The sequence below is a fragment of the Asterias rubens genome, chromosome 22 (genome assembly GCF_902459465.1).
Source record: "Asterias rubens chromosome 22, eAstRub1.3, whole genome shotgun sequence".
Lineage (NCBI taxonomy): Eukaryota > Metazoa > Echinodermata > Asteroidea > Forcipulatida > Asteriidae > Asterias > Asterias rubens.
The window spans coordinates 580,859-652,182 of record NC_047083.1 but is presented as its reverse complement, the minus strand read 5'-3'; the positions used below and the strand labels follow the sequence as shown (position 1 = coordinate 652,182).

Sequence of the window (71,324 nt, the reverse complement as noted above, 5' to 3'; positions counted from 1 at the left end):
TTGCATGGGGATGAATGGGGTCGAGGTGAGGCCTCGCTCGGGGGGGGGGGGGCATGGTCAGCAGCCAGCAGCATTGCGTTCATCTCTGATTAGTCGACTATCCTTGTCGCGGGAACTTTTATTCAATTGCTTAACTTTCAAAGTGAGCCAATCAGTACAGACTTCTTAAGTTGTCGCAATTAAATAGGCAACTTAAACAAAGATTTAAACTAATGATCAAGGTCTTTATGGTGATCTACGGATCAAGTTTTCAAGAGATGGACAGTGAAAGGGAAAGCCTTTCAATATTGTCGTACTAGTAAAAGAAGGTTGCCCATTGACCCACACCCAGTGCGCCGTGCGTATACAAACCTACTCAGTTTCTATTGTATTATCATCATTTTCTTCTAAGATGGCTGCGTGATGACGTCGTTGCATGAGGTTCCATTATGAGATTTATCTATTGTTTCTTATTTGAAAAACGAATTCCAACTTTCGGATCTTTTTCTTTCGGAACTATGTGGTTTTTAGTCCCTTAATCAGGCAACCTAATCTTACACATGTGACTTGGTGAACATTACTTGTCTTACACATGCGCCTTTGTGAACATTACTCGAGATCGAGTTGAACGGTCATCCTATCTGCAGACATTCCATGACGTCACAGATGGTATGTGATGTGTTTATCTCTTACATCGACGCTGTGATAGTGTATGCTACATTGGAGAGATTCCTGGAATTCTCTAAGTAAGGGATCGCTCAAAATGTCATCGTTGAGTTGTGAGGATGGTGATGTTTTAGATATACGATTGATTAACGTTAGATTTACTCTACGCGAAAAACGGAATCAATGCAAGATATAACAACTCGGAAATACGGAATTGGAAAAGATGTGACATCTCTGAAAGACGGGATTCCGAGTTCATCACAAAGTACCATAAAGTCGCCTACATCCAAACCTTTGTCTTGAGAAAAGTGCGCTCAAAGTAATTAACCAATTAAGACTGTTTAGCTTTTAATCTTTGAAATTGTACATGTCAGGGAAGAGGATTGTGTTAACTCATACAGATCTGTACAAATTGAGTCTCAATGTGTTTAATTAACTAGTAATTAACAATCAATTAACAAGATCATAATTGTATCTTCATGAAAGCTGTGCAAACGTAGTCTGTGTACAGCACGTTGTATGTAAATCATGTTGGTGTTTTCGAAAGCAGGAGAAGACAAAGTTGTTGGAACTTCCTGTTGATGCTGACATCATGAGAACATCAGCGTAAGTATTGCAATTGCACTATCATATTTAACCGCTTATGTGGAGTCCAAGATGTCAGTCTAGAGTCCAACTCTGATTGCATAAATCAATTCAGGCATCATCTTCAATTTAATTTTATGTTATAAGCAAACTTATTACTTTTCTGATTTTATTTCAAAGGGTAATAGAAATGGCGGTTAGCAAATTGCTTCCAACTAAAACTACATGGTGTACGTGCAGAATATTGTTACTGGCCCCACGCTTTGTAGTAACGCGAGAAGGACTGAGGTAATAAATCATGCATTCAGTTCAAAATGATAACAAGTTGTTGTCGTCACAATATTCAACGAACCATGAATCATAATTCACAAGGAAATCTATGTATCGAGGGTAATATACAGCACACAATGGACCCCGAGCTTAGCAGTGACAATACAAAAAGTGCACCCATAGTAATAAATTGTCTCCATGTGCTGATGGTGATCAAAAGGATAAAAGTCTGTTGTCGCTACAACCACTCACTTTTTCAATGGACCATGAATCTATATGTACAAATAAAATATCCATAAGAATATCCATACATAGATTCTGTTGATGCATAAAATAATGTCCCAGCTCTGGGATTTTCGTTTGTTTTTTGCTAGATTCCTCGCTCCCCAACCAAGGTGACTACAAAACGTCTCTAATGGATAACAATGGCATATTTCGACATGGTTTTTTTCAGCAAGGGTTGTGGGGCCCATTTTCTCTAGTTTCATTTTGATCACACAACTCCATGTTCCTTTTAATTTTTATTATGTTTTTTGGATTTTTGGATCGTAACACTGCATGATTTGGATGACAATTCAGTGATAAAAACACACCAATACTTAATGGAGACACAAGAGGGCGCTACCACTAAAACGGTTACTAGAAAAATAATAAGAGGCGCTAAAATTAACCTGGTGATTAATAGGCGTTATTATTAAAGCAGCACTGTACTCTGTTTTTGAGCAAGGCGTCCTCGAGGAAATGGCAGGACGATCTTGTAAACCCGTGTGGGTACGAGGTTGACTGAACAGTTTTTACAGCTTTTCATCCTCGCTGATGATGGAGCTCTCTGATTGGTCAGGTTTTTCTAAATCTAGTTGTGGTCTGGTGCTGATGACGCAACAGACCAACAGTAGAGAAACACTCTGAAAGGGAGATGGATACAAGACATGACACTTTGTTATCATGTTTTTGCTTTAATTTCTTTTTAAATCATGTTTTTTTTTAATAGATTAAAGTGACACCAACAGTTATTATAGACAGCAGGGTTAATCTGATAAAACAGAGAACTATTCGTTAAAATCCTGTTAAGCAAAAACAAGCAGCAGCCTACCTGTCACAGAATGTACCCGTGACATGGTGTGGCTGGTGCCCTCATTCTTGTGAGCATAGTGTTGTTGTGCTTAGCTACCTTTGTTGCTTTAAACAGCTTGATGAAATTAGGCTCAGGATTGGACGACTTTGAATGTTCTTGCCTGTTGTGTGACTCTCTCTCTCTCTTTTATTTTGTATATAACTGTCCTCCAGAAGACGACCAGAGCATACTGATCGAAACGTCGAGTTGAAACCAACGGTTCTTTTCAGAACCACCCCCAACTCAAAATAGTCATTACAAGGTTACCGCAAACTTTTCCATATCAAACTTCCACCAAGCAAAGCTTCAAATCCTACTTTTACAATTGTCTAAATTGTGATGTACTTCGGTGTAGTTTTTAACTGTTTTAAATGCTGTAGATTGGATGAAAAATGTTAAGGGGTTTTCGTTTTTTTTCATGATGAACAAAATACATTGAATTGACTTGAATTCAATAATAATTGTAGTAGACTTTTCCACTTTACCTCCAGAGCAACCATGATTAGAGCAATCATGCCAAGGGTATTGATATTTCCAATTTGAAATGTAACAACTGCCTCAGAACATCCCTGCAAAAGAGAAGAAATTGACATTCGGGTGTTTCCATATCGGTATCCTCTCAGGTGGATGATGATTGGTCAAGGACTGCGTCTGTGTAGATCATGGGTGCGTTTTGGTAACCAGTAACTGTTTCGGTCATTGGCAAGTGATCAGCCAATGACCAACGTTAGCTGAAACAGTTATTGGTAACGAGCGCGAATTACTGCCACATAAATTTGTCATTGTTTTGCGGACATTTTAACGGTCTGTTTTGAGCCAAATTATCCGTATTGCTGAACAAAATGCTTTAATGGACAGTTAGCGAGCTGAACTTGTATAATAAAAACATTATTAGTCATTTGTACTTGGCGTCAAAAAAGGTCGTAGCTATTGTTTGTGGTTGTTTTTGTTTTTAGGGGTGTCGGAACGAATTTATAATGGTGTCGAAACTCTACCTGGGTGTTAGAACATAGGGGTGTCGAAACAAAGGGGTGTCGAAATGCAGGTGTGTCGGAACATGTGTCGAAACTTAAGATGTGTCAGAAAATGGGGGTGTCGGAGCAAAGGTTTGTCGGAAAAAAGGGGTGTCGGATCAAATGGGTGTCTGAATATAAAGGTGTCGAAAAGGGGGTGTCGGAATAAAGAGGTGTCGGAACATGTGTCGACATTTAAAATGTGTTAAAACATAGGGGTGGCGGAACAAAGGGTTGTCTAAATAAAGGGGTGTCGAAACAAAAGGTTGTCGGAACAATGGGTTGTCGGAACATAGGGGTGTCGAAATAAAGGGGTGTCGAAACACAGGGTTGTCGGAACAAAGGGTTGTCGGCACATAGTGGTGTCGAAACACAGGGTTGTCGGAACAAAGGGGAGTCGAAATAAAGGGGTGTCGAAATAAAGGGGTGTCGGAACACAGGGTTGTCGGAACAATGGGTTGTCGGCACATAGGGGTGTCGAAATAAAGGGTTGTCGGAATATTGGTGTATGACTACTTGCCTTATCATGAACAAGCTGAGGTTTGTCTGGTTGTCCAGGGGTCCCAAGGTTACATCCGGTCTTATTCTTGGGAATGCAGCAAGATGGCGGAACAGCAACTCCTGAATTTTCAACTAGACTTGAAAAGTAGGAATCCTTCCAGTCACTTGGTCCATCGACTCCACAACATCGTTGCTGATAAAATGAGTTTAGAATACAGATAGGGCAAATAAAAGGAGTTTAGCTGTTGTAACTTGATCGTAAACTAAAATGCAGCAGCCGATTTCACGAAACGCTAGGATGAAGCCTATTTAGTATTATGATGGGTTCAATTCATCCTCACGTCTATGGATACGGAACTTATCCCAAGTCATTGTCAGTATATCAGTATTAAAATGATTTGTCATTGTCAATGTCATTGTCATTAATTTAAAGATCTGTCCTCACCTTCTGTTGGATGTCATTGTATCCATCATCTACAATGCCACCTTTACCAAACTCGTTTTTTATCTGATTCTTCATTGTCAATGTCATTGTCGTTAATTTAAAGATCTGTCCTCACCTTCTGTTGGATGTCATTGTATCCATCATCCACAATGCCACCTTTACCGAACTCGTTTTTTATCTGATTCTTCATTGTCAATGTCAATGTCATTAATTACCTTCTGTTGGATGTCGTTGTATCCATCATCCACAATGCCACCTTTACCAAACTCGTTTTGTATCTGATTCTTCATTGTCAATGTCAATGTCATTAATTACCTTCTGTTGTATGTCATTGTATCCATCATCCACAATGCCACCTTTACCAAACTCGTTTTTGATCTGATTCTTCATTGTCAATGTCAATGTCATTAAATACCTTCTGTTGTATGTCATTGTATCCGTCATCCACAATGCCACCTTTACCAAACTCGTTTTTTATCTGATTCTTCATTGTCAATGTCAATGTCATTAATTACCTTCTGTTGTATGTCATTGTATCCGTCATCCACAATGCCACCTTTACCGAACTCGTTTTTTATCTGATTCTTCATTGTCAATGTCAATGTCATTAATTACCTTCTGTTGTATGTCATTGTATCCATCATCCACAATGCCACCTTTACCAAACTCGTTTTTGATCTGATTCTTCATTGTCAATGTCAATGTCATTAAATACCTTCTGTTGTATGTCATTGTATCCGTCATCCACAATGCCACCTTTACCAAACTCGTTTTTTATCTGATTCTTCATTGTCAATGTCAATGTCATTAATTACCTTCTGTTGTATGTCATTGTATCCATCATCCACAATGCCACCTTTACCGAACTCGTTTTTGATCTGATTCTTCATTGTCAATGTCAATGTCATTAATTACCTTCTGTTGTATTTCATTGTATCCGTCATCCACAATGCCACCTTTACCAAACTCGTTTTTTATCTGATTCTTCATTGTATTCCTAGTGTTCTCTTTAACCTGAAAAAACAAATCACAATAATTGTTGAGTTTGTGCAATTCCTCTTTTTTGTTTGGTTCCAATCCCCTACCCCCTCAATCTGTCCCGTTCCAGTGCCACCCATAACTCCCGATAAACAACATCCCTGTAATGTAGCTAGTTTATAAACAATTTACTATCAGTATGTTGTCATGGCAACTTAGATTCCACTCATTTAACCAAAATCCCTACTCTAATCAAAAGTTATCCAGAATTGTACCTACCTGTTCCCTGCCGACAAATGCGAGAATACCCGTCGCCAGTTCAGCAATCACTATGCAGATCATTACAGCAAAATACTGAGTGGTGAAAGAAATTATGCCAGGTTTAATGAACGCCTGTTAAGAGGAGGCTTTACCACAATCTACGTCACAACAATGGGTGAAGAGTGTGGGAAGACTGCCCTCTATAGTTTGGCCTGTCGTAGCAAACTGTGGGTTCGAATCCCGGTCATGACACTTATGCCCTTAAGCAATACACTTAATCATAATTGCTTCGTCATTGTCTATCAGCCAGACTTATTCTATATCCTTACAGACTGTAAAGGAGGTTACCCTGTTTCAGCCCCAGGAGTAGGTGGAGAGTGCCCCTGGTGACAGTTGACTTGGGTCGATAGCCCAAAATCAGTTAAGTGGCCGTCCGGCCCAGTGATGTTAGGTGAAATCTCATAAAATAATTCAAACTATATAATCAGGGGGAATTAGGGACAGCTTGGTCAGTAAGAAAACTAGGGAGTTAGAGCTAAACCTCATTTTTGTCTCGCAATATTGGCTGGCAAATAATTTCACTTTGAGATGAATTTTGTTAAAGACCTACTGAAACAGACTATTCCTTGTAATTGTTATAATTATAGATTGGTCCGTACGTATTGTTGTGAGCTGAACTATTAACGGTAACACGTGTTACTGTCTTGTAAAACTTGAGCCAAACATGGCGGCGTCCGGTGTACAGACTATGTGACGTCACCTAACAATCACAATAGACTTGTGCAAGTCCTCTTCACTACATTAACACCTACTATTTTCATTCCGATGTGGCTTTCTTTCATGCAAGCCCAGACTCCATTGAAGCCAGCCAAGAAGACGAGACATCCTAAACCAATCAGAACCCAGCAACCAATCAGAAGTTCGCTCTCATTCTGAACGTAGACGAAGGCAAATGCTGACAGGTTTTGTAGGATAAAACCACCAACCGCAATCAGGATCAAACCGAATATCTAAAGCAAGAAACAAACCAATTATATAAAACAAGAATAAAACTGAACATTAGTTTTAGTTAGATTGTAAATGAGTCTACGTCATTCCAGCTACTTGCCAAAGCCTATTCAGCATCTAGACAAGGAACAAACCAAAATATCTAACACAAGAAACAAACTGACCACCTATAACACAAAAACGAAAAACACAAACATATAAAAACGTAGGAAGAAACTATAAACAAATAGTAAAGTTGCGGGTACACAATCTACTGAAGACCAGCAGAGTATACTGTTTGAAACGTCGAGACCAAACGGGCTCTTCTCAGAGCCAACACTCCCTCAAAAGAGATTTACACATGGTTGTACCCGCAGGTTTACTATTTATTGATATAGTTTCTTCCTCTGTAGGCCTATCCACACCATGCAAAGCTTCAAACAATATATACTCATCTAAAAACAAAACATGAAGCAAACTGAAAATGGTTTTAGTTAAACTGAAAATGAGTCTCTGAGGCAAGTTTTTCGGATGTTCAATATTGAGCCGGTGTCCAAGGGAAGTCTGTCTGCCGGAGATTCTGTCAGGATCCCCCACATGGTCAATCAATGTGGGCTGCTATATCACCATAAACCTCACCTAACTCGACAAACTTACCCAAACCACAAAATTGACAAAGAAGTAGAGGACGCGAGAGTTCTTAGCGATACAGCTTGGTTCGTCCGCCATCCTGCGACTCTCTAAACTAATAAGTAAATAAAATAACAACAATAACAATAATAATAAAGAATATTTATAAGGCGCTATAAACCACCAAAATGAGGTGCTCAAGGCGCAAGGAAGGTATCAATGGCCGTGGGGTTTAGTTTAGTTTAGCAGTTTATTTCCAGAAAATATGTTTTTGAAATAGGCCTACGTGCATTCTACAAAACTCATATTCAAGTTGGGTCTATATCCTGCGATTCTCTAAACCAAAAATTGATTGAAAGGTATAAATAATATCCAATGTCCGTTTAGGAGTTGGTTTAGCAGATTCTTTCAAGAAAGATGTTTCTACAAAACCCAGACTCAGGTATGGCCTATCTGCGACACTCTAAACCAATCAGTGAAAGAAAGGTATTATATTCAATGTTCGTTTAGGAGTTGAACAGAAGTTTATTTCTCGAAAGATGTTTTTGAAATGCACGCAATCAAAATGCAAAAACTCAAGTGTAAAAAGGTCTAAAGTCTGTGACACTTTATTCCAAACAGTAAATACAAGGAAGATAATTCAGTTTAGAAGTTTCTTAGTCTCTAAAAAGATGTCTTAAAATGCACACACTCTACAGAACTCAAGCTCAAGTAAACTATTAGTTTAGTAAATGGAACAATTACTTTAATTGGACTTACCTGTCCCCTCCGTTCTCAACACAATTTTAATAATTACAGAAGTTTGATGTAAAGCTTGACTCTAAAACCAGACACAAGAAGTGGACTCCAAAACCTTGCTTGACATTGTTTGATTATTATGATTTAAAATTGATAACCTTTTAAAACTCAATAGTGACATTGACTTTGAGGTTTCTGTTGGGGCCCTCGTTCAAATAGTAAAACACAGAAACTTCGATAGCGAAGGATCGAAGTCCAAAGATCCTGTCAATTTATCAATTATTATATACCAATTGGATGGCAACTACTACAACAAATGATTTGTTGGTTAAAAATACTGATGCCCGTTTGCGCAGGATGGGTATACCACAATTTATAAAGTTGTAAACCACACGGGATGGTGTTTGATTTTGCTACATAAATGTACCGTCACACATTCGTATAACAAAATCACTGGGACTGGTCAACAATGACCTCTTTATAACAGGAATGTTGTCATAAGAGGACAGCAAAACAAAAAAACACAAAGCAGAAATAATTGATATTTGGGACTTTGTACAATCCTTTATAATGTTGACTGTAAACTTGTCACTACATATTTCTTTGAACATTTTGGCAAAAGGCCTATTAATCCTGTGGATTTTAAGGCATTGCATGGTGAGGTGGCTTGTGGTATTAAACACCATGTGTAGTCTTGCCAGGTAGATTGTGTTAAACCGTCTTGCTTAATATTCTACTAGGAGTAGATTTTCGGAATTCGGGAGACTTCTCAGTTCGGTTATCTGCTATTTTTTTATGTTCACCTGGTCTGTCTGTTTTTTTAATTTCGCGTTTCATACTATATAGAAAAATACACAAGAGTAGTATGCTACTTTCGTTTCCATTGTTTTGACTATTTTATTGTGATGTAATTTTGTAAATAGATTTATAAAATGTTCTTTACACAATCTGTCATTGTGTAAATGTCAGCAACACAAAAACATTTCCCCAAGCGGAAGGGCAACTTCAGTATAACATGCACCAAGTGCTTGTCGCACAGCGGGTTAGGATATCGGTAAAAAAAAATCAAACCCATAGTTAATGACCACACAAATTAAATTTTAGTTAAATGCTACTTGGTTCTTTGATCTCAAATAGGAAGAAAAGTAGGTGACGACTTTGAACCTTTGCCCCATTACGCGCTTGGAATGCAAAGTGTAAATTGAAAAGAGAACATCAAACCTCGTAGTTTGTCTGTAATTAATGAAACGTTATCCGGAACTCTGACGTCATTAGGTTACAACACGGGTAAATTAGTCACAAGCTCTGTAATAGACTAGCCAAGTGTCGACCGGAAGTTTTATTTTTTAATTAACAAAGTCGCTAATGCCGTGCAATAGAACAAACTCTTCTATATCATTTCAGAATTGACTCATAAGTCGAATCTTATTGTAAATTTCCTTCCAAAATGTTGATTGTTTGGCCCGTCTACTACACAGAAGTAAAGTTTCCATTTTGTAGCGCTATCGATCTTTGGGAAGAGACTACTATCAAGTCTAGTGCGAAAACGGAACGAAACTCAAAATGTATGATGTTATCAGATTTGTAAATCCATTGACCAAAGTCCGTTAGATCACGCTGAAGTTACACCGGTATCTCATGGTTTTAATGAGGCTATAGTCCAACTGTCGCTGTGGGCAGACCTCATTGCCAAATCCTGAAGTTTGTAGAGAAGAGCTCAAATTAAGCGATCGCCCTCTTCCTCGTCAAGTTGTAATAAAAACCTCAACAGCAGTCAAGATGGTACATGGGTGTGGCGCAACAGTCGCCAAATTTACGCTCTTCGTCTTCAACTTATTGGTCTGGGTAAGTGACACATTGTCTTGAGTAGAATATAACCAAGAAATTTGTGGAGTTTTACCCCAAAGTGTGACAATCCGAATTTAAATTTTGCTTTTTTTTATTCACGATTTCCTGACAATCGAAATCCAGCCGTGTTCTCACATTATTCTCACCTTAGTTTCGGGAGATTCGAGTTTTAGTTATTACTAAACAAAAAGGGCCAAGTGTAAACGAAGAAAAAAACGAGTTATGTTGTTTCAGCAGGTGTTCGATTCCTGCTAAAGCTTTTTCCATTTAATGCTAAGCTGCTTTATTTGATACTAACCATCTCACATGATTCTCTGCCCAGGTTGCCAGCATTGTTCTGATCGCAGTTGGTGGATATGTCCTGAATAATAGTGCGAAGTATTCCAATCTGTTCGGGGAAGACACCAATACTTTGGCCGTAGTTTGTGGCACACTCATCGGCATCGGTTGCTTCATATTCCTGGTGGGATTCCTCGGTTGCTGCGGTGCCTCCACAGAAAACTCATGCTTCCTCAAACTGGTGGGTAAATTCCTCTCTTTCAGTCTCACTTTTTCCGAATCTATCTAAAGCCATTTTCACACTGTATTTGATCCCCGTGGAATTCAGCCCGGGAGGCCCGTTGTGGCGGTTTCAGTCTTCCGCTGTGTTCAGTTTTCCGGGTGACGTAGTCGGACATATCATCACGTTGTTCGAACGGTTTTAGCTTTCCGGCGTGTTCAGTTTTCCGGGTGACCTGTCAAATACCGCCGCGAATACCCTGGAGAGTACTGTAGTTCTCTCAGCAGTGAACCCCAAATTGTTTATATTACGATGCTTTTCTGTGTAGTCACATAATCTCTTGCCCCATCTTTACATGTATTCATGGGTACAACTTTAGGCAGGTCACACTCTGCTTGCATAAAAAACAACTCATACGATCCACGCATTTGCCGCTAGTTGTACTCGACTCGTGGACGCCGCCATGGCAGCTTTTGGAGGGTAACAGATGACTCAATACGGCACTAAAAATGGACTACTTTCGCTTGCTGTGCGCAGGCGTCGCATGACGTAATGCTACCGTATTTGGTCATTCGGAAAACTGAACACAGCGGAAAGTTGAAACCGCCACACCGGGAGTTGTTTTATTACAGGAGCATACTCACAACTTTAGAACAAAATGGATAAAACTGTACGGTGTACGGAGTTACGCTGTAAGGAGTCAGTGTTTTTTTGTCTGAAAGTAATTTTGATGGTTTTGGGAAGAATAACTTTATGTCTTTCTTATTCTCCAGTACTTCACCTTCCTTCTCATCTTGACTCTTGTAGAGATTGTCGGAGGTATCCTTGCTCTCGTCTTCAAGGATGAGGTAAGTTTCTGTAACGTACGGGTCAAAGCAAAGGTCACCTATACCTCTTTATAGTTTACCAAAGTAATTAACTTACAGCTGTTTTATCATACATTTTCTTGTTCTTTATTGAGGAGTATTGGAACAAACTGGCGTACCGTGCACGAGTTTTCAAATGCACTCTACAAAAACTGGGTTTGACTTGACCCATATTTTGGGTAGGTAGAATATTTTGTGTGTCCTTTTATTTTATTTTTTATCTGTTTTCCAGATTAAAGAGACATTTGACGACGAGCTTTTGAAGCAGGTCCAGCAGTTATACGGTCTCGCGGATCAGACAGTTATCACAGATTCTATTGACGCACTGCAGAGAGATGTAAGGTTCATTTTGATTAATAAACCCCTTCCGTTGTTGGTCATCCAAGGTGGCGGTCAATGACGTCGGAAACAATCCACCATTGATGTACATTTTATTGAGATCAATGCAAACCACCTACTATTTTTCATTATTCGGTTTTTCCAATAAAAGAGAACAGGTTGGTTGCATTAAAAATGGTAGATATGACGTCATTGACCGCCATCTTTGATAACACACAATGGAGCTACAATTAAAAAGAACATGACGAGCGAGCGTGGTTAAAAAAACAAAGACTATTTACCCTTTAACCAAAAGTAGACTATTTTAATCTTTAACTGTGAACTATGATTTCTATGAAATAAAAAATATGATCAAACTGCAGTTGGTGCAAAGTTAATGATTTTTTGTTCTATTCTTCCAGAGCCACTGCTGCGGTGCTGAAAACTTCACTAATTACTACGGGAGTGAGTTTTCAAAGCTCCCTGGTAACCAAGCCGTACCAGTGACCTGCTGCATTGACGAGACGGACTCGAGTTGCAACGACGCTAAGGCTGATGGCACTATCGCAGACCCGAGTAAAATCAATACTGATGTAAGTTAATGACGTAGGAATCTGAGGGATGGCTCCGGCTATGTTTGATGAAAATTTTGACTTTTGTTGACGAGTTTTCGTTGAGCGTTTTATGCCGATACATTGTTCATTCATTAGGGGTAAGCCAATTGAAATCATCGGCATGCCCCCCCCCCCAAAAAAAAAACCCAAACAAACATAAAACCCCAATAAAAAAAACCAAAACAACGACAACAACAACAAAGGCACACGATAATACGCTGAAATACTCGTTAATCATGAATATTATTTGTTATTTTATTATTACTATTATTATTATACCTTATTTTGGGCACTGTTCTTTAAAGTTTACAGCAATTTGACGTCATGCCTAACTTCCTGCTTGTTTTTCTCTCTTTATTTTGCAGGGGTGTGTGGACAAACTCATTGATTTCTTTGAGAGCAACTTTCTCTATATTGGAGGTGCTGCCTTAGGTCTGGTTATTGTGCAGGTAAGAGTCTTGCGATTTGTGTTTTAAGAGTTTTGATAATCTTTGGTGCGTCTTCGGCGGTCGTAACCTGTAACTGTTTCGGTCATTGGCCAGTGATTAAAGGCCCTGGACACCTTTGGTAATCGTCAAAGACCAGGTTTTATCGTTGAAACTTGACTCCTAGTACAGGGAAAACCTTTTGAATAGAATTTTTAAAACAATATTAGATTTTTGTTTTGGAAGAAAATATTGTTATTCTTTTGTCATAACTTGTACTACCCCTTTTATAAACTTCCCATATCTATTTTTTGTTTGTTTTACCTTTCAGATTCTTGCGATGGTCATGGCTTGTTGTCTGATCAGTGGTATTGACAACAGTGGTTATGAAACAGTCTAGTGTATTGGCCATTAACAACATACAAACATTTAATAACTATTGTATATAAGTTTTGATTTGACTAATATCACACTTAGTGACAGTTTTACTGAAATAATTGTACATTATATTGATTCATAGAGAGTAATGCTATTATAATTTTCTTCACGTACGAAGTCATAAGTAGGCCTGTTTGCTGTAATTATTTCCCATCACAAAGTTGTTTTTGAAAAGTTTTGAACACCGCTTTGTATTATTCTTTTCATTTCTGCCAAATAATTTGCAATGTGTCTGACGTTAATTTGTAAGCCCTGAAACTGATTTTGCAACATATTATTTTAAAACCTACTTTATTTGCCAGAACTAAACATTAATTGGGGCCTTTAAGTCTTCGTGTATTTCCTTACTGGTTCTGTGTACTCTCATGGAGTTAAAAAAGGTATCTCGAATGCTAGAGGCTAAAATAAAACAGTAGTCACACTTTGGTACTTGGTTTAAAACGGCATACATTACAATGTATTTTATTGTTGCTATAAATATATCCTGGACAATTTATGTTATGTACAAATATTGGATGAAAAATGATTTTATTGAGTTGTTACAGTTGATAAATTATAAAAGACGGAGAAATCCAAAGACTGTTTGCAACACAGTCTTATTACAATGAGCACTCATTGGCGTCACAGGAAGATATCATTGGCTGAGAGTTGCGCGTGTTGCGTTTAATTACGAGAGTGCGCATTGCTATTGTTTGACCTCGGTGATGCAAGGGTTCTACGTCCGTTTTCGAAACCACGGCTTTCTGGGCTTCGGCTTGCGGCGCGTCCGCCTGTTGATTGAATTCGCACTGAAGGAAGCCCCAACCCCAAATCCGGTTGTTTCGAAAATACCCTACGATATAATGTGAAAGTTCCATGTGTATTTTGAACATTTTTGCAACCTCAGTTGCCAACGTCCAGTGTGGATGAAACACATAAGCGTCATTGAACGTGTCCTATCATTCCAATACATGCGAGATTTGACCAGTTGCATTTATTTCAACATCTGCACAATCCATGAAGAAATTATGGAAGATTTGTTCATTTTTCAAAAATGTGTTATTCTGAACTTGCGCAGAAGAATTCTGGAGTGAATAGATGGGAAAATGAAGTAATTGTAATACAGGAAAAGATATGGTTCTGTGTGAATATTATAATACAAATATTTCAGGAAACACAAATTACACATTATTATTGTGACCTTACTTGTGAATTATACTTGTGTAATTAAAAAGTAATAGACACACTCTAAAAAACGCAAACATGTAGAAAAATAATTTTTTTTGTGTGATTGCAGTGACCACAAAAGAAAAGCTATACTTGTGGACATAATTCATGGGTAGGCTAAGTCGTGAATAAAAGGGATACACCAAAAGCACTATATTTGTTTATCCTGCTAGCTATTTTAGAATTATAATGGCAATTGTTTTAATGATGAAAAATCGTGATTCATATACACCAACATGTATTGCAATTTAACTACACCCTCAAACTTAAAAAATTTAAAATTAACACAATTTTCTGAAATTACTGATTAAGTAGATACACTCAGATAGTTGTAATTTTTATGTTATCGTAAACATAACTAGAAATTGACAACAACAATTCTGTCTGCTCAGAACAATAATGGGTCACAAGTCTTTTATTTTGGAGCTCCTGGTAAATGGAATTTATTGATCAAGTGTGGTCTTTGCAAAAGTAACATTCATTTTCTTGGTAAAACATTTACTTGTCGATTTTGAGTACTTTTTTTCAAATTTATACGAATTTTTGGCAATAAACTACCTTTTAATCATTAGTAAATTATGAAGTTGCAATTTATGACCTAAAAAAAGTAAGATTTGTTTACCTGAGTACACGGGCTGACCCACATATACAGGTTGCAGTAGACTCTTGAACAATCAGCCTCATAAATACAAAATTTTGTGATTTTACCGAGGGCAACAAAATCTGAAAACAGACTTAAGTACGAAGAATATCACGGCTGTAGTATCTTCTATTCTAATGTACAATTAATGAGTTGTTTATTTCATTAAATTAATATATTTCACTCGACTGGAACCGTCTCCCATTCTTCCACATCTGACCTCCTCGTTGTTGGCCGGGGAGGTTGTGTCTGAGCGTGACCATCAGCGATACCCATGAGATAAGTTGTCATTTCTTCAGTGTTGGGTTTATCCGGGAGGGTCCAAACGTCTTTACTTGAGCCTATGTCTCCCATACACAGTGGACATGTGTTGTGTTGTTTTCTCCTGTACATAGAAACAATTAATTTGTTACAGAAATACTCAAGAATCAGAACAAACTTCTAAATTCTTTCCTGTTTTCAATTCCGTTTATCAGCTCATGGAAACTATCTATATTCAAGCAGTCCGAGAGTACGCAACAAAAGGTTATAACAACTTTAGAGAGTGGATGATTTGGTTGGGATGGAATTTTACTCAAGAGTAAAATAAAGAAAGAGGTACTATACAAATGAAGTACTAGAGAATGAGATACTCTATGCTAATGAGGTATATGAGAATGAGGTTTCAGGCATGTATGCTTCGTTTTTTTGTAAGGGCAAGGGCACTAAGACATTTTCTCTTTGGTAAAGGGCACGCTAAGAGGAAATTGTACACTTCTACCGGTGTATTTTAAGAGCACTAAGGCAATGACCAAGGGGCATGGAGGCAATCCATGAAGTATGGTAGGTTCTACACAAGAGTTAGGTACTCTAACCAAATGAAGTACTATATAAGAATGAGGTTCTATTCAAGAATGATGTACTCTGTGCCAACGAGAACCTATATGCATGAGAATGAGGTACTATGTGGGATGAGGTACTAAATGAGAATGAGGTACTAAATGAGAATGAGGTACTATGTGAGAATGAGGTACTAAATGAGAATGAGGTACTAAATGAGAATGAGGTACTAAATGAGAATGAGGTACTAAATGAGAATGAGGTACTATGTGAGAATGAGGTACTAAATGAGAATGAGGTACTATGTGAGAATGAGGTACTAAATGAGAATGAGGTACTAAATGAGAATGAGGTACTAAATGAGAATGAGGTACTAAATGAGAATGAGGTACTAAATGAGAATGAGGTACTAAATGAGTATGAGGTCCTATACACCTCACTTTGCCTTACCAATCGTCTATGCAGGCCTGGCAGTAAGTATGAGCACAATTCAGGACTATGTCAGATTTCTTCTCCATGCAGATACAGCAATCGCCCTCGTCTGTCGACTCCAGGGAAACCTGCTCCACACTGAGTCAAAATAAAAATTAAACTCAAAATTATCGGTTGATAAAAGAAACTAAAGTTCAAAATAACTTAAGATTAGGATGTATAAACTTTGAAGGAACTACAAACAAAGGAACACAGTAAGTGATGCTGAGGAAATGACAAAATTTGAATAAAAATCCTTAAGATATTAGATGATAAATTTAAGCTAATATGCAAAATAATAACCATAGAAACTAACACTCCTTCCTTGCAGAAAGAAGGTTCCTAAGAGAACAGTTTTTCTGGGATTAAATTTGCATAAGCTCAAGTCAATCTTCAGGCCTTGAGGAGCTGCATTCTTGAAGGGGCACAGCAATTTTTCTCTGGTAAGGGGCACTTCCTTTAGAACAAACTTAAGTTTTTATTGGAAGTTGCCAAGGGCACCACAGGGCACCACAGGGCACCAAGGTAAGTGCTGTGGGTGCCAGGGGTTATTTTGAGGCCTTTAACATTGTACCATCCATTCAAAACTTGTGTAACTATTGAGAATAATTCTTCCAGACTTTCAAACATACGTTGCAAATATTGAAGAGACTTCCAGCCAGTGAGTCTCGCTTGAGTCTATGGTTTGATGATCTTCACTTTCATCATCAATCTCCGTAGCTCCAACATCTTCCGCCTCTTCTATGTCTGAATTGTTATTCATCGTGGATTCTCCTGAAGCACTAGTTACGTCTGTTGATCTTTGTCGGTCTTCGATGCTTTCGCACTGTTGCATGATGCTGGCGTAGACTTGGACGAACTGTTTAAGGGTCATCGTTCGAGTAGACTCACATTCAGGAGACAAGGCGGATGTCATCTTTAAATTAAGGAATGAATACTTGGTTTAGTTGGAGTGTTTTATTACTGAAGTGATTTAAGGAATTTCATTCTACAAACATCTTGGACTTTTTTTTAGTTCTCCATGAAACAAAGTGCATGGACAACTTAGATATAAGAAGAGTATCAAAGACACATGGCACACTGTTTACTTTGATACACATGTACATAAGCATTTCTTACCTTACAACACTTTACCCTGACCTTTGACCTCCAGAGCATGGATGTGCAGTCTGTTCCAGGAATGATACTAAAGACTAAGTACCTGCCTCTTGAACTACTCAATGTGTTGGATCTGCAAATAAAAATTAAAAGGACTATTTTCGATGGACAAGAAGAATGTGGTGGTTTTAGCCTGTTTTTCTGAGCAATGTTGATGTTGGTTGATTTATCTTTCAATATTTGCACTGCTGTTGAAGACGTATGGACGATAACTACTTGGCTAGGCGTAGTGAGTACCACACAGAAACAAAGGATTTTTGTGAAGGACGGGCGAAAGGGCAGGGGAGGCACCTCAACATTCTGCTATCATCATGGAGGAATATCACTAACAGCCATCACTTGGCCATGTCTTACATGGTATTGAGTCCCTCGATAGCCTTTACAAAGTCCGCATATTTGAGTGTAGCTATCTGCTTAAGTAGATGACCTTGTGAGAAGAAGAAATCCCTCCATTCACTCAGACTGTTTTGCTTGCCGCAAACATTGCTTTGATTATGGCCCATCTATGAAATAGGAGAAAGGAAAAGAAAACATCTTGATCAATTTGTTAACATGAAAAAACCCCAGTTGTCTTGTTCGGACTGCCGAGCAGTAGGCCTGTGTAGTGAACCTGGGTCTAGTGGTTCGACTGAGTGTTGGACTGAATACCCGTTGGACTTGCAATTACAAGGGAAGGTTGTGGGTTCAAATCTTACCAAGCTAACCGCTGATTTATTTTAACAATGACTAGAATAAGTTTTGTCTAGTGACCGAATCACAATTTCTTGAAATTGATGCAATTTATATAGTCATGATAGCCGTTTAACCAACCATTACCCCATCACTAATGTAATGTAAATTTGTTCATACATGTCATTATTAATATTATGAATCTGAATTAATTTGAACTTTCTTTAAAAATATCAAAATATAAATTATTAATTCTAGCCTTCCTTACTTTGAGGCATTGAGTTAGAACAAAACCACAGACGGTAATAATAGGACTTTTCATCAGTTCTTCTCATGATCCACACAACAAAGTACGTCTAATTTCCTTCCTCCATGCATGCTCCGTCGTACACAGTTTGTACATCAGGGCCACTCTAGGGAAATCCCCCTCCACATTCAGTTCACGCTCTTTTGTTTGTTTGACTGAATTACATAAACAGCGCCCTCAATCACGTCAGTGCTTTTAATGTCAAAAAGAGAATTTAGGACGCCAGCGGTAAAAAAGTAAGTCACTCAGCGACATAAATGACGTTAAAACCCTTTAAAACATCATCAAAATGTCCACAACTTAAACGATACACTACTAATGGTTGTAGGTTAGTTTAAAGATAAATTATTAAAATATTTGCCTCATTATCGATGGAGTTCTAGTCCTTTCTATTAAAAACGTTGAAAATTTGGCAGACGGTCAGGCGCGGCCATCTTGTTTTGAGGACTTCACCTTCTTTCTTCATTCTAAAATTGAAAAATTCTTTTGTTTGCAGTAATTGATTTTTTAATATAATAATTATTAACAAAAAACCTCTCGGCCAAAATATTATTTTATGTAATTAAAAAATAATTAATTCCACACTTACATTTTTAAACGATTAAAGCAAGTTATTCGTTTGGTGGGTAGAGTCTCCAGCATGACCTAAGCCTAAAAGGTCAATAATTTAATGAGATTTTGAAAAAAATCTGGCAGAGCGGTGGAGATTTTACGCGCAAATGGAAAAACAGGTTTGTATTTATAAATTCAGCCGTATTTTCTTTTCGGAATGTTTTCAACTTTAGGGTAATGTTAAATGATAGTATTTAAGTAATTACACAAGAAGAGAGTAGAGACCCAGTCAGTCAGTCCGGGAGGAAGGAAGAAAAATGGGGAATAGCTAGGGGGTAGTCGGTCAGGCGTGCGCAGCGTGATGGCGCGCGGAGGGGCAGCTTTATTTTTAATTGATTGCAAGTTAGTAAAATAGTAACGTAGTTAGTTAGGGCATGGACCTCCATTATGGTTTGGGTCGGGAAAAATCCTGTCCTTTCCCATACAACATAGACCTTATTTACTACGTGTTGTTTAGTCAGCAGAGCAGAGGGCAAATGGAGGGTGTCTGTGCTGTCTCTGTGGGCTGTGTTGTGTGTGTGTGCTGTCCCCTACCCTGTGTGTGTCGTTTTAATTTTGCTTGGACACCCTCTTCCCCTGCTGTTTTAAATTTGGAGTCGGACACCCTACCCTGTTTTTTATTTTTTAAATACTTATTATCTGCATGATCTGTCATTTATTTAAAAAAACTATTGCGTGTTATACATGTAAATAATATAATATATATTGAATAATATAGAAAGTGAATTAAACAATTTGGACACACCGACTAACTAACTTGCCATCCATTGATTTTTGAACCAAGCTTTAAATTTTCAGCAAACTCAGCAAACTTTTTTTTTTTAAACCAAATCCTGGCAAAACAAATAACATGTGTCCTTCCCGTCGTCCATCTCCATCATGATCAGGATCATGAATCCCATGATGGGTTGGAGCTACCCCCCCCCATCCCTTCATTGTGGTCCTCCATTCCACCATGTCCTCTCCAATATATTTTAATTTCTGTTGACAGGCAGTGACTGCATGCCACCGCGTGCCGGTGGTTACAGTAAAACACATGCATGAACTACTTTTTTTTTACCACAACTTCCTTTGGACGTGGTTTTTGCTAATGTCTGACATACAGAAACTCAAGAAACTTGAGAACCACAAATATAGACCTATGTCAACAAGCCTCAGTCATCAGTTAGATCTTGCTTCATAGACTTTGTTCCCTCCCCCCGCCCCCTTTTTCTTACATTTCTTTCATAATTTGTATGCTTACAAGAAAGTAAATGTCTCTCTATTTGTCCTCCCTAGTAAAGACAAAGATTCCCATGGAGCATCTTCAGAAGAGTGAGGCTTCTAAAAGGTCAAAGTTCAAACATGCAGCGGTTCTTCTTGACCTTTGGAGTAGCAGTGATGAGGATGAAACGGCCAGGTCTAACGATGGTTGCATCTTAGTGCCCGATACACCAAGGTTTGTGCAGCTGACATCTAGGGATTGATCGATTGTTTAAGGCCAAGTAAACAAAAATACCAGTTGATCATCCAGGTTCTTGCAAAAAGAGGGGGATGAGGTCCTTTTTATTTTTTTTATTCTTTATTTCTTTCAAAGGTGGCAGTCAAGCATTATAATTCAAACTGGCCCCCAATTGTTCAGTTTAGAGTTGCCAACCACTTTATGTATACATACAAGTTCTTAAGATTAGTAAGTTTAATGATACATTATAAACACATAAATTTTGTCTTAAAAAAAATAAAAATAGTAAAACATAAGTATGCTCTTAAACAACATTCTGTTATAAAGAGGTAATTTGGCCAGTTCCAGCGACCTTTTTATAACGAGAGTTGACTGCAGTACAAGTGAAGCACAAAGTAAAAATGCTTGGATTTGTTTGCGTTTACTTTCTACAGCCCAGAACGGAAACTACACCCTGTTGTTGAACATCCGCTACCTCGATCAGGAAGGGAAAGTCCTTTTGATATTGGGGAGAGTATCCTCCATCAACTGAAGAGGCCGAGAAAAAGATCCAGCGAAGACTCAACAAAGGAGTTGAGACTACCTCAAGAGACTGGAGAGTCGATGCTGTTTCAAACAACCAGGGAGCCGAGCAAGCTACATGTACCTCCAATAAGATTGAGTCGTGTCAAACAACCCAAGGATAAAGAACAAACTTCTTTGAAGAGTTTTGTGTTTAAGGTAGATCAAACCGCAAGGAATAGTGAAAGAGACCGCTCTAAGAACAGTGGAAGAAAAAATCTTACAAAGAATGTAGATTCTTCACAGGCAGGGGGTGTAATTGCTGTAGAAAAACCCCACATAAGTGCATCAATACATGGGCAGAATCCGTTCATTGGAGAAAGAACGATAAACTCTGGCATCAGAAGGGACACATTTTTCAGGGAACAAAATGATCCAGCAATACCTCACAGTATTAATGAAAGCGAAAGGAGCCACAAAGTTAAGTCCGTTATCAGCAATAATAGTTCACGCAATAAACATCCCGATGTGTGGTCAAGGCCCACCTCGGAAGTATTCAGTAATTCAGATTCAAGATCTTATATTGGCCGTCAGGCAACAAGTTATCCAAGCAGTCGGCCGCAACTCACCCAGAAGTTTGGAAGATTAGAAGGTCTTGATAAAGCTGAGAATGACTCGAGTGGCAGTAGCTCAGATTCTGATTCAATTCTCTCGTCAACCTTTCCAAATAGATCATCCTCTGATAACAGACAGCCACTTGCAAGGAGACTTCAAAATAAGTTGGGAAGCCAGCAAAATGATGCTCTGAGAAGCATCTCCCAACTGCCTGACGTGGTCGCTTTGGTGAATAATAACCTTGCAAGTGAAGAAGAAAAAGTAACGTCACCAAAACATAATGGACTCATTAAAGTATTGCAGAGAATGTCAACAGTACCAAAAGACAGTAACATTCGACAACAATTCGGGCAGAATAAACGGTCCTTGAAAGTTGACAATCCTCCAAGAACCAAGAAAGCCAGAATATTGCCAGTTTCCTGGTCGATGTCTAGTATTCTAAATTCCTCATCAAATGCATTGGAAAGAAGACAACCCAAGTTTGAACAAGGCGCTGCTGGAAGTGCGAAACAAACACACGACACTTCTGATAAGGTTCATCGAAACAATAACCACTCAGACCAAAAACAAATGGACTTGAAGTTGTTTGGATCGACATCAAGTACTGATGGGGATGAAACAGAGGAAGATGATGATAGCATCCAAGACAGACAAGATGATCAAGTCATCTTGATTGACTCTGGCCAGGGTGTTGGCGAAGAAACTCATCAAGCTAAGAACACCACTCAGCGTCCATATAACCCCGACAGCAGACACATGTCCATGAGTTTGAGAGCATCATGTAGCCAAGGTCCAAGTGATAATATCAGCCCGAAGAGAGTGGCTCACCCTCCTGGTAGGGACGAAGGAGTCATACTAATCGACATAACGCAGAGTGCAGACAGAGGAGCTATGTCAGGACAAGCCAGTCCCGAGTTCCAGTCCAACTTCTCGCCTTGCCAAAGAAACTCCAAGACCTCTTTGATGAGCTTCAAACAGAAAGCTCCACTGAACAGAGAGGATCATGTCCCATCGATCAAAATCAGATCCAACGTTGCGTGGGATGACGATGTGGTGCATATAAACACAATTCAAAGCACAGAAAGAGATGACGGTTCTGAACCAGAGAGTCCTACAATTTCTATCCCCATTTTGGCAAGTGGAAGTAGTTCTAGCCCTTCTCGTTCTCCAGTGTTCTTTCGATATTCTCAAAAGGAGATCACCCCTAAAAAGAGTGACATCACATCAAGCAACAACCAAGTTCCCCAGAATTTTACAGGTTTTGGAAGTCCTTCTCAGTCTCCAGGATTCATGCAACGCTTTTCAAGGGAAACTACATGTACCACGCGAGGAAGCGATGACTCCTCACCTCAACACCGTCTTAGGAATCATGAAAGGAAGCAAAACAATACCCCCAGAAATCTATCCATGTCTCCTGATGACAACCACATGATTGTGAACCTGACCGACACAGACCACCCTAACATTTCTGGACACACTTCAAGAACGCATAAACAAAGATGGACTGACTCCAATCCCAGTTTGGTGCTTGCTGGACAAGTATCAAACTCAGCGTTGGGAAATTCAGCAAGAGGTTCTAAATCAGATGGCGAAGAATTCAGAAGAAGGCCGTCCCAAGGAAGGAATGACACTGTTACTGTTGTTAGCAGTTCTTCTTATCCGATTGGATTCAATCCAAGACTTGACATCCAAGATATCACTCTTTCTACACCAAGAGCTAGCTCCTTGAACATTGCGACTAGGAACTTTGAACTGGAAGTTGGGGAACTGGGCGACCATCAGACCAGTCCTGGGATACGTTCCAACCCCATTGATGAAAGGCACCATGAGCTTCCCGATGTTGGTCCAGATGATGGAAGTAGAGTCTCAAGACACAAGTCAAAAAGGACTAGAAAAGAATCAAGGAAGGACAAAGACATTGCAAGACCACCTACAACGGATGTCGGTGCAATGAATTCTGAGGGTCATAGGTCAAAACACAGAAAAGAACACAAGTCATCTAAACATAAGCGGAGAAGTCGAGAGAAGAGGTCTTCGGGGCGTCCTGAGTCGCCGGATGTGATTGAGCTGGTCAGACAGATGGAGAATGATGAGGCTATGGCAAAACAACTCCAGGTAAGTCTCTGGCATCTCAACGTAGGCCCTACTTAAACCATGGCTTCAGCAATGGCTCTGGCTTAAGCTGGCTTAGGCTCTGTCTGCCTGTTTGAATCCAATCATGGTGGCAGAAAATGCAAATATTATGGCTTGTTTAACAAAAATACCCTATAAATGGTGTTTCTGAATTAGGTCCCAAGTATTGAACTGGTTGATCAAGTTTTATTGGGTAGCGATGACAATGTCTCCAAATGAATAACTGCATAAAAAATAGATGGCTTTTGCAGCAAAAGATTATTTTGATTTGATTTAAATCCTGCCCTTCTAACCCCAACCCTTAAAAAAATAAATAGAAAAACACAACAGAAAAGTACGCCTGTGCTATTTTTTTTTTTTTAACGGTTTCTTGCAAACCATTTTGAAATTTGTATGCTTTAAACAGTTTCTTGCAAAACTTTTTGAAATTTTAAAATCTAATCTCTCTTTCTCTTGTATTTTTAGGAGGAATTTGATGCAGAGGCGAACAGACTGGCAGAGGCGTCTTCAAACGATCAGGTAAGCAAGTTTTATCCAGCTTTTGTCATATGCTTAGCAGGTATGAGCTTCTTCAATGGTTCACTGTTCACACTTCTGCTTACAAATGTTATTTCTTTTTATTTTCCAGCCGATCTTGATCCATGACATCGATGGTCCGGGCCGTGTACCCTCCATGCCTGTGTTACCTCTCTTCCCCGGTGCCCATAACACTGCCTTCCCCAATCAACGAGGTACCAACCAGTGGGAGATGAGATGGAGAGATGACTTGGTCGACAATAATCCCGTCAATGCTGCCATGATGCTGGAGATGGATCGATTTCTTGTGGATAACATGGAGGGGCATATAGGACAGCATATTCACTTGGTAAGAGTTCATATAGGACAGCATATTCACTTGGTAAGAGTTCATATAGGACAGCATATTCACTTGGTAAGAGTTCATATAGGACAGCATATTCACTTGGCTAAAGGTCTCTACAGAGAGGGGCATATAGGACAGTATATAATCACTTGGTAAATGCTTGAGTAATTTTTTTTTTATTCAAACCCAAAACTGTTAAAAAAATCATATCCAGTCAGTTTCTTATATGGTTTATTTCTTGAAATTTATCTTCTTTTGTAGCCTCCTCCAAGACAAAGAAACCGAGGTCAGCGTCGAGGAAGGGGAAGAGGCCGGCGGAATCCTCACAATATGCAATCACCGATGGCTAATGGCGCTGATTATGAGGTAGGGAAGGAGTTGCCCTTCATCTCTGGGACCAGGGCCTAATTTCATAGAGTTGCTTAAGCAGGAAATATTGCTTCACAAATTTCTTCGTAACACAAGTAAAGCCCAGTTCATACTTCCTGTGTTTGCCAATGCGATGCAAATTTGATGTGATTTTGACGTCACAACTCAAGAGTTGAGCACATCTCAACTGCTGCGAATTATTCAGTGCAAATTTGTGACGCCAACATCCGCATTCACAGGAAGTACATTTGTATGAACCGGGCTTAAGAAGAATACCAGTCACAGATGGAACCTCCATTATGTGACATTATATTTTGGGTGGTAACCGTATTCTGATAAGCATAATTTTGTTATGCTTAGCTACTTTTTCTGTGAAATTTGATGTGTTGTATTTTCTTCTGTAAATATAACCCACTACCACTTGAAACAATTACAAAGTTGTGTTTTTGACATTGACAATCAAATTGATATGATATTGTTGTTATATTTTCTCCATTGTATATTTTGCCATTGATGTGTTTTTTTTCTCCATTTGTAACTTATGATTGCCTTGTTGCCAATTAATGTGTCAATGTATTTTTTCTTTGATGTGTAATTGTTTAATCTTTGTGATTGCATACCATTCATTGTGATTTTTAACATTTCAATCATGTGAGTTTTTTATGATTGAAATAATATTCAACTGCATTTTACTTTTTGTTATTTAACTTTATTTCAATTTTGGCAATAATACATGTACTGTATTTATTTGATGATGTTTTTATTGATTGATTTCCTCGTTGCTTTTTGACCCTGACATTTCTTTATTTTACTCACTGATGTGTGTTATCTTTGTATAGGCCTACCCGGTACTTTCCCTAGTTCTATGAAAAATCCCACATGCATGGTGGGATTTGAACCCACGACCTTTGACATTCTAGAGTAGATGTCTTACCACTTGACTACCGAGATTACTCGGTAGCTTCAATTCATTCTGCTAACATTTAATAGATGTTAATAGATGTTAGACCACAGGTCAATTTGGTTTCCAGTGGAACCTCTTTTTGTAATTTTAATGCTTAATTTTAAATACCGTCTTTTATCAATAACTTTGTAAGGTTGTAGATTTATCATAGGAACTTAAACTAACATTCTGAAGCCATTGTGTGTTTCAAACTAACTTAAGACTCCGACAGTTACTTCTATAAATAGTTACAGGATTTTATACTTTAATGCCTTATTGACCCGATTCACCTAACGTCATCTTCACAATAATGTTTGTTGCGCCATTTTTGGAGTCATAGTCTCAGTGTGTTTTAGTGGGTACTTTAAGGGGACATAGGGTTTATGCGCTTACCGCAATTATCACATTAAGTTTGACTCTGAAATTGGTGAGCGAGGGAGACTTTAGTAACGTGTGACGTGGGTGGAAGAGGTCAAATCAAGAACTTTTTATTCATATTAATATTATTATTATTTTTTAGACTTTATGGAATCTTGCTGATTCTGTCGGCCCAGCCATCAGCAAAGGTCTTCCTGAATCTTCCATTAACTACCTACCAACGTTTCTCTACACTCCTGGCCAGTCATCTGAGGAGAAGGAATGCTCTATTTGTATGGGAGACTATGAGACAGGAGAGAACATGAGGCGGTTACCATGCTTCCATTTCTATCATGCTGTCTGTATTGATAAATGGCTGAAAGTGAGTTGAATCAAGACTAGACTGCATTCATGCGGTCTGTATTGATAAATGGCTGAAAGTGAGTTGAATCAAGACTATACAGGTCTGTATTGGTAAATGGCTGAAAGTGAGTTGAATCAAGACTATACAGCATTCATGCGATCTGTATTGATAAATGGCTGAAAGTGAGTTGAATCAAGACTAAACAGCATTCATGCTGTCTGTATTGATAAATGGCTGAAAGTGAGTTGAATCAAGACTAGACTGCATTCATGCTGTCTGTATTGATAAATGGCTGAAAGTGAGTTGAATCAAGACTAGACTGCATTCATGCGATCTGTATTGATAAATGGCTGAAAGTGAGTTGAATCAAGACTAGACTGCATTCATGCGGTCTGTATTGATAAATGGCTGAAAGTGAGTTGAATCAAGACTACACTGCATTCATGCGGTCTGTATTGATAAATGGCTGAAAGTGAGTTGAATCAAGACTATACAGCATTCAGCCCGGTTCATAAGATTCTGCTAGAGTTGAAACGTCAGGCCATTAACTATTTTGCAATTTCTTTTTTTTCCCGTAGGAAAACCGCATCTGTCCAGTGTGTCGAGAAGAGGTGAACTTTAACCCAGTAAACTTTCATTGATTACCTCGGAGCATTCAGACATCAACAAATGAGTGACCTTTGACCCTGCATTAGAAAGCATGTAAGGAGAACATTTCTTGTCGATTCCATGTTTGTTATAGCCAGGTTCATACTTCATGCCAATCGCGCAGTGAGTTTTCCAGGCCTTCAAATATTCCACAGCACCCACAGCAAATGCCGTGGTGCCTTGTGCTTTTGCTCTGGTGCCCTTTGCAAAGATCCCATGTAGTACCTACTTGATAATGGAATAGTCCACATAGATTTGAAGGCAGAGAACTTGTTGTATGCCAATAATTCAGAAGATGCACCCTTCAAGTTGTCTGGTTTCGACCTGTCCAAGATACTTAATTTAAATTCTCCTAGAAGAGCCCCTTAACAGAGGAAAATTGCTGTGCCCGTCAAGAGTGAAGCTCAAGGCTTGGTTTTCGTACATCTCAAGAATTGGAAAACCCCCCATACCATACTGATTGCTTGAGCCATGCGAATTCGCTTTTGCATGAATCAGGTTTAAGTCCTCAAATATTATGGAAAAACAACGATTATAATTGTGAATTATAGAGTGAGTTTAAACAAAAAATCTGCAATATGGTTTAAAAGGTGCATCAGCAATCCTTTAAAATCAAAGTTACTATATCAGTTAAATGACGCAATCATTAACTAGGATCAAGCTTGACTGGGATAATTTTCTTCTTTGAAAATAACCTTTATAGAAATGATTGTGTTTTTCATTACATTTAGTGGACGTGTTTTTGTTACTGTATGGTTTGTATTTCTTGCTATAGTCTGAGATGTAGTGATCTATATTCAGGGGTGTAAATATATATGTGAGAATAAATATTTAACTTTAAACCCCAAAGTATTCTGTTGATTTTATTTCTCCATTGGAGGATTGGATTACAATAGTGTCTGAAACGATTTAACAAAGTTTTTATTGTTTTAGGTCATATTCTGTAGAGGGCGATACCCTTCTTTTTATACTTGTAAACAAACAAACAAACAAACAAACAAACAAACAAACAAACAAACAAACAGAGTTGTGATCAAAAATTTACCGAAGTTGTAAACAAATGTCTTTTTTACTATGATGGTGATTTTTGACCGCTGAGTTGTGCTAGCGCCCTCACTGTTCAAAGTTGGGCAGTTTTACTTTGTATCAAGAATGTTTGACGTCACACCACAGTGACAATCTAGCCTTCTCAACGATGAGCATTGAGAAAATAGTTACTAAGAACATGGAGGAAGAAAAAAGAAGAAGCAGCAAAGCTAGGTGAGGTAGCTAGAGGAGCTACCAGGGGAAGTTTTGTGATCATCCAGCTAGGATGTTCCTAACTAAAAATCTGATTTCCGATTTGTTGCCCTTAAAGTCAACAAAACATGGTTAGGCCTTTTTGAAATAACATTGCATCACGTGATAAGGTATCGATTTGCGGCTCATAAAATTGTAACATTGCACTCTGTTATCTTTTATAATCAACAATTTTGATTTCAAATAGGGTGTGGGGCACTGACGTTACTGGGAAAATAACTGATTTTCTTCCTCGATGGAATAAACCAGGAGGGTCATCAATCCCTTCACTACGTAAGATAACAACTGTCCCTGATTCTGCAAAAAGTTGCCATCCAAAGTTTGTGGCCATGTGCTGATAAGTTTTTTTAAAAACTCCATGATTATGGAAACTTTGTTTCCAATAATATGATTAAATGACTACATGTATTATTTCTTCCTCCATGGTATTCCTGAATATCTTCCTTATTATTGTACAAAATCTTCCTGATTCCAAGGTGTAAGATGTTTCCATCTTTACAAGTTTCTTTTGAATCCTCTATAGGGGTGGGGTGTTGAGGTGGGGGGGGGGGCACGTACATAAATCCCCCTCTCGAAGTTACGCAACTGAGTAACCATGGAATAACAGATGATGAAATATAAACCAGCTGTTAACAGCTTATCATAACTTAAAGCCTTTTTGGTAACTCGATACAGCAAGGTGTCTGACTGGAGGCATGGCACCTTGTTACGCAATCTTAAGTTTCTTGCGTGGCCCGTTGACTGTTTCATGTCGTGTATTAATGATTTCCATGGAGGAGTATAATTAAACACCCAATGTGTGTGTGTGTCTACTTACCAGGTAGATTGAGAGCTTGTCTTGATATTCTGCCACCGCGGAGTACATTATCGAATTCGGGAGACTTCTCAGTTCTGAAATGATGATGTTTGAAGCTTTGCATGGTGTGAAATATAAGAATTAACAGTAAACACCCAGCAGGGTGAATATGTGCGCATTACAAGTCTTATTATTATGTATTATTATTATGTATTATTCTAAAATGACTACCGATTTGTTGGAATCAAGTTGCTCAAATTCCAAAGTAAACTTCCGAAGAGCTGAAAGAGTCGCACTATTCTTGATTTAGCGTAGACCATAAAAGCATCGAAACGACGACAATGTTGCTCCATGTGGAAACCATTGAGCAAACACCCTCAAGGCGATACGGAAGTCGTCTTGAAATAATCTCAAAGATGAAATACTTCCTTTCGTCTTCCGTCCCGTCTGTCGTGGCACGGTTTGGGGTTGTCTTGGACTGAGTTTCGGGAGGGTTGGGTTGGGGTGGAGGGGCGTCTTCTGGAGCCGACTTCGAATAAAAGAAAAATGGACAGAAGAAATAGCACAAGAAAGGTGTTTTGACATTTTGGAAAATGCTTCTTATTTTAGTGACCCTTCAAGTACATCGGATTGTTTACCAGTTATTATCTGTAAAAAGATAATCACTTTTGTTATCTGTAAAGTAAATAAACATGGATATTTCTAAGGGTCAAATGGGGGGGGGGGGGCATGGAGAGACGAACAGGTTTAATACCACAGTTTGGTTTCTTCAGCAAGCAGGGGAGAAAGGGGTGTAATTTAGTCCGGACGAAGAACTTTTAATTTTTCTCAGAGTCACGTGGTGTTCTTCCTCCATATTTATTCTATCTGCTTGGTTTAACCTTTCTCTATGGTACCAAGGTGGGGGGGGGGGTGTTCAAACCTGTATCTATTTTCTCCTCTGTGGTAATCATCCATGGTTTGACATGGCGAAGTCGCCGTGTTTTCTGTCACGGCACCCCGTTGAGCTCCCTCGTATCGAGTGTGAGAAGTTAATCAAGTTTGGTGTACCCCCGGCGGCTTGAAATAGACGCGTGGTAACACTCAGCTTACGCTCTTCATTTACACGACGTGGAGAAAATAAAAAATACCCCAAGCTTTTTGTGGAGACATTCTCTCTCTCTCATGATGGTGGAGAGACACCAGGTGACAGTGTCTGGAGGACCTTGCAACCTTTCTCATTTTACTATCGGTCCCTTTTCCCATCAAAACTCCCTCCATTTATGAGATCGTGATGAGATGTTTTCACCTACTAAAACCTGTATGGAGACATGACCTATCATCATGGAGAGCTACCATGGCCATCAGGCTTCATTTCTTCAACCTTTCCCTTTCCAACCTTTACTAGACTCAAAACTTCCCCATTCTCATCAGTAAACATTTCTGAGAAAGCCATCTCATATTTCTGGAAAGATACCAGTCTCGTTGTCTTGAAAGACCTGCACCCTCACTCTTTTTCGTCCTCACAAACTTCACTCCTATTTTGATTTTTTCATCGGTAAACATGTCTTGAGAAAACCTTTTCATATTTCTGGAGAGATACCAGGCTACATTGTCTGGACAGACCAGCTTCTTCAACCTTTCCATTTACTAGATTGTAGACTCTCTTTATCTCAAACTTCCCTCCTCTATAACATCTTCTCATCGATAAACGTTTCCTGAGACAACCTCTTCAAGAGATGCCAGGTTTCAAAGAACTTCTGCTGAATACTAAACTATAGGCTCTTTCTCGTCAAACTTTCCTCCTCTATAAAAACATGATCCCATCGATGCTAACTACCAATTCTTGAGACAACCTCTTCATATTAGTTGAGATATTTCCTTCCTCCATGGATAAACCATAGAGTAAGGATGATAAACCAATGCCCTATAGCCAGAGTCAGAGCCTCGATGCCAACAACCATTTTTTGGAGGCAACCTTTTCATATTGGTTGAGATCTTTCCTTCCTCCATCTCTTTTCCCCTCCATGCTTTATGGATATATCAATGCCCTAGCCCGGAGTCAAAGCCGGAGTCAAAGCCGAAGCTGTATGGACTGGTCAAAGACGCGTCTCAGTTTTTGAGTGACGTGTGGACCGAAGCAATAAGATACCACGTCGCTAAGGATCGTCACGGTCTGAGAAGGATGTAAATAAACATCTTCTTGTTTTATATCAACACGTTGATGTTTGAAAGGTATGAGGGCATTATAGAGCGAGGAATAAGGGTGTACTACTGCAAACCATGGCAAACTTTACTTGACGACTCAACAGTTTATACTCGCAACCTTTCTCATGTGTACCTCAAAGCTCATACTATCATTACCTCATTGTATAAAGAAAGGACAACTTTCAATATGCCTTTAATGGTATGTTACAACCTACGCACAAGGGTACAGCCAGTTACCTAACAACATACAACTGTTTTAAAACCAAATTAAACTTTTTTGCCGTGAACTTTTAGAATTCCATGGTACCTCCTTGCTTAAAGAAAATGAACACTTTCTCTGTGCGATGTATGGTGCAACAATTGAGCAACCTTTGCAACATTAAACTGTTTTTTAAAGCCATTGGACACTTTCGGTAAGCAGTATTGTCTAAAGGCCCACACTTCGTGTATCGCAACTTATATATAAAATAACAAACCTGTGAAAATTTAGGCTCAATCGGTCATCGGAGTCGGGAGGAAATAACGGGAAAACCCACCCATGTTTCCGCCCGTTTCGCCGTGTCATGACATGTGTTCAAAATAAATCCGTAATTCTCGTTATCGAGAATTGATAATTGCTTTAATGTTTTCTCGAAAAGTAAAGCATTTCATGAAATAATATTTCAAGAGAAGTCTTTCACCATTACCTTCTGTAAACCCTGTTATTTGTAAATCTGTGAGCTTTTATTTTGTTTTCTGTTCCGAAAGTGTATAATGGCTTAAACCAAATTAAACGTTTTGTTTTGCTGTGAACTTTAAGAATTCCTTGTAAATTAATCCTAAGTACGATATCATTCCGTCGGTAGATTTAATTGCACCTCTATGGTTTGACCTCAAGACCATGGATAAAATAGCAGTCGGACACCACCTCGACATCACACAGCTGACGGCTGTTGAGTGAAGAGTAAGTTAATTCCAAGCATCGGACTGGGACTTTATGCGAGATTTATTCCCTATTGTAATTAATGTCAATCGGCAACACCTTTGTCCTTTGATTGGTTGGTCTTTTACGATATCCCCAGGCGTGGCCAATCACGTCCGGCGTACAATTTGTTATTTTAAAGAGGGTCCTTAAAAATGGCGCCAAATTTTCCCGGGAGAATTCGGGTGTCCGTTGTTAAATCCAACCTTGTAACCGTGGTGCTAGTTCACCTCAGTAAATAGCCAACTAAACACGTGATCTGCGACCCAGTCACATCACCCCCTAAAAAGCGTTTAATAAATGAATAAGAAATAAATAGTCCAAATAAATAAATAAATAGCCTAAATAAACAATGAATAAAATAAAATGCAATTAAAAAAACAAATATATATTTTGCTTTTAGTCCAAAAATTCAAGAGTGGTTCGTATCCTTCGTATTTTGACCGAAAAATCGAAATCCCTTTTGTATTTTTATTTTTTGGCTTGCATAATTAATCAGATAGAATAACTTGAATACATCTCCCGTTTCCTTCAGAGGTTTATGTTTCCTTGGTTTCACTGATCGGCGAGATGTCATTTTAACCATCGTTGTGTCTTGTGAGTGATTTTGTCTTCTTCCTGTATGTAAATGTTTAACATCTTGTAAGAAGTTGAAACCATGGTGAAACTGAGAGAGTTTCTCCCCTTGCTGTTTTTCTTCTTCAAATTTATCCACAGCTATTCACTCTGGGACCTTTAATCAAAATACATTCAATTGCAAGATACATTAATGTCTCGTATGTGTGTCACTTTAAAGGCACTGGCCATCTTTGATATTTGTCAAAGACCATTATTCTCAATTGGTGTATTCCATCATATCAATAAAATAACAAACCTGTGAAAAATTTGACTCAATTGGTCATTGCAGTTGCAAGGTAATCAAGACAGAAAAAGCACACTCTTTAGACTTTATTCCGCCATAAGTCTACCACACCAGCGTCGTGGTTGCCATGGAATAGCTCTTGTTGAGTCCCTGTAAAGGGTTAAGAACACGTCAAATTGCTCCTTTAAAACATGACAAAGTTTTGTACCAGAGAGACTTTCCAAGGACCGCGGTCTTCCCTTGGGCATAACGAGATTACAAACTTCACTGGAAGACTCAATCCACTAGACTACCTAGCCAACAAGTCTGGTCTCTACCCACGACTCTGCAGGACACCTTTAAGACTGGGTGATTGAAGGAGAGAAGGCGAAGCGAGAGAAAAAGAAACCCCAAGATTTTCTTGAGACGTCCATGGAAAAATAATTTGTGCTGCTTGCTCAGTCCACATGAAAGGCCCAAGGGTCTGCCCGCTCCTTTGGTCGCACCGCGCATGCCGCCTCAAGACGCGCTGTATTGCGAGCCCTGATTGGTTGATCCTACGCTGGTACCCAGGGATTGTAATCTAATCCGAGGTCTCGTATTGTTTGACCCGTGCTTCATTCATTGGTTCACAGCCGATTGAAAGTATCCTGTTTATATGTAGTCGGTCTCTTTCATATAAAAGTGACTAAGGACATAAACAGCTGTTTTTCAATCCAGCGTGTTATTATTTTTTTCATAATGTGTGCTTGTTTCCAAGAGGACCAGAGCAAATCTTACTTTTAGGAGGTTTTTGGTAGAGCTCTGCAAACTGAGTTGTAGTTCACACGTTTGATAAACTTGACTTGGAGTGAGGAAGGAATAATCTGAGTTTCAAAGCTCAGCCTTCGCATGTCTAGTTTTGGTTCCTTTATTCACCTTGCAGTGTGGTTGCGCTGAAACATCTGGTTTTGTGTTCTGTTTAGCTTGTTGCAGACTTTGCATTTTCTATCACTACTGACAACTGACAGCCGAAACCTTCGTCATTTTTAGTGCGACTGCTGACCATCCACACTCCAGAGTGAGTTTCTAAACAGGACACAAACTGAAGACATTTACAAGAACTCTCTAAAGATGGATTCGATATCTCAAGGGTATGGTAGGATGGACTATTATAACACAACTGGTCAGACACCGGTATATACAACCTTAATCGATACCTCACCGCGTACCGCTTCGAATCGCCCGGCGTACATGGTAAGCGCGTCAGCACTCGGTCGCCTCAACGGGATGATGTCGTGTCTAACCGGGGGGAGACAAAGCGGGAACGACGCGGAGAGCTCAGGCGGTGCATCTCCATCTTCATCCACGGGGTGTATTGATGACGACGACGGTGATATGGGTGATGTTTCCCGTTCTGCATGTCAGCTCCTCCAGAGACCGACTGGATTCACGAATCCTCAACACACGATTGATGGGATCTTGGGCAAGGGAGCGAGGCAGGAGATGGGGATGCCACAACCTAGAGCACACAGGGTGCAACAGCTTTGTCTATCAGCTACGAGCCCGACTGTAAATGGATCTGCAAATGGTCAGTATCAATAATCATGATAACTTATCTCTCTACAAACTTTCTCTGATAAAAAACTCCACAAATGTATGATTTTTTGTTTACATCATTGTTATAATGTTCGTCTTGAATAGTGACAGCCGCATATTGATCTTTATTTAGCTGAGGGGGGGGGGGGGGGGGGTAACAGATAAGTGTCTTGTCTCTCTATTTTTCCCAACACTTTTGTGATGTTTTGCGCACATTTATGTGCCACAATCTTAAGAAACCGAATTGTCATACAAATTACCAATGAATGCTTATCACAAAGGATGTCGGACACTTCGTACCTTTGCACCTTCGTAACCTAGACACTTCGTACCTTTGCACCTTCGTACCCTAGACACTTCGTACCTTTGCACCTTCGTACCCTATAGACACTTCGCACCTTCTGGACCCTTCGTACCGTAACCAAATTGGTCACTTCGTACCGTAAAAATACTATTTGCAACAAATTCTTCGAAAGATTTGGAGTTATACAATCTTGTTGAAGAGGCAGCAAACGTCGGGTTGTTATACACCGCGAATGCGACCGTCAGCTCCTCTTCCAAAGCATACTGACGGTGCCACACCCTGGTACTTTTTCCTGTTTGACATGTTTAAGTTGATATGTTTGGGCATTGCAAGTTGAGACAATGCTACTTTTAGACAAGATTTGGAAAGGGTGTCTATAAATTAGCTGGAAATTTAAAAAACTTATGGGTGATGGGTGTCCAAATTGTTCACTTAAAATACATTCACTTGTAAACGACAGATAAAACCTGAGGGTGTCCAAATTTAAAACAAGGTGTCCAAAAGACACCCAGACACCCCTCTTACAATCCTGTCTCGAAACTAAGACAAATTGATTGTACTGTAGTTCATTCAAAATGATATTGAATTTGAAAAAGCATCTCTTACCAATGGCCTCTTTCTTTTCAGCTCAGTTTCTTGAGCTACTTGGTGTTTCTTCAGTAGATATATTTGATTGTGAATGACAACAGTGATATATTTATTGCAGTAATTGATGACATAATAGGTGAATTATATTGGATTATCTCTTGCTGGTCTTCATTGATGTTAATTACTGCATTGACTGCATTTATTACTTGATAATGAGTTAATTTAATAACGTGATGTCTGGTAGGGCCCAATTCATAGAGCTGCCAAAATATTGCTTACAAATAAATGTTCTGCTTAGCAAAAATAAGGAGAAAAGGCCTACAATCACAGTTTGCACATGAACTTTTGCTGGTACGTGTCTGGTAAGCATGATTTTGCTGGTGTCTGGTAAGCATGATTTTGCTGGTGTCTGGTAAGCATGATTTTGCTGGTTTCTGGTAAGCATGATTTTGCTGGTTTCTGGTAAGCATGATTTTGCTGGTGTCTGGTAAGCATGATTTTGCTGGTGTCTGGTAAGCATGATTTTGCTGGTACGTGTCTGGTAAGCATGATTTTGCTGGTTTCTGGTAAGCATGATTTTGTTGTGAAGTCTTGTTGTACAGGACCCAATTTCATAGATCCGATTAAGCAAAAATGTTGCTTAAAAATGGTTGGCTAAGCAAAAATAAGCAACATACCAGTCACAGTTTGCAAATGTAATATGTTACTTTTAGATTCTGGTAAGCATACTTTGTTCTGGTTAGCTACTTTTTGTGTCTGAGCAGCTCTATGAAATTTGTCTTTGGTTTGTTAAGTCTGTGATGGTGGAATCGGCTGGACGAGTGTCACAAAAAGTTGTCGTCTTGATCTTAGAACAAAAGGGACATCACATCCCACTTAGTTGAACACTAAGTCCTTTGTTTGGTTAAACAATGGAAGACAATTGTTTGACACCGAAGACAATAGGTGTAGATTTTCAGGTCTGTGATTCGCCAGGATTTGATCTTCGTTCATGATTTTCACCGAGATAATCTTGTCTTCTTCTTTTAAGACGTGAACTTGCAAATGCAATCAAGATGAGAATAACAACGTCCATTTTTAGGTCCGAACCTTTAGGTATCAATTTGTGGAGATCTGAGATGTTAGATGTTAAACCATAGAGCAAGGACGTTAAACTGTCTAGTCATTTTTGTCGCATCTATTTTTGGTCCTGCAAACGGTTTCTGCTCTAGTTGTTAGCACTAAAGTCTTAAGACCCTTTCACACTACAGCACTCTAGCAGAGGTCCCTTGCTTTATTTGAGCATGGTTGCGAAGTTTTTACAAACATCCCTCTTGTGTGAAAGAGCAGCAAGCTTGATTAGAGTTCACAAGCGACTTTGGAAAGGTCAGACGCTATTTTTCTTTCGCACGAGTTGCAGTTTTTCACAATTTTACAACCATGCTAAAATAAAGCGAGGGACCCCTGCTAAAATGCTCTCGTGTAAAAAGTGCTTTAGTGGAGTGGACTGAAGCGATGAATCCTTCCATGAAGATGAGACTGATAATTTGTTGAAATGATTTGTCATTCTTGATCACACATATCCACCCCAGATGTACGTCTGCTGACTATCTTATGGTCACTGCCCCACTCCAACAATGACGAACCACTCTAAGGAGTTTCAAATGAATAATGTAACCTCAAGGGAAGGTAAATAGATCAAAGTGGAGTCCTCGATTTGCCAGGTCGACAAAAATATATATTGAGATTTGGGGGCTGGCGAGGGTCACTCACTGATGTCTTTTTAAAGGCATGGACACCTTTCGTAATTGTCAGAGACCAGTATATTCACTTGGTATATCCCATTTCCAGTATACGCATAAAATCACAAATCTGTGAAAATTTGGACTCAAATTGGTCATCGAAGTTAAAACTAGAAGCTTTTCTCACATTTATGCACGTCAGAAGTAAATCGTGCAAATCGTCTAGTTGTCACAAACAGCTCCCCGAAACATCCACATGATTGTTGATGTTGAACACCAGAAACTCATCTCACATTAATGCAAATTAGGTGTCACATTCAAGCAAATAAGATGCAACATTCATGCAAATCAGCTGATGTCACCTTCATGCGAATCAGCTGACGTCATATATTTTATGCAAATCAGGCGTTGATGAACTCCTCGTGTAGTTGTCATCAGAATCCGGCTTCCAGAGAAACGTGATTGGCACAAGTTCAAGTTTCATTCAAGGTTACCTAGTAACACTTGATACATTTTTTAGTGGTAAGCCAATAAAAATATCTGATAAAATAGTTGTTTTCACCGCTGGAAAAGGCCCAAGTATTTTAACATCATGTGGAAAAGAGATAACACGCGTGAAATGACTTCGTACATCTGCACGCACCAACCAACCATTACAAACATCTCAATTATTAATAAATGTTATATTATATATTTTAATAGCGCAATAACTTTCCCATCGTATCGAGAGTGTGCTGCAGTATTGTTTGATATCTATTTTTGTCTTCAGTGGGCTGTCAAAGTGGTTGGACAGACATTAATCAAGATCGCACGTTGTTTGATTATTCATGTACAGACGGGAATATCATTGGACCACGTGGAGAAATGTTTACTTTTAAAGCGCCATCTTTAGTTGTTGTCTGTTTTTAGCGGGCGTTAGGGGTTGTAATACCAAATGGAGCGATTTATGGTCGAATCGTGGCTTTTGTTTCACTCCAACGTGACATGAAGTTATTTACCATATTTCCTGATGTTATATGATACCATTTCTAGCTTCAGGGGGAGTAAGTTAAAACAACACATGTACCTTTTCCATAATTGCCTATACAATAGTTATATTTAGATATTTAGTTTAGTTTAATTCTTTAGACGAAACAATGTAATAATATGCCGTCCACGGAAAGGAAAAAGTAAAAAAAAAAATCATTAAAAATTTGCTATCCCAGACTCTACTCATTGAGCTATTTAAAAGAAAAACAATTGATATTATTTAATAAACATATCAATTTAAAACTGTTATGATAATGAACACAACAAAATGGCAAGTAATTTTTCACAAATTATATTGAAAGAAACCACCATTACTTACGTAAGGTAAGGTAAGGATCATTAATTTTATAATCGGGTTGCTGTATTCGTTAAAAAATACATCCAAATTTACAAAATAAATCACATAAACTTAAAAATCAATAATTAATCTATATTTACAAAGATTACCTACCAATATAGGTTTAACAGTAGCATACACATGTATTTCAAAATATTATTGTCTTCAACTAAAAATCTTGTTCTTGTGTTTTAACCCCGCGGCTGTGTGGATTTCTGTCCAGTCTTGTAGCCCGGCCGGAGTAAAGTGGTTTTAAGTTTCCGGATGCGGCATTTCTTTTGGCTTGGGTCTAACCATCTGGGGATACCTCTTTGGGAATGTGGGTTGAGTTTCTGAGGTGGGAAAAGGGGTAAACAATGAGGACCGTGGTTTGAGAAGTTGCAACTGGCAACAAGCAGAAACCCTGTTCTCTTAAAGGCAGTGGACACTATTGGTAATTACTCAAAATAATTATTAGCATAAAACCTTTCTTGGTGACGAGTAATGGGGAGAGGTTGATCGTATAAAACATTGTGAGAAACGGCTCCCTCAAGTGCCATAGTTTTCGAGAAAGAAGTCATTTTCCACGAATTTGATTTCGATACCTCAGATTTAGAACTTGAGGTCTCGAAATCAACAATCTAAACGCACATAACTTCGTGTGACAAGGATGTTTTCTGCTTTCATTATTATCTCGCAACTTTTATGACCGATTGAGCTCAAATTTTCACAGGTTAGTTATTTTATGCATATGTTGAGATACACCATCTGTGAAGGCTAGTCTTTGACAATTACCAATAGTGTCCACACTGTCTTTAATAAAAGTGAAACAAACAAGTGTAACCCTCATGTGTAATATGCATGTTGAATTAACCTGGCTTCACGGATAGACTTGGTACAGAATTTTAATAAAAATCTCATTTATTTTTGAAGAAAAACAAAATAAAAATGCATGACTTTTGATGCAAAAACGGGGGCGTTGGATACAGTTTTGCAACGACGATAAAAAAAAACACTTTCTAAAAAAAACCTGAAGATGGTTTCGAGTGAGTGCGTTTGAAATTGCATTAACACACGTTTGATGTTTGCCGATGTACACGTTGTGTCTGTCATCTCTTGTGTGCGTCTGTGTGTGCCTTAAAAGGGAAATTGAAATCCAGTTTTATCAAGCTGCTCATAGAGTATCATGCCGGTTAATTAAAATGTTACAAGGCGACAATCCTGGAAGCTTCAGCATGATGTGGCTTGTCTTTGTTAAGCTGTGTTGTAACCTAGTGACTCTGGCTACATACTACTACAGCCGATCACGCAGTGGCTTGTCTTGTTGCGTAGTAATCTAGTGACTTTGGCTACATACGACTACAGCCGATCACGCAGTGGCTTGTCTTGTTGGGTAGTAGTGACTTTGGCTATGGCTTAAGCCATTGGCTGCAGAGGGCTTTTCAGCTACTTCCAAATCCGCCATTTTGTTTTGATGCTCATAATATGCAAATAAGGCTGGGTCCGAATTGGCGGTTACGACTGGTGAATCACCATCGACACGTGATGAACATTGGATGTACTTAGCAACATCCTTAGCAACAGCCGTAGCCATAGAGGGCAATTTGGATACGGTCGTGGGGCCAAGACTCGCGGTACATGTCATCTTATTGATTTAACTTCTCGCCCATTTTGCGGTTGGCATCGCAAGGGAAACAAAATGGCTGCCAGCATGAATCACGAGAGGGCGTTCCTCTGTGATTTGGTTGTGCTGGCTACCTTTTTGTCTCATTCCAATCAGTTTGGCGACGTTGCATGATGAAAATCATGAATATTTAAACTCTTGTATTGTTTTTGTTTCTCGAAAGGACAATCTTATTTTCACGATTCTTTCCCCCTGGATGGATGTTTTTCTTTTTAAAACGGAGATCGAGAAGGAATTTCCCTTTTATTGCGTTCATTCCCTTTAACGAAGGTCTTACACCGGCTGTATTGAATCCAAGCCGGTAAGACCATTCCTACCAAACCTTCATCTTGGATTGGAGAGTGGAAAACCTTCCATATGCCAAATCTAGCAGAAAGGAGGCCGTCTGGCCTTGGACGTAAATTCCCAGCCGTGAGAAACTTAGAAATTACCATCTGGTGACTGAGCCGTTAAAGACATAATAATTCAACACAAAATAGATGATCGAAATATTATTAATAATATCGTGGCACTTTTAGTTATAGCTCATTGCGACTTTATTGTGGTCGAAAGTTTCAGAATCAAACAACTCGATGTACTTAGATTGGTAATTGTCAAAGACCAGTCTTCTCACTTGGTGTATATCAACATATGCATAAAATAACAAACCTGTGAAGATTTGAGCTCGATTGTTCGTCGGAGTTGCGAGATAACCATGAAAGAAAACAACACCCTTGCTTCACACGAAGTTGTGTGCTTTTAGATGCTTGATTTCGAGACCTCAAATTCTAAACTTGAGGTTTCGAAATCAAATTCGTGGAAAATTACTTCTTTCTCGAAAACTACTCCGCTTCAGAGGGAGCCGTTTCTCACAATGTTTTATACCATCAACCTCTCCCCATTACTCGTTACCAAGTAAGGTGTTATGCTAATAATTATTTTGAGTAATTACCAATAGTGTCCACTGCCTTTAACAACCTTACACCAATCTGTTACAAGCAGTGTGTACTCAGTACTTTTCTGGGTTCTGTAAAACTTATAGTTGAACGATTTACTTCAAAATTTAGTCAACCTTTGACATGTAAACAAGGGGCACTATACACTTTGCATAAACTTTACTTTCTAAGCCTTTCAACTCAAAGAACGCATAGATATCTGTCTCATTTTGTCTCGTGTTGGTCATTACCGGACACTATTCAAATTAACGGAACCAAACCGAGGCTGGTTGTGCAAATTTAGTCTGACACCTTGTACGGTGAGAATTTGGCTTCAATCTGTAGTTGCTATGGGTAAAGTTGCTGACTGATTCGCGGTTCCATACTATAATTTGGAGCTATTAATGGTAGTTCCACTAACTTTTAATAAAGCACATTTTCAGCTTTAGTATGTAAACTTATTCTCTTAAATTTTGCTTGTGACAACCGAAATGAGCTGTTTTGTTTTAAAAGGTTTTTAGATACAGTTTTTCGAATGTGATTTCAAACTTCAGATGTTTCCATGGTATAAACTTCATTCAGAGAGCTTTCGGTCTAAGCTTACAAAAATGATGTTGTTTTTATCTTTACCAATCATGTGTCAAGGGTCTATACCTTTCCAGTGAGGAAATTTTTCTTTTTCTTGGTAAGGACCGACTTTCGAGACAGACAAGGACCCAATCCGACAGTGCACTGTACTTTCCCGGTATTTTTTCCCCCAGTTTTTAAAAGTCAGCGCGTCTGGTAGCCACCCCGTGGTTTCTTAGCGTGCTCGCCTAAAATTACCTACCGTGCTCTCATAACATATCACCGGGTTGGATGTTGTTTTGTGCCCGCTGTTGGAGCTGATCATCGAGCCCGTACCACCGGGGGAGTTGACGAAAAAATGCGAGCACGCCGTGTTTTGTTGGCTAGTTTTTCATTGATAAATATTTAATGTATGATTTATGGAGTGAGACTGAAGGGAGTTTGAAGGCAGTGTGGTTTTAGGAAGGGTTGGGATGCTGACAAGCTTTCTGTCTGGAAGAGGAATTACATATTTTGTAGTTGGAACATTTTTCAGTTGTTGTGAAAAGTGTTTTCTTTTCACAGAAAAAGCAACAGGGAACACAATCGAACATCGAGTCTGTTCAGAAAGTGGGTTTGGCCCATGGTTTGACGAGAAAATAGTCTTGAACTATGGTTTGCGGTAATACCGTTTATTAACTGGCTCTCCAATAAATTGCAATGGTTCTTCAAAGAACAACAATAACCAACTATGGAGCATTAAACTAGATTGTGTATTGTAACTTCATGGAACTGTCTTCAACGCCTTTGAAATTTCTTTTTTGATTTGGCGCTTAATGTCTTCTGATTGATTGATTGGTAGAAGTTGTTTATTTTCCTGATTGCCTTGTTGGGTGTATCTGGTTGATTTGTTGTTCAAAAAACCCAACCAAAAATGTCGTCTGTACGGTTTGAAAATGGCATAATGATTAGTAAATCAGCAAAAGTGTTATTACACGTGCAATGAGGGCATCATAATACAGAACTGATCATAAGTAATTACGCCACAAACCCCGATCAAACCCTAAATTGAAAACAACAGCGCGAAATTGGAAAACGGACAACCGACTGTCGTTTCTCATTGGACCGACGGCTTGTCAAATCTTCACGCTACTATCCAAACTGATCCGGACGGATCACACATGGCGTCAATGTGTGAAGGGACTAATTGGAACAAGTCACTCACATTTTTTTCTTCGTTTTTTGTCCTTCTCTTTCTTTCTTCCTTTCTTGAGGAGGCGCAGACGGTGAACAAATTTAGTTAATGATATCAATATAGCTCTGGTATGAGGGTGTCCTCCTTCGATGGCAGATCTGGAATGGAATTATGTCATTAAAGACGGCCTGCCTGTCAGTGAAAACAGAATAATTGGTGATTAGATAAATATTGATATTGCTTGAACCATGCTTGAAAGTACAAGAGCAAAGCCCTTTTCACACGAGAGCAGTTTAGCAGGGGTCCCTTGCTGCCTTTTAGCACAATAGGAATGGAGCGGTGCCATCATGAACACCCCTATGGTGGGAGGATTAGAGTTGCCCTCCTTTCTTCATTTGTTTTGGTTTTGATTTTCAGTAAATCTTAGATGTTTAGGAGTTGATCTAAGCATCGTAAAGGAGATAAGGATGAACGTTGCTTCAGTTCAGACAACCAGGCCTGTATGCTTCATTTTTAAAAAGGCAAGGGCACCAAGGCATTTTCTACTTTTATAGCATTTCAAGGGCGCCGAGTCAATACTAGGGGGTATGGAGGCAACTGCCTACGTTGTGCCTCCGTGAAGTATCAGGCCTGGACAACTTTCCATAATATGTGAAACCAACAAACTGCTGTTGTGTTCATGCTGTCAATAATTCAGAGGCTTCGGGTGTACCAGTGGATGGTTTTCATTGGTCGAGTTTGTGCTCGTGGGTGAATGAGAGCGTGTAATCTATAGTATTAAGGTCAGAGTTCAAACTGTTAAAAACTGAGGTTTGGAAAGGTCTGTTTTTTTATGAAACAGATTGTGAAGATTCACCATTGCTGCTTCTCAAGAGATTTGTCTCAATGCTTATGAGGTATTGATGGCTAGTCTTCATTCTGTGTGTTAGTTCTGCATTCGGATCAAGTTGACTCATCACTGATCATGGTTCAACTTTATCCGAAGGCAGGACTAACGCAAGAAATGAAGACTAGCTGAGATATAATTACCACGTGGGATGAGTTTAATTGATAAATGTGTCCAACACGTGTTTGGTTCTATTGTGTCCCTCAACGTCACAGCTACATACCAAACCACAAACTGAGCTGACATTGTTATCGCTATGTGATAATTGGTAGGCCGGTACCCGACCACAGCTCGTTCAAATTAACAGTTGTGAGGGATACCAGACTGACTCTGCTCATTGCTCAGTCATGACGTCACGGTTTTACTTAATAACATAACATAACAATTACAATTTATAATGCGCTATTCCATCAAGATCACAGCGCACTAGAGAGAAAGTAATTTGGAAAAAGTTGAGTCTTAAGGACTTAACGAAATACAGATAGAGCTAAAGAATCCCGAATGGCAGTAGAAAGATTGTTCCAAATCGTTGGCCCAGCTGCATCAATTGATTAACAGTTTTAGTTTTTAGTAATAGTAACAGTGTTTCCCATCTGAGCATTCAGGTGTTTGATAACTTCCAATCATGATTTGAAAATAACATTCTGGTAGGGTAGAGTAATTTGATTGGATTAAATATGATGTGTTTTTTATAATGAGGAGGTCTGACAATACCAGAGTTGCACCTTTGCTCTATGGTTCCTCCATTTTCTTCCTCTATGGTTGCACGGGTAGCACGTGTCATCATGCTCTCCACCAATCCCCTTCATTTAATTAATGAGCCAATTAAAACCCAATGAATGATTAGAGAGCGACAGGTCCCGTGGTCCTCATTAACCAATTAGAACCGTGGGAATTTGACACCTCAGCCAGATGAGGTGGAATGCGTGGATAGTTTCCGGTCTTAGGTCCAGGAATGAAGCTACAAGTGTGACCTTGATGGGTAGATAAACAATGACCCACTTGTTTCTTAAACCAAATCATTTTGGCCAAGGATTCGTGTGGTCAACCTTTCTGTATGGGTCAACAGAAGAGGGTATTACATCACTGAACCTCGAGTCCTCTGTTTGCAATTCTCCGTCAAATTGTAACCAGTTTTGCAACAAGTTGTCTTTGTTGTCTCCGCTATAAGGGAGAGGGAAAGATTTCTGCTTTAAATTTGGACTTTCCGATCCTGAACAGCCAACATTTGTCTTTAATTCTGCTTCGCCTTTCAACTTTGAGTTAATCCCTCATTAAAGTATTAAAGTAACTTTCGTCATAATGAATACGTACGGACGCTGGATCGACGTGGAGGTTGAATCTTGCTGTTACCCACAGTCCCAAGCGCGACACGTCAGACTGTACTGCATGGATTCTAGCCAACTTGGACTCCATCGAGGAGCGGAGTTTCATCCACATGTTCATCCTTACTCAACTTCACGTAAGAATTCTCTTGTTTTGTGTTTGTTGATGGTAACTTTGGCTCACCAGTGACCGAGTGTACAGTTTCTCACTTGAATATTAAGTACACGTTTTCCACATGTTCATTCTTACTCAACTTCACGTAAGATTTGTCTTGTTTGTGGTTTGATGGTCAACTTAAATTCACAATGTTTGTACAATTTCTCACTTTATAGTTAAAGTATTTGACCGCAATTGTGTAGGCTTTAGATGGTGATTTTGATTTTTAGAGTTGGATGTTGGGTTGGTTAGCTAGCTCTATAATATTCTATAGCTAGATGGGTTGTGCAGAAAACCCAATGAAAGAGCAGTTGACTAGACTATTTTTCACTCAGTCATTTACCTAGCTGAAGGGTTGATCAAGTTCGAACTTCTTTAACTTACAAATCTGTTCGACAGTCTGTCAAAATTATGATTAAATTAAAAATTGTTTATAATCTTAGTTAGCTTGAACTAAGCTGTGGTTTCCCCACATTGCTGCAAATGAAATAATCAATTCGTTATTGTCTTGAATTGTCCATCTTTAATTTGACACTTTCTTTACTGCACTCTCAACCACGTGTACTCACTACCGAGTTCAACAGTACACAGCAAATGTTGTCCCAATTATTTGATGTGTTTAGTTAAGCTTCAAACTGTAAACATGATTTTGTCATAATCTATCCAAATATCGCATACTGTTTGAGGAATGTTGTCCAACACGTCTTCCCTTTTTACAGTCTTTAATTCGTCCATGTTTATGATTGAGATCACAGTATGGTACTATTAACACTGAGCGAGCACGTGATACGCACAACGGTAACTTATATTTGAAATTCATACCATATGCGTGTCCAGGGTAACTCGAACTTAAAATGCCTGGCTTAAAGGGCAAGTGCACAGCTTGTATTCAAGGCAACGTCAAGTTAACTTGGTTGGCGGGTGGCTTTAAATGCTAACATAACTCGCTTTTTACAACTGATCTTTTAGGATTTTATGCTATCATTAGGTCATAAGACTAGGAAGGCCCTTGATCTGGTGCCAGTAAAAACTCTGAACATCACTTGAAGCAGTTGATATGATTATTATTTGCAGATACTGCCTGTTCTTGGCTCCTTCTTTATGGTTAGACCATGGAGGGCTACCTCCATGGTTAGACTAGTTCCTTCCACCTCTTTAAAATGCACTCTCCACGTATTTTTGTAGGGAACGTAGTTTTTAAGAATTAGCTTTCCATATTAATTATGTCAATAATCTTAATATTAATCGTGAACGGCGACCTGTCGATGTCATGTCTTAGCCCACCCGAGTCGGTCATTCAATTATCCAAAACAACGGGGTTCCACATCGCGAGCGGCTGGTGACTGCGGTCGCATGCCGTGCGATCGCCGATATTCCCCCACGACCGCGTGCGGTGACGCACGCTGCATGCTTGCCCGTCTCGTTCTACCCCAGTCCGGGCTCCCTGGTCCTTTAGTGAGGTGACACTTGAAGAACTCAACGGTGCTCTTGAGTCAAAATGACGGCAGAGGCCTCTTGATAACAAACACCGCCGAGAACATGAAGGGCCAACGTTCAAATCCAGGTGGGGGAGTGATTATTTCGGGCGTGAGAATTATGACTGGAATGTTATTATTTGTCCCTTTCGATCGAAAGAGGTTTCTTTGTTTTAGTGACCCTCACCTGTGAGCTCAAAAATTACTTGAACTTGGAAAGATGATGTAAACATGTTTACTTGTTGTTATGGTGAAACCTAAAAACCAAAACAACACAAATATCTTGACATTAAATTTGAAAACGGCAAAACACTGTAATTTTTGTTTGCACCGACCTAAGTGTGCTTTGGAAGACCGTTCTTTCGAGGTCTTGTCAAGGTCGCACAGCTGTGGAAAAAGTTATTTCAAACTCAGTACCTGCTCGCATGAAAATTGTAGAAAAGGTGATAAAATTACTAGTAAACCAATTAGGCCTATGTGGTGCATCATATCTTTATTTTATTCAATTTAGAACTAGATAACAATAACACAGCTTTGGATTTAGCAAAACCCATTATTTTTTCTTTGTCTTTTTAAAATGGAAATTAAGCTAAATATTTGTTTTGAAAAAAAAAACCTTATTCACTGTCTTGTATATTTATTTCTTGAACTTTTGGATTTTCTTGAATGTATCATGATCTCATAGTTAGGTAAGTGTATTACTATGGACGTTAGTTTCAAGACCATGGGAGCTATAAATAGATTTATGGGTACACCAAAACTCAAACTGAATAACCATTGAGGAATAACCATGGAGGTACCTCCATAGAATAACGCTTGCTGTCAGCTCCCAACTTGAAGGGTCACTCCACCCTGTAGCTCGTGAGTCGTAACCTGTTTCGATCATCACGTGACATCTCTCTTGCAACGCGGGGCTTGGTCAGCCATGCGTCACACGATTATTAATAAGAACTTTCCTGGTATGTCTTTATATAAATGTTTGATGTGTATGCAGTTTAAGACTTTTTGTTTTACCATGTTTTAAAAAAATAGTATAGTATGAATTTTAAGACCTTTTGTTTTACCCTGTGTTTTAAAAAATAGTAAAGTATGAATTTTAAGACTTTTTGTTTTACCATTTAACTCCCATATCTGAGATCGAGACATCTTGATTGTCTTTTTTTCCCCCAACACTTCAAACCCCCGAAACTCGTAATTGTTTCAGCGACTATTCCCGGGTCCTAAGCCCACCTGTCACCAGGCGTGCCAGACTTACTGGTGCCGGTCCGAAACACCACCCGCCGGGGGGAGTTGTTCTTAGGGGTCGGGACCATTTATCTTATCACTGATGTCCTATAAAGATGTTCGTGCTGTGTTTCCGAAGGACGGGAATTATTACTGGGATCCCTAGATCCTACCAGGGACCCGGGGGCTTGGGATCTCAGGCTGGCCCAGGCTGCGATACCTCTTGATGCTTTGCTTTGTTCCCTGAAGCAATGATACAGCAGGACACTCATGAAAATGTCTGTACTTTTTAGAAAGGTCATGTGATTTAAAGGGAATGTTTCAAGGGAATCTTTGATTTATGGATGGATGAATTGAAGTGGTGAAGTTAATTTCTCGATCGTCAGAATTTGTGGCGTTATAAATTTGTTGAGGAGATTGTCTTTGTGGTTGTTTGGTTTTCATCTATGCAAATCTTCTGTTCATTTTGTTTCGTGAGTTTTCTAGGCCTAAACTATTGCTGTTTGTTAAAAGTTTTGGATACGTCAATGTTTAAATATCTCGTAGGGAGGAGTGTTGGATCCGTTGTTGTCTCGACGTTTCGATCAGTAGACTCTGACAGTCGTCATCAAAATGCTGAACTGCAACAACTATATACAAATATTTTATGGGAGGAGAGCTGGCTCTAGGAAGAGCAGTTATGGCATCGACGTTTCTATCAGTATACTCGGATGGTCTTCATTCAAGAGAATAATATTGTAGGCCTATATTGTTTCAATTGTTTTGATGACAAAATAATAATGTGAGAGCGGCATAAGGACAAGCACATAATTTTTTTTTAAAGAAACCCACAGTTGTGAAAGTTATGAGGTCGTTTTGGTGTAATGTTTTAAAGCTAATAAAATAGAACATGGAGAGCAATGCTCTCCTTGCGTGTTTGGCTAAACATAATGTGAGTATAGGCCCACTGCCTCTACAGTACTGTGTGCCCGCTCACCATGTTCAGTTTGTGTTATCTGACCTGTCACATTGAATTAAATTAGCCTCATTGATGATATCATGTACGCTAGAATTATTAATAAAATCCCTCACAAACCCATTGATCTGGACAACGCTGCAGCTTCCCGCCTCCCACCGAGCAGTCTAGCTGAGACCACGCCCCCTGTTAGCATACCCCCTCATTATAGAGAATGTGTTCTATACGATGTAATACCAGTCAAGCACAACATGAACTACGCTCGTCTCGCTGTCCGTAACCAACTTTGACATTTTTGTGGAGAAAGCTGACTGACATTTCCAACTGATCATGTTTAAAGGCATCATACATTTAGAACTGTTCATGTTTAAAGGCACAGTTGGTAGCGTTGCCAGTAGCAGACACAGTTGTCTGCTCTTGGATTGAAGGGGCACAGTAATACTTGTTTTTCTCCCTGCCTTTAAAGTTCATGTTACCAAACCGAGTCTGCAAGGAAAACAGACTGGTACCTTTTTCATAGTTTAATATGATTGTCATTGTATGCATGGAACTCGACCAGTTCGCTATAGGTTAAGCAATCTTAATTAGCTTAGTTAGGCCATAGCTCCATGGTTAGGCCAACATGATGCCAACTTTAAATCATTAAAGTTGACAAAGTGGTGATTAATTTGTATAAGAGATATTCGTGCTACCATCATTCGAGCAGGCAACGAATAATAATCGAAATACGGAACAAACTCTTTTCGTCTAAAAAATAGTGGGCGTGGATACCGACAGTAAGGTGGACGTTATTATTTGACGGTAAAGGCCTAATAGGCACTACCTACCGGTGTAGACCTAATCCGCAAATTAAAGGGGCGCCATTTTGTTTCGCCTGATCTCCAAACTGCTTCACATTTGAGATCCGTTCATCTAGCTTCTCCCTCGTCATCTCTGTCCAGGCATATATTTATATATTTTTGATGACAGACTTTAATTTCCACCGATTTCGCAAAATTTGACTTTTCAGAGGCCGAATTGCCAAATAGCAGTGACACCGACCATCGCTCGGACTTCAGGGTGACCAACATGGAGCGGGCAACCCCTCCATCACCCGCCGTCTCCAGCAACCGAAGCCCCGGTCTGAACCACTCACCAGCCCCGCTCAAACTCGTCAAGTCCGAGAAAATGACCATGCTGAAAGTAGCGGTGGATAAAGACATTCTGGGTGGATCAGGGAAGGGGAGAATGGATGACACGAGGAAGGATCACGGGAGCGAGTCATCAGAAGCTGGGTCACCGGGGAGTAACAACGCTACCTCCGGGTCGAGTGGAGGGGACGAAGACGCTGCTGCTAAGAGGAAGAAGAGAAGAAACAGGACTACTTTCACGAGTTATCAACTTGAAGAGATGGAAAAAGTGTTTCAGAAAACACATTATCCGGATGTCTACTGCCGAGAACAACTTGCTCTTAGATGTGATTTGACAGAGGCCAGAGTTCAGGTGAGTTGATGGAAATAAAATGTTTAGATGCTTCGTAAACAACTTTTATTTTGGTCATTTCGAATTTGCCCCGGTATTGTGCAGCAGGGAACATTTTCGCGCAACCGAAATGAGCTCTTGCTTTTTTATTTGTTAGGTGTTCAGTTTAATACAGTTGAAATATTTCACAGAAAAATGGTTCTGGCAGAACTTCATAATCAACAAGCTTTCAGACTGAAACTAAACAACTATTTTACCCAATCCGGATGAGTAACAAACTTTTATAATGATAATTCAAAGATTGTGTTGATTTGAGCTTTGGTGTTCTATAGTCGAAGTGTCTGAATATTGTTTAATCTTCATTAAAGGGTATATGTACTTTTTCCTAACAAAAAACACAATGTCAACAGATTTACATTAAACTTACACAGTTTGAGGATTATAATAGTAGAAAGCTTCCCTTGAAATTTTACTTACTGAGGTGCTGTAGTTTTTGAGAAATGAGTAAAAGTAATAATTTTCGTCTCAGTTTTAGCATGTAAAAACGTATTAATCAGTTATGCTATGGTTTTGGTATAATATCATAACTGGTTAAGGGGATTTATAGTTTTGGTCTCATGAGACCAAAACTATTTTGTGACTTGTTTTACTCATTTCTCAAGAACTACACAACCTTAGTTAGTAATATTTGAAGGGAAGCTTTCCACTATCATTATCTTCAAATCCTGTAAGTTTAATGTAAGTCTGTGGAAATTTTGAAAAAGTATCCGAATCCTTTAAACAAATACCCTCCCTTGAGTTCACACTAATGATAACTCAAGTTTAAAATCATTGAAAATCTGCAATAAGTGAAACAGGTAACAACAACTGGTAAAGTATTTGGCGGGCTTCAGCAGACGACATTTTTTTTATTCAGATTTTTCGCTACCCGCGTATAAAAAGAGCAAAGAATCTTTAATCGAAATGTCAAGCATTCCGAACTGAAGTCCTTGCAATCATGGGGATATATTCATTTCATGTTGAGTCAAGATGAACTTTGGGTGCAATTGGAATTATTTAAAGGAATGGAATAACTGTACACAAACTTGCTAAGCACAGAGCTTACAACGAATACTTAAATGAGGTTACTAGAATAGGGATGAAATAACTTTACAAGCCTACTTAGCACATAGCTATCATACTTAGTAGATATAGGTTACCATAAGGATGGGATAACTTCACAAGCAGAAACTTGCTTAGCACAGACCTACATACTTAGTTGTGCTAAGCACATAGCTACAATACTAATAGTTGAAATAGTCTGTCTAACGATCAGAACAACTACACAATCTTGCTTAGTACCGAACCACAACACTTTATAGTATAAATATGTTACCAAAGGAATAATTGTTATAACAAAGTCTGCGCAAGCTTGCTAAAGACAGAGCTATTAAGAGAGATATGTAACAACAAATCAACATTTCATGCCGACCCAAATTTGTATCCACATGTGAGTGACCCAATTGGCATAATACAAATATTATCAAGAAGATATTTTTAAAAACTCTCCACAAATCCACATGGGAAATAAATTAGCAGCCGGGTTCTTGTGAAGTGAGCTGAAAAAATAATAATAATAAACTGGATACAGATTTTGATGTCAAGCCAGCCTTGAGAATGATTTCAGAATGACTGAAGACTCCCTTATGATGACTAAGTCATCAATAAAACAGTCCCCCTTAAAAAATATTGAGTCAAACACTTCGATTACTTGTGCCCTCTGGGTTCGTTTTATTACAAAAACCCTCCAAAATCATGGTTTTGAAACAGACTCCCATAGCACTTAATACAAATTACCCAAACTCCTCCTTCCATAGAGTAAGGCTCCTTCCAACCAACAAGTATTAATGGATATCGTTTGACCCTTCTGAACCCCCTTTCAGACACTGTGGTGTCGGGTCCTCCCAAACCGCCCTCCTCTAGTCCCCTCTATGGTCCCCCAGTGCACCCTGCTTCAATATTGGTACTCGTGGGGTGTATTACCAACTTTAAAGGGATTCCAATTAACGACTCACACGACAGCATTTTAACTGGTAATTTTAGTATGGTTGTAAAATGTAGCCATGTTTGACAAGATTTTGCAAGAGAACCTGGAATTAGCAGAACAAATTGTTATCCTTTCATGCGAGGTACATTTTGTAAAATTTCACAACCATTCTACATTTTAGCAGGGGAGCCTTGCTAAATTGCTGTCGTGTGAAAGGGCTCAACTTATAACGCAAACTAACAATGTTGACACAAAACATTTTATCATTAGAAAGATTTAACTTATTGTTTCACTGTTTGAGAATAAATTGTCACCAAAACCTAATTTCAAATAAGAGAAAGTATTGTTTTAATTCAGAGAATCAGAAGTATACAATTCACGATTTAAGTAGAAAAATAGATATCAAATGCTGTCGAGTAATTACTTGCCCCCTGTCAAAATTGAAAAATAAAAACTGATATTAAAAAGCTAGATCTAAAGAATGTAATACACAACATATTTTTCATTTCATTCTTAGGAACCTACATGCTCTTCAAAAATCAACTCGTATGTCCCGGTGTTTTAGACCACAGTAGTGCAACCATTTTGTTTCCCCCACATCTTTTCTATGGAACCAAACCGAGGCAAAAAGTAGAAATAGTCTGGTTCTACTTATTTATACTACATAATCACCATTGGTTATTGCTCTTGCAGACAGGGCACCGCGTCTACCCCTTTAATGCTTTTTATTTACCCCAATGGATCTAAAGAACAGATGTTTATTTCATATTTTGTTTTGCTTTGATGAATTAGTGTTGTGACCAACCGCATGCGACAACTCTGTTAGGGTAGTTACAGAAGGAATTCCCAGGGTTCCTATTGGAAATAGTTTAAAGAAGCAAAAAATGGACAGGCACATCGCCCACTAATCAATTTGAAATCTTCAGAAGTTGTGATAAATGACAAGTCGTTAGAAACCACTTTTTGCATTGGCCCTTCCATTAATAGTTGACCTCTTTTCGTTTTACAACATTATAGAATAGCAGGCATGTATGCTTCGTTTTTGAAAGGGGCAAGGGCAGAAGCATTTTTCAAGGGCACCAAGGCAATTGCTCAAAATAATTGTTGGCATAAAAACTTACTTGGTAACGAGCAATGGAGAGTTGTTGATAGTATAAAACATTATGAGAAACGACTACATCTAAAAGTAATTTCTCAGTAAAATATTTGATTTGAATTCGAAACCTCGGCTGAGGTCTCGAAATCGAGTATCTGCTGACAGCACACGACTTGTGCGACAATGTTTTTTCTTCTAACATTATTCTCTCTCGCAACTTCGGCGACCAATTGAGTCAAAATATTCACAGGATTGTTATCGGTCCTAGCTCTATGTCTGATGCATATGTTGAGATACGCCAAGTAAGAAGACTGGTCTTTGACAATTTTCAATAGTGTCCAGTGTCTTTAAAGGCAGTGGACACTATTGGTAATTACTCAAAATAATTATTAGCATAAAACTTTTCTTGGTGACGAGTAATAGGGAGAGGTTGGTATAAAACATTGTGAGAAACGGCACCCTCTGAAGTGCCATAGTTTTCGAGAAAGAAGTAATTTTCCACGAATTTGATTTCGAGACCTCAGATTTAGAACTTGAGGTCTCGAAATCAACCATCTAAACGCACAAACCTTCGTGTGACAAGGGTGTTTTTTTCTTTCATTCATATCTCGCAAGTTCGATGACCGATTGTGCTCAAATTTTCACAGGTTCATTATTTTATGCATATGTTGAGATACACCAACTGTACAAGCTAGTCTTTGACAATTACCAATAGTGTCCACGGCCTTTAAAGTTTTAGTTGATTGTGTACTTTGTTTTGAATGGTCCATTCTATTCTAGTGTCCGTTCTTTCTTGGACTGCGACACAGCAGACACATCCCAGCCGTGTTTTTATTACAACCCTTTTAAATTCAAAGCCTCTTAAAATAAATTGACCGTAAGTGGGACTTAATAACTGTTATCATTTAATTATTCGACCTCGCTGTGAGCACAAAACCTTTTCAGCAACTCCTAAAGAAACACCCCACATCCTAAAAATTGTACCTCTCAGCTGCGATATCCCCAAAGTCTTGCTAGGCAGGGTGACCACAAATTCCCTTACATTTACAATGGCAGAGACGTGTTGGTCAACCCATAACACAAGAACCTTTAACAATATGAATAAGGAACAGTTCCTTATTCAAAGACAAAAACACATAGACATTTAATAACAAAACACAAATCAGTAATTGTCAGCTTCAATTAATCAGTTGCAGCCTGAAAGCTCTGCATCTTAATGTGTCACTGTGTGCACTGAAGACTGAAGGAAGGGAATTAATATAAACAAATCGGGGCAAAGAAAAATGCACAGTCCCTTTAAAAGAGGACAGACTTAGTGATAAGTTCCTTGCGAGCACCCCTCCCCACTTCTTCCCAGCACCACCACTCAACTCTATACCTCCAGGGCTTATATAAAAACAGTCTTCTTGTGACATGTTCTCTTTTCCGGAACGTCTTAACCCACGCCTCGCTGAACGGACTGAGACATTTTCATTAATACTCGGCGAAACGAAAACAACACCCACAGTGGGGTGTCCGCTTCGCAGGGACCGGCGAGGGGAGGGCTTGTCTAGTACCCTAGGGCTACGGTTGGTTAATTACTAAATTGTTCTTAGCTCTATGCATGGTTTAAGAATTGAACATGCAAGGTATTAACATACTATTAGTATTATCAAAGATTTGTAAAAGGGTGTTTAAATTTTGCTGGGAATAAAAAACAATGGGATTCCAGTATTGTTCAAAGCAAGGTCTATTAGCGAAGAGAAAGATACTTATATGGTTTGAGCAAAGATTTTGTAAAAGGGTGTCCAAATTTTGCTGGGAATAAAAACAAAATGGGATTCCAGTATTGTTCACCCAATTTGTTCGCCTACAAATCATGTTCAGTTACAGCAAAATATCCTAAATTTGAAACAGGGTGCTCAGAAGACACTCATACATCCCTCTGGCCATGCTCTGGCCAACACTATGGTTGAAGGGCTTGCTCTAGGGTCTGTTTGGTGTGCTCTTCATTGTGGGTATGTTGCTAATTCGTTCATGTGACATCTCAGTTGTCGTTCATTTTCTTGGACTTGGAGATGGTGGGTTTAAGAAATTAGCCTTTTGCATGCGATGCAGTTGGTTGCCTCCAAGTTGTCTGAAACAAAATGCCCGGTCTGGGTGAACGTTGTTCCCGCGTCCGAAACAAGAGTTCGACCAAGGTTTGCTCTAATTCTACCTCCATGGTTCGACATAATAAAAATACCTGTGAGTTGTCAATTACGTTTTATTGCTAATTGACGTGCCAGTAAAAACCTTTTTTTTTCTTGACCCCAAAACCGCCAACCTTCAATAAACAATTTGATCCTAGAGCGTGCAACACCGGAAGTACGGCCTGGTAAAACAAAATGGCGTCGGTCACGCCAATCAACTCGTCCGTTACACACGTCACTCAAATTACTCAGCGTGTTTATTGAGGACCAGATTAGCGCTCAACTCAAGTCCAGTTGTTCTTCTCATGTGAATTGTTTTAATTGATTGACATTTGTGATGGTTGTTATTGATCATCCAGTGGTGATGTTTTCAGAATAGTCAAAAATGATTTTCAGACCCACGATTGCGTGAATTGATTATCCACCAAGCTTTTAGGTATATGGAATGTACATTGTTAACCGTCCTCTTATTTAGCCAACGATTTTTAATATTGTGATGTCACAAAAGAGCCTCAAGTTTCTAAAAATATATTTCTAAATAACCGTTTTAATTTTGTGTGTAATTTGTTACATACGAAGGATTTGTAATATTTGATGGTTGTTTTTGTAAGCGGTACATTTCGACTTTTAGCCGCTGTATCGCAGTGTTTTTAATAAACAATTAAAACTGTATTGTGCCAGCGCTTGCCTTTGACGCATACGCATGTTGTGGTGTTAGACGTAGGTTTTTTAACGAACATGACATTTTAAATTGTTATTATTACAAGTGTTGTTATGTGTGAATAAATATATAATTGAAAACACCTAATACAAAACCAACTCATTGTTTCATTTTGATAAAAATAATTCCAGAAGCCAAAATACTTTCTGTTGTGTCCTCTATCGGCAGACGTCAGAACAAACATGTCGTAAACAAATTCTTGGCCGATACAAATCGAAATGTGAAACCCAAGGTTTTTGTTGCGGATTATAATTAAACTGGTGGAGCAGACGATATTTGATCCCTTGATTCCGGGCTTGTTTTCCCGCCAAAAATACTGCACGCGTTTCTTTGGCCTAACTGATTTATCAGTCCCTTGATGTCTGGTCGCCGCCGCCACTGACAGCCAATATTCTCCAGACTGTTTTGAAGTTGCCTTTGAACTCACGGGATTTAAAACCGTTCAGCGGTATTTGTGAATTTTAAAATGGCGACCGTAAAAAGCTTTAAATCCCATGGGCAGTTTTATGCCGAAAGGGAAGTATTTGTAGCATTTCAAATTGACACTAAAAACATAATAATAATTGTAATAAATAAAGGAAAGAAGAGACTGTACAATTACAAATAAACATACCGTTTTACTAAAGCGGATGTACATATAAAAATAAAAAATAAAAAAAATTAAATAGAAGACAACAAAATTGAATTTCAAACCTCTTAGTTGTCAAGAAACATTATTGCCTACTCATCAAAGACTCAAAACAGTACACTATAATGCACATCATGTTAAAACTTCGGTTGTGACAATGTTGTGAAAACGTAAAAACATAAAAACGTTAAAAACGTAAAAAAAATTGTTGTGCAAGGTTCACAATTAAAACTGCCTTAAAGGCACTTGACACCTGTGGTAATTATTGTCAAAGACCAAGGGCCAATTTCATAGAGCTGCAGCAACAAATTTGCTAAGCACGAAAATAGCTCGTTTTTTTCACGTGTTACTGGCAAAACTTTCATGCCATATCCATTGCTTGTGACTGGTGGTTAGCTGTTGTTTACTTTAGCATAACAATTGAGTGGAGTCTTGGAGTTTTTTGCTTAAGAAAAATTGTGTGCTTAAGCAGCTCTATGAAATTTGGCCCAGTACATGTATACTGACTTGGTTTCAGTTGCAGTCTTTAATTCAGGGACGGCCTTGGCTTACCATATCGCAAGCCAGACACATCCAGCTGAACCACATTTGTTTATAACGATTGAGGGCGCTCGAACAGTTTACTGATGGGCAGCATTGAATCGCTCACATGTTTTTTATTCCGCAATCAATCATAAGTAGTTACTAAAAGTCAGTTTAAGGATATCATAGGTCCGTAATATCAGCAACTCTCGCTCATTTTACCGTCTCAAATATCGGAATGAAGCGACGTTCATTCACGGACACCGGGATTATCCCCCTACTCTCGGCACATCTCCGTGGGGACTTTGGGCAAAATTTATGGGCGACACCTGCGTTTTATGCACGCTCGTAAACGCCTGGGCTGAAAATTTACGAGGCTCGACGATTCAAGGTGAACATGGATGACAAAACACAGCGCCAAAAAAAAGCTGGACTTGGTCAAAAGGACTTCAGACCGCGCGGTCAGAAATCTCTCATCATGAAAGTAAATTAATAATAAACTACTGATCGGATGTTATGCTGTGGTCGTTTGGATGCGGGGAAATAAATGGGAAAACAAATGATTTTGTGTGTAGTTAAAATGGAACTTGTCACAGTCAGTACATATATTTTTTTTTTCAAAAATTGTTTTGAACTAAAAGTTGTTTCAGGCTTGTATGAAAAAAAGATTTAAGTTTTTGTTGTACCATTGATGTAGATTCCCTTTAAAATCCTGAGATTAACTTTTACAAATGCATAACGTGTCCCTTGAGGTAGCACTTGCCCAAAAGGCCACAATTTCTTTAAAAATAGACCACTGGCTAGAGCTTCAATTAAACATTTGACCCCATCATTGATAACAAAATGAAGTTATTTTAAAAGACCTGTTTTCCTTCTGTCTTGTGAGTCTTAAGCTCTAATGCCATGTCACCTGGTTGCTAGCTTTTATTAGAAGTGACGTGTTACTAATAGGACTGTTGTTGTTTTCTGTCCTTTTTTGCGAATTTGTTACGACGTTGTTGGCGGGTGTCGTTTGATTTGCTACCGGGGCAATTCGATGCGAAGCCCGGGTGACTTCAGGGACTATTCGCTAGGGTCAGTCGCAAGTATCGGTGCGTGCTTTCATCAAAGCTGGAATGCTGATTATTTTTATGTTCGTAGTTTTGAAGTCTGTTTTAAAACTGAATGTTTAGTACATCAAGAAATGAAGAGTCGTTTTTGTTTGTTACAAGTTACAAGGAATTGAATGTTGGCTCTAGTGTGTTTGTCGTGTTTTTTTTTTTTTTACCACGGTGATTATGGTTCTATCGTTGTTCTATATTACGGTTCTATGTTGATTATAATGCGGTTCTTTGTTGGTTTTATTGGGTTCTATTCAAGGTCTATCACTGTTCTGTGATGGTTACTTTCCGATTCTATGTTTCTGTGTGATTGTGGTTCAATTGTGGTTCTGCCATGGTTCTATGATTTTAGCCCATCATTATGAGTTTTTTGTCCGATAATTATACTCATTAATTTGTATTTCTCATCTGGAATTTGTTTTATCGCCAACCACTGAAATGACCGCACCTTAAATGTTTAAACTGCCATTTTAAACCTAAAGATTGCGTGTCAATCTTAAAAGACAAAAAGAGGGAGAAGGTTTATCAGATGCTAAGATGTTATTTTTCCTGCTGGCCAGTTATTGAACATCGGTGGTGTATATGCATAGAGTGTGCATTCGCAGCTAGATTTCGTTTCGATTCAAGCAAAAGTCAAACTTACTTCGGATCCGTGGTTTAGCAAATTCAGCTTTACGTCCAAAACTAATTCCGATAAGAGTTGTGGTAAAACATCGACCCCCGACAGCTCAAATTTGTTTGAATTTCATTTCATGACAATAAAAAGCAACGGCGGCATCGAGATAAAAACTCCACTGGGAACGATCGTGGGTAGAAGTGGCAAGCACAGACGGTATGCCAAACCGAGGAAATAACCTCGATTATGTCGACTCAACGCTGAGGTTTTTTCTCGCTTAAATTCTTTGACGTGGGTTTGATGGGAATTAATGTCCCTATGGAACAACTGCGCCTGTGCCGAAAAATATATAAATCATTGATGGTCGAAAGGGCAATGACCGATGAATAGACTTGGATAGAGCTAGGGGGGGGGGGGGGGGGGGTGGTTGATTTGTTTACTCCGTTTTAATGTAAAATGCAGACTCAGATTTGATGTACTAATTACACGAAATAATGGACCGTTCCTTTTTAGTGTCGCACCTGCACTTTTCACCAACCTTGAGTGGTAAAAATATTTTAAAAACACGCATCAATTAATCATTTTGTTACAAGTGTTACCATTGCGCTAACACAAAACTCACTGAAACACATAAATGCCTAATTTGTGTTCTTTCTACAATGAAAAGGTTTGGAGTGTTATATAAAAAAGGTCATTTCAAGTCCCGAAAATGCATGTAGGCAGTAGGCACAATCATACTAAAGACTACACATTGGGTTTGTGTGCTGTCCATTGGGACCGAACATTGCGTCCAGCAACCACGTGACCCCCCAAAAGTAGTCCCTCCATGTGAAAACTCTCAAAATAAACACCTACGACTGTTTCTTGATTTACTTTTATTTAAATTGTTTCCTTGTTTCTTACTACAGGTTTGGTTCCAGAACCGTCGTGCGAAGTGGAGGAAGAGAGAGCGTTTCGGTCAGTTCTCAAACATGCGTGCCATGGCAACAGGAACTAACTACGAGATGCCAATGGCTCCACGGAACGACAACTACTCACAGGTAAGGATAACAATGGCCCAAGCATCGATCCCTGGGGAACACATACTCACCATGCAGTCTAAAACTCAGTCTAAAACTGCAGGTCGAAGCGCCAAACCGTGCAATAGTTGCATTGTGCCATATTATCGTGGTTGGTCAGTTTGCTACAGCTAATTCTATTGCCTCAAAGAGTAAGACGATGTGTTAACAAAATGATGTTGTAGAACAAATAGTAAAATGTAGTGGATACTGGATACTGGATATTTTAAGAATGTTAATCTTAAAAAGAAGAACATCAAACAGAGAGATGAATAATATCAACTATGTATTGTTTTTAACCAGCGTTTTATTTGACATTTGCCGCAGATAACAACATCACCGACCTGGTCGACCAATCATCTCGGCGCTTCACTCTCCCCAAACCAGCACTCTGTACCACTGATGCAGAATGGAGGGGGAGGTGGCGGCTATTCGCCCCACCAAACGCCACCAACGGGCACCAATCACCAACAACTCATCAATGGGCTTACGTCATCATGTATGGCACCACAGGGCATGTTACCCAGCTACATGGGTATGCCGTCTCAGAACCTGCCTCAGTACGGCCAAATGCCGCCCTCAACGTCCATGTCCTCACCGACATCTTCTCATCCGGGGACCATGATGACCTCTGGGTCGGCCATGATGACGTCCGGAGCGGCCATGATGACGACGGGCGTGGCGCCATTACCACAGGGTCTTGGTGAGATTGAGACGGAGCGTCGCAGTAGCAGCATTGCAGCACTGAGACTTAAAGCTAAAGAACACAGCGTTGCAATGTCAATCGTAGGCGCCTACTCGTAGATTGGTCTCGGATTGGTCTTATCCAAATGGTAGATTGGCCGTTCGTACCCACCGTAGATATCTCGTAACCGCCGGTAGCTTGGCCGTTTCTATCTGCAGTAGATATCTCATAACGTACGGTAGCTTGGCCGTTCGTACCTACCGTAGACTAAGATCATCTCGTGTTGAATGGTAGATTGGCCGTTTCTATCTTCCGTAGATATTCTAATCCTCGCGAATCGCTGCAAAACACATCGTCTATCTAGTGCGATATGATGTTAGTGTTGGACATGTGCTGATGTTAAGGTGTGAAGTATAAACACATAAAACTGGAGGTGGTGCTTACGACGTTTCACTTTAAAACAAGACTAACATTCATGAATCTGGTGCTAGAGATATTAAGGCAAAGCTGAATCAGTCATCCACGCTTGTTGTGTATGTGTTGATTCTGTAGTTTGACGGTGGTTCCAATCCCCTCTTGTTAATTGGAGAACATGTTTGATTTCAGCGGTACCACAAGAACAAAACAGTCGTCGTGGACATTGCGGAAGCCTCCTTGTATATGCTGAAGCAGGGGACAATGCGAACGTGCGCCCATGTAAGCGATGAATTAAGTACCAACAAATGAGGGCGCTGCATAAGTTTGTGACGTCATACACGGATGTCCTTAAGGGATTTTTAGCACGCCACTTTGCTCCCCTAACAGTAGTCTGTCTTGCCACAGACGCCCTGGATGTAGTAAGACGACGGGTGCTATAATGTATGCATTAAACAAGTTGTACATCAAAATACAAATACTATCATTTGTATTTTAATACATACGCTCAGGTTGTATATTGTTGATAATGCAATACATGCATTACCTTATTATAGGTGTATAATTATTATATTCTTGGTTTTATGAACACTTATTTTAGAGCCATGTAGTCTTAGCAACACAGTGAAAGAAAAAGTCGACTTTATATACGAACTAAGAAACAAATATGAATGATGATACAGATCGTGGAGAAAGTGACGTCATAAATTGGCGCAGTTCTTGACGAAACCTTCTGGGAGAAGTTGATTTTATGCCCGGCTCGTAAGAATGTGTTTCTGACGGAAGGGACTACCTTTTTGGGGATGAACAATTTTAGTTTTTGAGTACACCTCCCCTGATTTTATTGATTAATGTATAAAGAAAAGAGAAGGAAAAACAACTTATTATTACTGTTTGATTTCGCCAACATGCATACTGTGTTATTATTTAACATCCGGGCACTATTTTGTTCTGCTCCCTTTTCTCCCTCACTATTAATGACTTATTTACATGGAGTTGTTTTTGCTTTGTTGCTTGTACATAAAACATTGATTGGTTAACATAATTTGTAATTGTTTTATTTACAATTTATTTAATGACTCAGACTGGTTTTAATTCTCACTTTGTGATATCATAAATTTCTTTGACGACTACTAATCTGTCATTGCGCAGCGTGTTTTTTTGTTGGTAATGAAAGCGAGTTCATAGTCGAGTTTCTTTTGAATGACGATCATGTGCATCATTGTAACTAAAAATTGAAGTACGAGAAAACTATTATTTACATTTCTCGATCTAGACGGTTTTGGAATAGCGCCCCCTTGTGACGGTTCGATGACAAGGTGGATAGCATCCCGATAACGTTTGGAGTGCACTGCATAGCGTCAACTTCTGTGATCACACTGTACAGAGTGCGCCATCTTGCAAAGACGAATGTTGCTCTAGAAAGAAGTATCCTTCTGCTTCAGACAGTTTCTTGCCTTAAAACAATGTTTATTGGGATTTAATGGTTTTTATTTGAGTGTCATTGTTCATGATGTTCATTCATTTCGGGCGAAAACGTATCCACCATAATGTTGAGAGCGCCCTCTGTTGTTGTAGAAGGGGCTGATGAGTTGACGTTTATGGATGCTTGCTGTGTAATGTTACGGCAAGGACGTTTGTGTATTAGGCCGTGTCCGAATTGGCGACTTCGGCTACAGCTACGGCTAGGGCGCGCGCGTCTGCTATTCTTCAACACTGACAGACGCGCTGATCTAGCCGTAGCTGTAGCCAAAGTCGCCAATTCGGACACGGCCTTATTGTGTCATCGTTTAGCCATTTTATTGTTTACACATTGTGTAGAGGCTGGCACATTATAGTCTGGCTCTTTGTGTGGTTGTTGTTGCTTAAACCGAATATCTCCCATCAAACTTTGTTATAGGCTACAAGGAACGCGACACCACTGTTTCTAAACGTTCTACCTTCGGATCTTTATTCCAAGCCTTAGTCATTACGCCAGCCATACTTCTGATTATCAACCGAATTCCTCATTTCAATCCCCAAGTTGCAAAAAAAAAGAAAGGAAAAGACACGACAAAAGTTTCCGTGTTCGAAAGTTTCCTTCCTCACTACCAAATCGAATTGTCTGCAGTCAGTAAGACCCCAACTTTTGAGAGTTCCTTGTTAAGATATTGAAATCAAACTCCTCCAATATCATATTCCGACAAGAGACCAGGAAACATGGATCTCATCACGAGGCAGACTTAGGTAACCGTAGCTGCCGTGTTACGGAGCGTCTCCCCCCGTTCCACCCGGGCCATCGTCCCGCTCCCGGCTAAACAAATTGCGGTCAAACTCCGAGATGAAATGTTTCACCTGACAAATACAGCTTCTATGCAAATTTATACAACTACATTGGCGATAGGTTGAATTTTGGTTTGAGTTTTTCTTCTTCATTGTATCTGATGAAGTAGTTGTTGCAACGAAAGATCATACAGATATTTGCATAGCCCAATTATATTTTATAGAGCTGCTCAAGCACAAAAGTAGCTAAGCACAACAAACCAGAATAAGGTTACAAGGCAAACTACCATGCCACAAGTACAATTTCTGACTGGTATCCTGCTCATTTCTGCTAAGCAGGAAATTATTAAGCAATACTTTCTACTCATTGGGCTTAGTGCCAAATTAAAGCAGCTAAGCACAAACAAATAATGCTTACCAGAATAAGGTTACCAGCCAAGCTACTATGTCACAAGTACAATTTGTAACTGGTATCCTGCTGATTTCTTTATGTGTAGGAAATTGCTATTGCAATATTCTCTACTCTTTGAGCCCTGGTGATAATGAGCTTGGTCGCACAATCTGCCAATCATGTTTCTGTATAGAACTTGAAGCATAGCATGATCGCCCAAGGTGGTACCGAGTGTTATTCCATCTTGCACGGTAGGGGATCGTGAAGTCTAATCAGTAGTGAGCTTGTTAAACATGGCCTCTCATTTCACCATGTTCTGGTGACATCTACCAGCTGTGGGTCAAGAAAAGGCGGGCTTTTAGTTTCTCGGTGTTGTATAAACTGGGGATGGCTTTAAAAGTTTGTATCTGCGAAATGTAAAGGATTCTTGAAAGGGTTGCGAAATGAAAGTTTCATATACACTGCAAAGACTAAGGTGTTAAAATCAACATCACTGGTGTTGTCGACTGTGAGCATTGGACTCAATTGGGCATCGAAGTTGCAAGAGGTTGTGATGAAAAAACAGCATTGTTGTACAAGTTTGTGTGGTTTCAGATGCTTAGCCCTGAAGTCTTTAAATAATTGAGTAAGAAACTACATCTTTAAAGGCACATAGACACGTTTGGTAATTAATCAAAGTATGTACATATTATAGCATAAAAACGTACATCAAGTGAGAATACTGCTCTTCAATTACCAAAGGTGTCTTGTGCCTTTAAGGCAATACAAACCTTTAGGTACTGTTTTCCAGTTTAGGAACCAAGTCACACCAGTGTGTCAGTCCTTTCCGAACACCATCACCCCGAGGCTTATAACATTCTTACAAGATCCTGTTTGAATCAGACTAGGGCGGCCCGGTTCCCGATTCGTTTGAGGCACTCCTCGTGTTCCCGTCTCATGCCGTGAGGTGAATGGGGGTTGCAACATCGTCAAGGCACCCCCTGGGCTATATACCCCCTCCAATAAATTAAGATCCTAAAAGAAGGTGCAACCTGTCAAGGAACTTGACGTCTCAATGGTCGATTAGCAACAGTTATACTCAACACAAAGAAGCCACTCTCGTTCTATGATTTCTCTGTTGTCTTTCTTTCCCCTTGCTTGTTTTTTCTTAATAACATCTCAAAATGTTGTGATGGACGCAGAGGTATTTTAATACTGTCTTCAACAAAGACTTCTTCCTCTCTAAATTACAGGTTCTTTAAAGCTTTGGAACATTTAATCAAAGCAACACAATACGGAACAGCTTTGTGTTTGTTCACAAACACCTAATGTCTAGTTATATTATGGTTTGATTATGGTCTTTCTTTCCCTTTGCTTGTTTTGTATAACTTCTCAATTTAATGTTGTGATGAGCGCAGAGGTATTTTACTGACCTCAACTATAACTCCTTCATATTGGCAAATCGTCCATTAGGGGTGGGAGTGGGGGAGTTTTCAGATCGCAATACAAAATGCTTTATCTCCCCACCCGAAACTTAGCAAATAGTGGATTGTGTGCAGTCCCTACCCGACTGAGTGGGAATACTCTGGGGTTTTCCTCTCACATCTAAAGCTGAAACTTCCTTCTTTGTCTTCTCTGCATTTGGGTTATTGGCTAAAGTACCCTGATTGAGTTCGCTTTTCTGTGAGTCCTTCGCTTCACACCAAAAATAAATGAAATGAAATGAAAATAAAATGTTCACACTGAATCACAAATCATACGAACACACGATGGTGATACTTGCAACCGGAACTTGAAAGCTTGAAGTATTTCACTTTCTGAAATCGATTTAAAAAGTCTACTCCCTGAAGCGAAACCCCAAAACTTCCTTTTCAAGATAAGTTGTTGTGTGTACATTTTAACACGAACACGTGACCGTGGTATTTGGTTCCATCTCGTGCTAACAAATAACCCCATTCAGACAAAAGAATCGATCCCCAAGAGTCGATGCCTGCGAGCGATACTTGAGAACTTCCTCGACGGGTCAAACCAGTTATGGCGATTAATATTTAGAAATATAGCTTTGGGTCTCGGTTCCCAGGAGTCGATTCCTTGGGGTTTAAGAGACGAGAACATCAACTTCTTCCCTTCATTTAAAAATTCGGAAAAAATAGAAGAAAACAAACTTGCAAAAAATACCCGAATAGAAGAAAAACTAAAAAGAAATAATAAAAACAAACTCCGATTGTACTTTAAAGCATAGCGATGAACTTGTTTGGACTCGACGATTCTACAGACATCGCAGGGCTAGGCTTCATCGCAGCCCATACCGTTCTAGAACTGGTATAGGAACATCTTATTTAATTTTCGATCGAATCAAAGTAACAATAATGTCAAACCAAAGTTGTCTTCAGCTATCGGGCATTGCTCCTTAAGAAATAATTACAAAGAGTGCCCAGTGAAGAAAATCACATCATGAAAGAAGAAGTGGGAAATCGGACATTGCACTTTCCTGTTGCCTCAGTAAAAAGAAAAAACTACGTTTTGCGGGTAGAGATTGAACCTTGTTGATGCATTGATAAATCTCGAGGAAGACACGCGGGCGGTACACACGCCCCTCATGTTTGTCAACGGTCTAGTAGGCTTGAGTTTAATGTAAACAATGCAGTCATTACGTTCGGCTTATTAATTAACAGAGCAATGTTTTTTGGCGAGAGTGAAGAAGTCTTTACCCGCGCCTGAGGGGGGTGGCACTACGTTCCCTCCTTCTTATGATCCGCGCTAACAGATATCTGTCCACGAGGGGTTGTTTGTAGCGATGTCCCCGGTCGCTGTTGCTGCCTCTGCCGCTCGATGGGCTCCTCTTCTCGGAGTTTGGTGTAATGAATTTTGATTATTAAGGCTAATAAATTGATAGATGTATACAATTATTTTGATCAGTTTAATTTACTTTTTCTTTAGAGAATAAATCCAAATTGGATTCCTGTTCCTTTATACCAGAAACTTACCCATGTACATTTCCCTCCCCATCCATTAATAGACCGACATCCAATGTTAACGACCCTAATGGCAACAATAAAACGAGTACACTGGTGGGTAAATCTTGAATTTTTTGACAATAATTTTCATAAAAAAACAGAGGTTCATTCCTGGTTTTTTTCGCAAAGTGCTTTATTAAATATAATTATTGTGATTCAAAGGTTGATGGACGAAGATAATGGTTGCTCAAACTATTTGAAAACATTTACCATGACCATTTTTTAATACTATAATAGCGATTTCAATTGAAAGTATCGTTGTGAAGATTTTTTAATTCTGTTCTTTTTCTTTTATGATAAATCCCATAATTTGGAGTAGGCTCTAAATACACCTGTTTCATTAACCAATTAAGGAAATGAGGATCGTCACTGCAGCATTTCAGACAAAACTTTTTAAACCAGAAAGCGGAATTGACACCATCATCACATTTTATACGCTCCCTAACTTTCCGATGAAATTTTTACAAAAACAAATCTTATGAGTAACCAATGAAGGTTTCTATCTCAAAGTATAAGAATGAAAAAAGGAGAGAGAAAAAAAAGAGATAAGCCGGAGATAGTTGGAAGGCCCGGCGACAGTTCTTGCTATCACCTCACTGTCATTAAACCCCGGTAACATAACGATTCTGTCATGCTAAGTATTAAAGGCCCATCAGATGCGGGTGATGACAGCGACCAGCACCGCGGGGGTAGACGACACTTACTCCCCCATCACATCTCTGGCTGGAGACGGTGCAAAACAACGGAGCAAAGAAGAGGGGATTTACGGGGAGTGTTGTGACACATCAACAAGGCGATAGGAGAAGGGGTTTGAGGGAGGGCTGGATGGGGAGGTTGGAGACGGACTTCAGACGAGGAGGGTGAGCTCTTAATTTTCTCAGCTGTCAGCGGAGGGAGGCTGCGTGGGTTACGAAAGAGCGAATAGTGAACTTGGCTGGATGAGTGGTTGGTTTGGAGAATGGGAAAGAACGGGATTGTGAGAGAATTGTAGGAGAATAATAAGAAGGAAGACTAATTTATAAAGCACATTTTCCAATGTACAATGCGCTGCTTAATGATTGCTACAAAAATAATGGACTGTTTATGTGCGAGAAGGGAACAGATGAGTTTGTAAACAGGTCTTTTAACAGTTAGATGATGAACTTTGTGATCTTGAGTAGCCTTCCATTCAAACCGCTGTGTCATGAGTAGCCAACGAACGATTCATAGATGTACAAAACAGGTCCCATGAACTTCGTGACTCTTATTAAGTAGCCTTCTTTTCAAGTCGCTGTATCATGAGTATAGCGACCCCAACGATCTTCAATGATAAGTTTGATTCTTATGTGAATACTCTCTCCATGATCCATCACACCTTGCCGATGGGTAAAAGGCCGAGACCTTCCGATCTGAAACAGACCCTTGAAGAGGATGAAGGTAATTACTTCATGGGATACAAGATGGTGTTCATCTCACTTAAAGACTGGTTACCGTTTCCTTCGCTTCAATTAGTTTGCTTTTTAATTAGCCGTAAGGAAACACCCAAGTTTGGACGTGTTTGCGTTGTGCATTGCTTGAGCAAATTGTTGCTTTGGGGTTTGGGTTTAAATGTTGAGTAGCAATGCTGTCTTGTAAAGTGTACGGATGTAATCAACGTTGAGCCATGAGGGAATAAATGGTTGAATGTCATGACGTTTCGTACGTTAGTGATTGACTCTGCTGAAGTTATGTAAGAGCATTTACTTGACCTGTCAGACCATACCACTTGGTATTTTATATTGGTAATCAGGGCCCTATTTAATAAAACTGCTTGACAAATTTCTTTGCTTAGCAACAATTGAGTGGGACACCAGTCACGACAATGTTAACATAATCTAAGTTTGGCTGATAACCAGTTTCTGTTTAGCAATACCTTTCTGTCTGTGCTTAGCAAGTTTGGTGCTTACAGACTTACTGAAATTGCTACAGCGCCTTCCTTTTTCAAGTTTCGAAAATCGTCTTTTTTTCTTCTTGTGTATGTTTAAAATGAAAAGAATCGGGTTCCCTGTTTCGATAATGTAAAGTAGAATCCGTGGTTGCAAATTTTCAGTCAGAGGACCAGACTAAAATGGCGCCCGCAAGCGAAGGTTTATAATGTTTATCAATTATGGTGGATTTGCGGATCAATAATGTACTTTTTTCTTCCTAAGTTCTTATAACTTTTTTAAAACCAATTTCCCGCAGATTTCCTAATTTTATGTGAAGAAGACACATCTACATAACATTAAAAACCATAATATCCTTCCATGGAAGTCAATAAACAAATTTTGTTTTGGAGAATTTAAATCCACATATCATCACCTAAAATAGAACCCCACCCTCGTGGGAGCATTGTTCTAAAACCGCAAGGGGGCATCCCTCGGCAAATCCATTGTTCCCCAAAGATAATGAGAAAACAAGACCCCCCTATGCGTCTCTCCTCGCCCCCAAATACACCATGGGGTCTGGGTTACGTCTTGAGACACGGTGTCCCCCCCCCCTTGTGGCACCCGTAAACGGGGGTTCTAAATCGGTACCTTCCTGTTGGAGAATTAGTGCTAATTACCGTCACGTCCGCAGACGTTTCTGCATCAAATAGCTGCCTGGACGCAAATGATAATACTCCATTTTTAGCGGATGTAGTGAACAACAACGGTAGAGGTTTTTTGAGTTGATGGTGAAGGGATTGGTCGATGGGTGGAGGGGGGGGGGGGGGTTCATCTCTAGGTACCGTATGTTGTGTAATGCGCGTAACAACAAAGTGCACTTTCGTTGGGGTTCGCCCCACAAATTGATTGGCAGCATATTGCACCACAGCACAGTGTAAACCATCACATGGTTCTATAAATAGATCCCATACTTCAAAAACTTAGCTCCACACATGCTTTCATACGCCCCTATCATAAAGCACTATAATTAGAACCCATTACAAATTTTAAATTTTTTTTAAGGTATTTTCTGTTTCCAGTGACTGAACAAAAAGGTTGTCCGACCCTCCTTAATAAATTAATTCAGAATGTTTGGAGAGAGGTGGGGTTGGGTAGTCAATTTGTAGATTCGGACATGAGAATGGGATTTCTACCTCCGTGGTAAAACAGTCTATTTAAAGTTTGTTGGTTTGACTTAGTGTACTTGTCAAGCAGTGACATGTCTCAGGGTTGTCCATGAAGGCACCGCATTAAGAACAATTGTTTAATTACTCGAGGCTTACTCCTGTATGCATTCAGCTTTATTGTCGAGTCATTCATGCCACCTGAAAGACTCGCCGTCAAAACATTGCGAGTGATGACCATAGCTTTAGGGAGGGTATCCATTTGCTAATTACTCCAAAACCTGTAGAAGACCATCAAAACTCACTTGGTAAACGAAGCTCTGCAGCTGTTAATGTGTAACATTTGGTAATTACTCAAAATAATTGTTAGCATTGTTCAAAAGAGCAATGGGGAACTGTTGATAGTATAACTTAATATGAGAAACGGCTCTCTCTGATTCTGAGTGTAATTTGGAGAAAGAGGTAAATTCTTTACACTCAAAATAATATTGAAAGACATCAGACCTGAAGCCTTCTATTATGCATCTGAAAGCACACACATTTTTTGTGCAACAAGTGTGTTTTTTGTGTCGTTATTCTCTTGCAACTTCGATGACCAATTGAGTCAAACTTTTCACAGATTTGTTATTGGGGGAATGTATGCATATTATGTTGGGATACACCAAGTGAGAATATTGATCTTTGACAATTTACTAAAAAGGTGCCCAGTGCCTTTAAGCAATCACCGAGAAGGTGTGGAACACGACACAAACATCGGAACCGTCATACCTCCCTCTTCCTCCCATCTCCCTTCCCCTCACAGCCCGGTCCTGTAGACTCGGCCCGTTATTAACTCCAGTTATGGATAATTGAGGAAC

At 39.3% G+C, this 71,324-nt stretch overlaps 5 protein-coding genes across 7 annotated transcripts; 3 read left to right on the top strand and 2 right to left on the bottom strand.

Moving 5' to 3' along the window:
- Positions 1–1,475: 1,475 nt before the first annotated feature.
- Positions 1,476–7,398, bottom strand: LOC117305382 (tetraspanin-7-like). The gene is made up of 7 exons (XM_033790252.1): positions 7,300–7,398; positions 6,625–6,822; positions 5,831–5,905; positions 5,489–5,587; positions 4,148–4,321; positions 3,100–3,183; positions 1,476–2,405 (listed from the first exon to the last, which is right to left on the bottom strand). Exons 1-7 carry the CDS (start codon positions 7,396–7,398, stop codon positions 2,295–2,297), a joined length of 840 nt encoding a protein of 279 aa, XP_033646143.1. The 3' UTR covers positions 1,476–2,294.
- A 2,468-nt stretch (positions 7,399–9,866) lies between these two features.
- Positions 9,867–14,998, top strand: LOC117305035 (CD63 antigen-like). The gene is made up of 7 exons (XM_033789736.1): positions 9,867–10,012; positions 10,338–10,535; positions 11,288–11,362; positions 11,613–11,717; positions 12,121–12,291; positions 12,678–12,761; positions 13,069–14,998. The coding sequence occupies exons 1-7, from the start codon at positions 9,947–9,949 to the stop codon at positions 13,135–13,137; spliced, it is 768 nt and encodes a 255-aa protein (XP_033645627.1). The 5' UTR covers positions 9,867–9,946; the 3' UTR covers positions 13,138–14,998.
- On the bottom strand, positions 13,606–18,890 carry LOC117305034 (RING finger protein 141-like). 2 transcript variants are annotated; one of them, XM_033789735.1, is made up of 6 exons: positions 18,807–18,890; positions 17,824–17,972; positions 17,431–17,542; positions 16,944–17,227; positions 16,291–16,410; positions 13,606–15,406 (listed from the first exon to the last, which is right to left on the bottom strand). In XM_033789735.1, exons 2-6 carry the CDS (start codon positions 17,970–17,972, stop codon positions 15,202–15,204), a joined length of 870 nt encoding a protein of 289 aa, XP_033645626.1. In that variant the 5' UTR covers positions 18,807–18,890; the 3' UTR covers positions 13,606–15,201. The 2 variants fall into 2 exon arrangements, with proteins under 2 accessions (XP_033645626.1, XP_033645625.1); XM_033789734.1 differs by lacking the exon at positions 18,807–18,890 and adding an exon at positions 18,407–18,596.
- On the top strand, positions 18,666–28,177 carry LOC117305033. 2 transcript variants are annotated; one of them, XM_033789733.1, is made up of 8 exons: positions 18,666–18,681; positions 20,336–20,495; positions 20,933–23,729; positions 24,213–24,266; positions 24,376–24,612; positions 24,871–24,975; positions 26,442–26,660; positions 27,221–28,177. In XM_033789733.1, the coding sequence occupies exons 2-8, from the start codon at positions 20,353–20,355 to the stop codon at positions 27,281–27,283; spliced, it is 3,618 nt and encodes a 1,205-aa protein (XP_033645624.1). In that variant the 5' UTR covers positions 18,666–18,681; positions 20,336–20,352; the 3' UTR covers positions 27,284–28,177. The 2 variants fall into 2 exon arrangements, with proteins under 2 accessions (XP_033645624.1, XP_033645623.1); XM_033789732.1 differs by lacking the exon at positions 18,666–18,681 and adding an exon at positions 19,098–19,176.
- A 5,965-nt stretch (positions 28,178–34,142) lies between these two features.
- Positions 34,143–62,810, top strand: LOC117305367 (ALX homeobox protein 1-like). Its single transcript, XM_033790236.1, has 4 exons — positions 34,143–34,944; positions 50,281–50,753; positions 60,521–60,652; positions 60,998–62,810. Exons 1-4 carry the CDS (start codon positions 34,488–34,490, stop codon positions 61,472–61,474), a joined length of 1,539 nt encoding a protein of 512 aa, XP_033646127.1. The 5' UTR covers positions 34,143–34,487; the 3' UTR covers positions 61,475–62,810.
- The last annotated feature ends 8,514 nt before the right edge of the window (positions 62,811–71,324 follow it).

Bases quoted from the DNA above. Each gene is read 5' to 3' on its own strand.
- LOC117305035 (XM_033789736.1), top strand. From the start codon at position 9,947: ATGGTACATGGGTGTGGCGCAACAGTCGCCAAATTTACGCTCTTCGTC. The intron at 10,536-11,287 runs GTGGGTAAATTC...CTTATTCTCCAG, and splicing joins ACTCATGCTTCCTCAAACTG to TACTTCACCTTCCTTCTCAT. The intron at 12,762-13,068 runs GTAAGAGTCTTG...TTTACCTTTCAG, and splicing joins TAGGTCTGGTTATTGTGCAG to ATTCTTGCGATGGTCATGGC.
- LOC117305382 (XM_033790252.1), bottom strand. From the start codon at position 7,398: ATGTGGGGGATCCTGACAGAATCTCCGGCAGACAGACTTCCCTTGGAC. The intron at 5,588-5,830 runs GTAGGTACAATT...TTGTTTTTTCAG, and splicing joins CATTTGTCGGCAGGGAACAG to GTTAAAGAGAACACTAGGAA. The intron at 3,184-4,147 runs GCAAGTAGTCAT...TCTCTTTTGCAG, and splicing joins CTCAGCTTGTTCATGATAAG to GGATGTTCTGAGGCAGTTGT.
- LOC117305367 (XM_033790236.1), top strand. From the start codon at position 34,488: ATGGATTCGATATCTCAAGGGTATGGTAGGATGGACTATTATAACACA. The intron at 34,945-50,280 runs GTCAGTATCAAT...TTGACTTTTCAG, and splicing joins TGTAAATGGATCTGCAAATG to AGGCCGAATTGCCAAATAGC. The intron at 60,653-60,997 runs GTAAGGATAACA...CATTTGCCGCAG, and splicing joins GGAACGACAACTACTCACAG to ATAACAACATCACCGACCTG.
- LOC117305033 (XM_033789733.1), top strand. From the start codon at position 20,353: ATGGAGCATCTTCAGAAGAGTGAGGCTTCTAAAAGGTCAAAGTTCAAA. The intron at 20,496-20,932 runs GTTTGTGCAGCT...TACTTTCTACAG, and splicing joins TTAGTGCCCGATACACCAAG to CCCAGAACGGAAACTACACC. The intron at 24,613-24,870 runs GTAAGAGTTCAT...CTTCTTTTGTAG, and splicing joins TAGGACAGCATATTCACTTG to CCTCCTCCAAGACAAAGAAA.
- LOC117305034 (XM_033789734.1), bottom strand. From the start codon at position 18,460: ATGAAAAGTCCTATTATTACCGTCTGTGGTTTTGTTCTAACTCAATGC. The intron at 17,543-17,823 runs GTAAGACATGGC...TTTTATTTGCAG, and splicing joins ATCGAGGGACTCAATACCAT to ATCCAACACATTGAGTAGTT. The intron at 17,228-17,430 runs GTAAGAAATGCT...CTTAATTTAAAG, and splicing joins TCAGGGTAAAGTGTTGTAAG to ATGACATCCGCCTTGTCTCC.